General features: G+C 35.1%; 3 protein-coding genes and 2 pseudogenes across 3 annotated transcripts; 2 read left to right on the forward strand and 3 right to left on the reverse strand.

The window, feature by feature from the left end:
* Positions 1-10,454: 10,454 nt before the first annotated feature.
* On the reverse strand, positions 10,455-12,657 carry LOC125819784 (glutathione S-transferase U17-like; annotated as a pseudogene).
* Positions 12,658-14,470: 1,813 nt separating this feature from the next.
* On the reverse strand, positions 14,471-16,875 carry LOC125819837 (glutathione S-transferase U17-like). Its single transcript, XM_049499262.1, has 2 exons — positions 16,531-16,875; positions 14,471-14,830 (listed from the first exon to the last, which is right to left on the reverse strand). The coding sequence occupies exons 1-2, from the start codon at positions 16,849-16,851 to the stop codon at positions 14,471-14,473; spliced, it is 681 nt and encodes a 226-aa protein (XP_049355219.1). The 5' UTR covers positions 16,852-16,875.
* Positions 16,876-21,672: 4,797 nt separating this feature from the next.
* Positions 21,673-25,677, reverse strand: LOC125819838 (uncharacterized). Its single transcript, XM_049499263.1, has 5 exons — positions 25,371-25,677; positions 25,213-25,296; positions 25,067-25,129; positions 24,919-24,978; positions 21,673-23,795 (listed from the first exon to the last, which is right to left on the reverse strand). The coding sequence occupies exons 1-5, from the start codon at positions 25,675-25,677 to the stop codon at positions 21,673-21,675; spliced, it is 2,637 nt and encodes an 878-aa protein (XP_049355220.1).
* Positions 25,678-37,476: 11,799 nt separating this feature from the next.
* Positions 37,477-41,023, forward strand: LOC125819790 (HIPL1 protein-like). The gene is made up of 7 exons (XM_049499232.1): positions 37,477-37,632; positions 37,754-37,911; positions 38,579-39,352; positions 39,674-39,890; positions 40,007-40,185; positions 40,292-40,515; positions 40,593-41,023. The coding sequence occupies exons 1-7, from the start codon at positions 37,545-37,547 to the stop codon at positions 40,984-40,986; spliced, it is 2,034 nt and encodes a 677-aa protein (XP_049355189.1). The 5' UTR covers positions 37,477-37,544; the 3' UTR covers positions 40,987-41,023.
* Positions 41,024-69,193: 28,170 nt separating this feature from the next.
* LOC125819839 (glutathione S-transferase U17-like) overlaps positions 69,194-72,089 on the forward strand; it is a 9,353-nt pseudogene continuing 6,457 nt past the window's right edge.

The following is a 72,089-nucleotide window of genomic DNA, read 5'->3' on the forward strand; positions in this document are numbered from 1 at the left end:
CCACCATAATTGTGAATGGGGCAGTGAACAAAGCATCCACATTTATCAATAATTAAACAAATCCTTGGAACATCATCACCATAAAAAAAGGGGCATACATAAGGGAGAAATTCAGAGTTATGGTGAATTTGGACGAACATACAAGTTACTTCAAGATATAGAAACACATGATTATTCTAACGAACCAATTCTTATTAAAGTAGTACTGCTTTAATGACACCAAAGAATCAAGCTTCGCATAGTATTTAACTACTGTATGTAGATACGTAATTTTTTACCAAACTTAAGTTTAACACCATTTTTAAAACTTAAATATTTTATAAATCTAAATTAAATATTTTGATTTTTATCTTATTTTATTAAGTTTATTTTAAAAGATTTGAAAATAACAAAAATAGAATCACTTTTTAAGGTAAGTTTTATTTTCACTTGTTTAAAAAAAATATGAAAACTTACAAAAAATATATATTCTGTTAATTTAAATTTTACTAAATAAGCCAATGTTTCTTAATTATATTTTTAGATTGGCTATTTAACTTTTTAGTTTAAACTAATTAATTTTTAAAAAAAATAATATTGCACATGCATATAGAAGGAGATTAAAGCATTAAGTTAAAATAAAAAGGGCACAGGTAGCAATTTTGAAAGAAAAATAATAAACTGGAATAGGCTAAGAATAAATTGAAAACGAGCGGAGCAGTCCCAAATTACACAATATCCATCTATAAAAGCTGGGAGATAAGAAGCAGTCACATATTTAATCAGCAAAACCATCTTTGACATGAACCAAATCGAAACTAACTATCATGAAGATTGAATACAACCTAAACAAATTAGAATAAGAACTTAACTCACAATCATGTTCGAACAAAATTTGACTAGATTAAAATCAAAAGGAACACATTCACGACATTCACATATGTATTTAAGATTTAAAAAAAGAAGACAAAGTTATATATAGAGACAGAGAAGTGACAAACCATCTTAGGATCAGATATCCCTCAAGAACAGCTACTATATTAAAACACCTCAAGAACAGATACTATATTAAAACACCAAGAACTCAAGATATATAGAAATATAACCACAGCTCACAACACCATGTTGAAATAGCAAAGGCGAACAAAATATCGTAAAAGGAAAGAGCGTTACCTTTCTGTGGGCAGCGAACTAAGGCAAACGAGCTGAGAGCAGTGACTCTTCTACCACGAAATCTCAACACGAACAGCAAGCCAAGAAATCTCAAGCATAATCTAAGCGGCCAACTTCTCGAAACTTAGGATTAGAGAATCGTCTTGAATTTTTTTAAGTGTAAAACGACTATTGCCTCAGAACCAAACTTAAAAACGTGTCTCCAATCCTTTGAGTGTGGAGCACTGTTTATGGGGAAAATTGAGGCGATTTAGGGGGAAATTCCATTGGAAAATTTCAAGAAAAATTTGAATTTTCTTTCCTCTTTTCCAAGGCCACCAATGAAAGATGGAAAAAACTGCTATGAGACCTCGCAAGAAAAGGGGAAAAAGGGGACGTGAGGGTATACTGTTGCAGCAGGCGAGGAGGACGGCACGGGTACTGATGGGCATTGTTCACATTGTTTGCCCTGTCGCTTTGCCGTTTTCTCTGTGGCTATTAGAGTCGTGGCCCTTTTTCCAGTTTTTTGGGATGATTTCGCAGATGGGGGTGAGTCGCGACTTGTTCTGGGTTTTGTTGTTGTATGCTGTTTGTTTGGATGAATTTCTGGGTTTCTTTCGGTGTTGTGTACTGGATATGTTGTATTGTTGTTGTATCAGGTCCTTTTGATGGGTTTGGGCCGGGTTTTTTCTGATTGCAGGAATTGAAATTGAGAAATATAGTGGGCTGCTGGGATTTAGAGTAAAGTTAGGGCCGGTTGAGCTGAAGAAAATAGGCTCAAAACTTGGTCTCAAGTGAGTTTGAGGTGAGGTAAAGAAAGAGCTTAGTTTGGAATTCAAAATTTGGACTATGGGGGGTACATGTCGTGGTTTCTTACACCTTTTAAGACAGGTGTTTTCCACGTAAAATATTGTGTTTTTACTTATTGTTCTTACTTTTTTGTTGGAACACGTTAGACAATTTGTTTCACACTTAGGCAAAATGTTAAGTTAGTTAATTACTAGGTCGTACAGATTATTACTCTTATTATAAACCTAGCAATCATAAACAAATATGTATTTTATGCTATCTTGCATAATGCTTTGCTGTTTGTACTTTCCATTCATAAGAGTAATTTGTTGAATTGTAACTTGCACTTGACTCTTAACAGTGCTCTAGCATGGATTGGGTGGATTGGACGTGTCAGGTTGGAGCTTCGTTAAGGTAAAGGTAAGTACGTGATAATTTTGTAACAACCGGAGTATGAATATTCTCAAAGTATCACTACAACAAAAATAACTTTTAGCGGAAAAATTAATAAAGAGTGCTAAAATCTTTACCGGCATTAGTTAAGTGTCATTAGATTCATATATATCGCTAAAGGCTTTAGGGACATATACAAAGAGTGTTAATTGCCGCTAAAAATACATATTTAGCGGCAATTGAATTATTGTCATTAATTAATTGCCGCTAAAGATAATTTTTTTGTGTAGTGAGTAAAATTCAGATATTTCATATAGTAACGGTTATTTTAACACTTTTTCCTTCAAAGAATATCTTGGTTGCAACCTCAATCAAAATTATGACACTAAAGATTTTCTTTTGCAACTTCAGCAGGAAAATTAGTAAAAGTTGTGGTTAAGAAGCATCTACATTATTGTTATATTGTAGGTGTTTTGATGATCCTCACAAATGCAGGGACCTGGTCCCTGGCAGAGTACTCTTGTCAGATTCAAATAGGGTACAGCTGTAATGTTGTCATGACAGGTGGTAGGTGAAAAGTGCAATGTACTACACCAACAGAAAGAGCAGACGAGACTGTCTGTTTCAGCGTCTCACAAATGTAGGGACTCGGTCCCCGGCAGAGTTCTCTCGTCTAGATTTATAATGGTGTACAGCTGGAAAGCTGTCCTGTCAGAGGTTGGTAAGGCGTCAGCGTACTACACCAATCAGAATGGACGAGGTTGTTTGTCCAACGGTCAATAACTCTTTATGGTTGACTTAGTCAGCATGACAGACAACAAATTAATTCATTCATTCTAAAGGAGAGAGAGCCAGCAAGTCTTCTCAAGAACTCACCAAGAAAAGTTTACAAAGGACTTGGTCCCTGTAAGACTGCGTATGTGAAAGCACGACAAGACAATTGTCAGAAAAGTTGTCACCTCTAATGTGGTAGGTGCACGTCTTTCCAGAGAGGTAGGCTCTCAGCCAATGGGTGGTCCCAAGGAGTTTGTGTTCATTTTGATATAGTCTCTTCTCAAAAACACAAACTCAAGATTTGGCAAACAAAAACTTGGATTTTCTGTGAAAATTCATAAGCTTGAAAAGAGAAGGTCATCTTCAAGGAAGAACACTGCTCAACTCAACAACGAGACCTAATAGAGTGAGTCTTTGTTGTATTTTGAGCTTTGTGTCTTATGTGCTTACATTGTAAATCTACTCCTAAGTTATAAAGGATAGTAAATCATTTGCTTATCTAAAAATTTAGTTGAGTCGTATTAACTAGAGTTAGATAGTCGAATCTTCTAAGTTTTGGTCAAGCTTTTTACACCATTGTTTTGGTGTTCTTTTGGGTAGAGTTGCCTAATAGTGTCAACTAGAGTTAGTTGATGTATGGTGCAGCAGAGTTGCTGCATGTTTAAGCTCTTATCTTGGAGATCGGAGTTGGTGGCTAGAGTTAGCGTTGGGGGTTCTTAAAGTCTAGATCAACTAGAGTTAGTTGGTTTGGTGACTCTGGATGCACTATTTGAGCATCTTCAAATTCATGAAATGCATAGAAAAATGGAGGGTTGTATTCTCGAAGGTGAAAACAAAGAGAGGGACCAGGTCTGCAACAAGTCAAGCAGAAGAACAACTGCTTATCAGGCGATGAAGGAAGAGTTGGCTACATGGGAAAATTCCTCAAGTGATTCAGATGATTCTGAGCACTCTAATGATTCTTTCATGGCAAAGTCAGATAAGGAATATGCTGATGAAAAGGTAACCCTATCATATTTCAAGCAAAACTTGAATACCTTTTCTATCAGTAAATTGAGAAAGCTAGTTGTTGTATTACTTGATTTGATAAGTAAGCTAACAACTGAGGATGATCTCGTGAACAATAGCATAGACATCTCTCAAGATGGAAACATTGATTTAGTTGCCCAAATATCTGATATTGAAAATTAAATGGTTGTTCTAGAAGCTAAAAATCTAGAACTGAAGGAAAAGATAAAAGAGGTAACTAATTCAGTTTTAAAGGAAAGAACGAGGCAAACAGCTTGTAGCTGGAGCTTGAAAATAAGTTGTATACTGCTGAAATGAAGATGTAAGTGGCTTTAGAGAGAAATCGTGTGCTAAAGAGGGACTTGGTCCGTGTAAAAGAGGAACTTGAAAAATCCCTCAAATGGACCAATTCCTCCAAGATTCTTACAAATCTAATTGGTCAAGGCAACAACAGTAGAAGAGGGTTGGGGTATTAGAAGATAGAGTCATCATACAATCCTCATAGCAAAAATGATTCTGATGCTGATAATCTGCTATGTGTGCATTGTGGTCGAGATGGACATCTTAAGAAAGATTGTCCAGTTTTGAAAAAATATGAAGGGAGTGTGTCAAACTATTCCAAACAGAGGAATAGACTGAAGAAGGGACCTGGTCCTGCTTATGGTCCCAATTTGAAGAAAGCCAGTCTGCTTTACTAGACAAAAAATAGTCTTATCACTCTATTATCTGCTTACTAGGAACTCCGTCTCAAATGGGTTCCCAAGACTAAATAGTGATTTGCTATGCAAGTGAGAGGAGGGAGCATTAGTTAGTGTTGGTTTATGAAGAGTATATGCTCAAAGCACATAACTGAGAAAACTACAAAACTTCCTCTCTCTCTCAAGGCAGTTCAAGGTAGAGGTGTCTATTTTGGTAATGGCAAGAAATGGTACATTCTTGGTGTAGGCAGAACTTGAAAGTCTATGGAACACTCTTTTAAAGTTGTGTACTATGTCAATGGGTTGAAGTACATTCTTTCAAGTGTTTCACAGATTTGTGATGAACAAAATGAAGTTAAGTGCTTGTCAGAAAAATGGGTTGTTACAAACTTGCTCTCTCGGGTGATGACATTGACAAAAAAGAGATGCATGAAAATATATATTGTTGATCTGAACTTTGCTCGTAGTAACAATCTCACTCTCCTTTGTGGTCAAGGTGAGAATACTGATCAATGACTCATCAGACTCGGTCATGTGAGGGATCCTCTGCTTAACAAACTTGTGTCAAGGGATCTGGTCCTCAGTCTGCTCAGAATAAAATTTGCAGATGACAAAGTTTGTGATGATTGTGCTAAAAGGAAGCAGATCAGACTATCCTTCAATTGGAATATGCAGGTTGTTAATCTTCCAAAGAATTTTCCGGCTGAAATGGTGAATAGTACATGTTTTGTGACCAAAATGATGATATTGAGAAGTGTAATCTCAATGATGTTGAAAGAGTATTTGTGGGATACTCTTCCTCCAACAAGGCTTATCCGATTTATAAAAATGTGTGCATTGAAAAAGATGTTCATGTGGTTTTTGATGAGTTTGGAAGAATTGAGAAGTAAGTTGCCACACAAAGAAGATTCTGAGATGGAAGAGATGTTTCAGATTTAGAGAGATGATCTAAATAGTGAGCTTGTTGAAGAGTATTCTCTTCATGAATCCAGTAATCTCAAGGAAGCTGATGCAGATGATGAACCTGATGAGGGACCCGGTCCTGTAGATAGTGTTGAACAAAGATGATGCAGTTCAAACTGATAATGTAAATTCTGAAGGTGAGAATGAAAAAGCTGATCAAGCTCAGTCTGAAAGAAGCAAAGTATGACACTCGGTTCCCCAACAAGCTAATAGGTTGTCCAAGTTCCTATTCAATAATGACTTCAAAAGATGTAAAATTGACAAAACCCTCTTTTTGTAATCACAAGGAAAGGAATTACTGATTATTCAAGTACATATTGATGATGTCATCTTTGAAGCAACCCTTGAGGTGTTGTGTGAAGAGTTTGTTGCACTCATGAATAGTGAGTTTTGAAGTGAGCATAATGGAAGAATTAAATTTCTTTTTGGAGTTGTAGATCAAGCAAACCTCAAAAGGTACCCTCAGGTGTCAAGAAAAGTACATCAATGAGCTGCTCAAATGACTTAACATACTTGAAGTCAAGACAATGATAAAGAGAGGCAATGTCATCATGAAGTTTTGCAAAATGGAAGATCAAGTGGTTGATATCTTCACTGAAGCCCTAAGGAAGGACCAATTGTATACTCTCATAGGAACTTAGCTACAGGGAAGAAGATAGCACAGCGTTCAAGGCAATCGATGTCTGATCAAAGACATGGACCTGGTACCAGTTCAGTAAAGCTACTGAAAAGGTTTCATGTTATGGGTGCCTAGACAATTCATACTCTCATGGGCACTAACTTGATGCTGGATACTAATGAACCTGGTTCAGAGACTCCATTCTTGTACAAAGGAATCACATTGAGGGTTGCTAAGAGAATCCGAAGACACTTGAAGAAAACAGGGACCTGTTCTATTTTGTCCATCGGGAGACTTTTTGATTTGGAGGAATATGATGGTGCTGATCATGTTGGATATCCAGTTGGTAGAAAAAGTACCTCATGAATGGCTTATGTTCTAGGCTGATCTCTCACTCATGGGGAACTAAAAGGCAAGATTCAATTACTCTTTCAACAACTGAGGTAGAAAATGTAGCAAGTGCAGCTTGATGTGCTCAACTCTTGTGGATCAAGCAGCATCATGAAGCTCTTAAAAGATCTGGCTGAGATAATCGAACTGATGTTGGGAATGCTGAAACCTTCTTGAACGGATCATGCTTGAAGCAATCAACTCTTTCATGACTATGCAAAAGAAACATGTATCCTTGCTTTTCAGTTATGTATGTGTTAGCAAATTCAGTCTCATACCTTTTGTAGGTATACACACATGAAAAAAGGCTGGAGGAAAAGGGAGGTCAGGACAGATCTAGGCAATCACATTCAGACTACAAGAAGGACCCGGTCCGTTCTCGAAGGTTAGCACTCTTAACATTGTAGTTTGAATTATGCATGAGAACCGTTGCAATTGCCACATTCCTGTCATTCAGGTATTTGACCGTTGTCCCATCTTTTGAAAACCAAAATGACACTTTCTTTCACATGATACACCCTTTTCACTTCCTTTATATTCCATATTTCTTTCAATCTCCCAAGAAAATTCAATTTCCCTTCAAACTATTAGAGTTTTCCGAAACCCTCTTTTCTCCTCTCTCAAAAATGAATCCTTTGTTCTTAATAGAGAATTTTCTGATGAAGATGTTTATAAGTATGAAGAGGGACTAGGTCCACCAAGCAAATGGAAGAAGTGGAAAATATGATGTTCAAAAAGGGAAGAAGTTGATACTCTGAGAACTCAAAGTATTCTGAATAGGAGAGTGTCTGTTTAAAAAAAATGAAATGAATTTTTTTTTTGGTTCCTCAATTATTGATCTATTCATTTCGGAGGCCTTGAGTAAGTTTGATTTTACCAATCTTTCTGCTATGAAAAACTCAGGCTACTGTTGGAAGCTATGATAGTTGCTCCTGCTAACAGGGATACTAAAATGGTTTACCTAAAGGCTCAGCTTCTGAAACAGCACTATTAAAGGGACCAGGTTGAACAAAAAAAAAACTGGCAGCCCTGAAGGTTCAACATGAAGCTTGGGCAGCAAAGCATGCTGAACTTCAAGAGAGGCTTCTGAAAATACCATGCTAAGGGATATGCTCTACTAATTCTACTTCTTCAATCCCTTGCCTCTAAGCCATCCCCTCTCTTCCTAAATTTCTATGTCAGTCCTCATTTCTGTTTTTCTATCAAAACTGAGTGGGAATTGTCCTTGTTTTCATTCGTAATCTGATTTGCAATGCTTTGATGGCTGATCTTTTATTTATGGATGAACAATGTCTTGTTTCTACTGACTTGTCTCATTACTTTATGCATTTTTACTCATGCTCAGTGTTGCTCAAGTGGCCATGAATTTGCTTGAACTGCATTTCTATCAACTTGGTTTACTGCTTTAACCATTTTTTTTATGATGTCAAAAGGGGGAAAATTGTTAAGGTATGAGATCAATGCAATTGTTAAGGTATGAGGTCAATCCTAGCTACTTCAAGACTTGGTCATGTCAATAGGGGGAATGCTAGCTACTTGAAGACATGGTCATGCCGATAGGGGGAATGAATGCTAGCTACTTGAAAAAGACATGGTCATGCCGATAGGCGGGAATCAATGCTAGCTACTTGAAGAGGACATGGTCATGCCGATAGGGGGAAGAAGTTAAACATGTTTGTCATCATCAAAAAGGGGGAAAATGTTATTTTTATGTTTTGATGATTTGACAAACTTCGGGGAAGATGAAACTCCAGTTACTTGAAAAGTTCTTGTTGATAGGGGAAATGGTGAATAAGTCTGTTATCATCAAAAAGGGGGGAAATGCTATTTTTATGTTTTGATGATTTGACAAACTTCGGGGATGATGAAACTCTAGTTAGCGGAAGAGTTCTTGTTGATAGAGGGAACTGGTGAATAAGTCGGTTATCATCAAAAAAGGAGAAAATGTTATTTTGAAGTTGATGTTAAGTTTTGATGATTTAACAAACTTAAAGATCTAACAAAGAATTATACCCTTGTTATTGGGACTGCTGACAATGAAATGAATGAATAAACTTAGTGTGAGGAAAATTTGTGTGTCATCATCAAAAAGGGGGAAAATGTTATATTCTAGGTGTTTTGATGATCCTCAGAAATGCAGGGACCTGGTCCTTAGCAGAGTGATCTTGTCCAGATTCAAATGGGGTACAACTGTAAAGTTGTCATGACAGGTGGTAAGTGAAAAGTGCAGTGTACTGCACCAATAGGAAGAGCGTACAAGACTGTCTGTTTCAGTATCTCACAAATGCAGGGATTCGGTCCTTGGCAAAGTTCTCTCGTCTAGATTTATAATGGTGTACACAACTGGAAAGCTGTCTTGTCAGAGGTTGGTGAGGCGTCAGCGTACTACACCAATCAGAATGGACGAGGTTGTTTGTCCAATGGCCAATAACTCTTTATTGTTGACTTAGTCAACATGACAAACAACAAATTAATTAATTCATTCAAAAGGAGAGAGAGCCAACAAGTCTTCTCAAGAATTCACCAAGAAAAGTTTGCAAGGGACCTAGTCCCTGCAAGACTGCGTATGTGAAAGGACGACAAGACAATTGTCAGAAAAGTTGCCACCTCTGATGTGGTAGGTGCACGTCTTTCCAGAGAGGTAGGCTCTCAGCCAATGGGCGGTCCCAAGGAGTTTGTGTTCATTTTGATATAGTCTTTTCTCAAAAATACAAACTCAAGATTTGGCAAACAAAAACTTGGATTTTCTCTGAAAATTCATAAGCTTGAAAAGAAAGGCCATCTTCAAGGAAGAACACTGTTCAACTCAACAACGGGACCTAATAGAGTGAAGAAGAGTTTTTGTTGTATTTTGAGCTTTGTGTCTTATGTGTTTACATTGTAAATCTATTCATAAGTTATAAAGGATAGTAGATCATTTGCTTGTCTAAATATTTAGTTGAGTCGTATTAACTAGAGTTAGTTAGTCGAATCTTCTAAGTTTTGGTCAAGCCTTTTACACCATTGTTTTGGTGTTCTCTTGGGTAGAGTTGCCTAGGAGTGTCAACTAGAGTTAGTTGATGTGTGGTGCAATAGAGTTGCTGTCTTGGAGATCGGAGTTGATGGCTAGAGTTAGCCTTGGGGGTTCTTAAAGTCTAGATCAACTAGAATTAGTTGGTTTAGTGGGCAATAGGATTATTGCTTTGTCTTGTTTAAGTAATAAGAGTATTACTTAGTGTGGGATTAAGGTGTTAATCTCACAATTGTGGTTGTAAATTGTGTTTCACTTTTGCTTGAGAAGATTAGTGAAAACAATTTGAAAATCATGTGTGATAGGTCGTGGTTTTACTCCCTTGAGCAATGAGGTTTCAACGTAAAACTTTGTGCCTGTTTTACATTGTACTATTTATTTTCTGCACTATTATTCTATTGAGGGACCTGGTCCCGTGATCACTGGTGGACGCATACATTCCAACAATCAAGCATCTAATGCTTACAAAGTAATCATAAAGATGGAAAGCAATATCTCTATGTCATGAATCTTGTCCCTTATATTGGCATATCGTTTTTGATAACTTTAGTGAATAACAAGATGAGTATATCTGAATCTTCTACTATAGTTGAATTAAGAACTAGTACACTATTTTGGGTCTTAGCTAGAATTCTAGAATGACATCTTTGGCAGAACTATCAGCACAAAAATATTTTGCCTATTTGTATAAACCTGGAATCTTCGCTTCATTAAGCAGTGTGACGTTGTTCATCTTCTCAGTCACCCTCATCAACCTCAAGAAGCAGCCAAGTGCAATGTCCATGTATCCAATTTTGTCTCCGCCAAAGAACTTCTTACCTTAATTTGTTGCAATTCTTGAAGGCATCTTCCAACAACACCAGACTGTCAAACACTGGCTCTAGTGTTGCCTTTATGGCATCCTCTCCTTGGGAAACTGCTAAGCAACGGAATGATGGAAACCACTGCAGCATCAATTAAAATGTAAATACTATTGCAACCAACCACTGAAAAGAGAAACATGAACCCTCCAAAGAATTTGTTAAGGAAATAAGCATTAGGCCTAAATTAACCTCGCTAGCTCGTGATGACAACTTATTCTCTCAACCAATGTGAGACTCTAACACTCTCCAGCACACGTTCAAGACTGAACATCTGGAGCGTGAACAACATAATTAAGCAATTAGAAATGTTTTATTCATAATAGTGAACCCTCCAAAGAATTTGTTAAGGAAATAAGCATTAGGCCTAAATTAACCTCGCTAGCTCGTGATGACAACTTATTCTCTCAACCAATGTGAGACTCTAACACTCTCCAGCACACGTTCAAGACTGAACATCTGGAGCGTGAACAACATAATTAAGCAATTAGAAATGTTTTATTCATAATAGCTTAAGCTTTTACATAAAATGATAACACAATTTCAACATGGTATTAGAGTTTCCACCCCTACTCAAAAGAAAAATATAAATATACTACATGTTTGGGCATGAAAACGAATAAGACACTACAATATGTAAGAGGAATTTTGGGGACATACTAGTCCTACAAAGGGTCTGGGAAGGTAGAGCGTACGCAAACCTTACCCCTACCTCAGCAGTAGAGAAGTTGTTTCTGATAAGTTACAAATTCAACTGTTAACAATTATAGGATATGGGACCTTTTCATCTATATAGGCTGCCCAAAATTGTGTCGTGCTATGGCATGATCATAAAGATCAGAAAGAATAATGGAGGGACCATTTAGACAAGCTTCATCGATGTACTGAAGGATGACAAGGGACTCACAGTTAGGCTTTTCGTCATGGATCAGGACGGGGATTTTCTTGTAAACAGGGTTGGATTTAAGGAGCAGCTCACTTTTGTTTAACATGTTTTGTTGTATAAACTCAGTCTCAATAGACTTTATCTTGAGGGCTATTTCAACGTGGTTCACGAACGGGCTTGCCAATATACGTAGAAGCTTTACATTATTTGTTGCCATGGCTAACTTCCTCAACAACTAATATTGAAGGAATGACTAATAAGCAGAGTTAACACTCTTTTTTAATGAAATATGAGACAACATTCGATGCATCTTGCACATAAGTTATATCTAGTGTATTATGCCGGTTTGTCTTTGCTACAAAATAAACAATATTGTAAGTGAGATCAACATGTTGTAATATGCTTTAAATATAGTGAGCATTCATTAATTTAAAATTCTGGATCCGCCACTGTATACACATCAATTCTTCGTCAAATGTACCCTAATGTGGTACACAAACCTCTAATATACAATTAAAGGCAACTAAGATTGATTAAGCAGAGAAATCTAATAGTTAGATACAATTAATATAATCAAGCAATTAGAAATATTCTATTCTTAATAATTTAAGCTTTTAGGTAACACAATCATATAATTTACACGTAATAGAGTTGCCACCGCCACTCAAAAAACCAAAAATATACTGTCTGTTTGGCAATGAAAAAGAATCAAACACTACACATAGGGCAGGATTTTTTGAGACATAATATAACTAAGTAAAGTGCTCTCGTTAATAACTTAAGCTTTTACAGTTACTAAGAGAGATGTGTACCTTATCGTCAATATAACATACCCCAAATCGAGCAATGGCACGATTATATGGATCCGAGGGGAGAATAGAGGGACCAGAATTAGTCCAATTTTCATCAATGTACTGAACAATGATGAGAGATTCACAAATGGCCTTTCCATAATGAATTAGAACTGGAATTTTCATGTAAACTGGATTTGATTAAGGAGAAGATCACTTTTAGAACCCAAGTGTTCCTCCAAGAAATCGTAGCCCTTAGATTTTACGTTAAAGGCTATCCCAGGCCTCATGACAAATGTACTAGGCCATGCATGATCCTAATAGTTTCACATCATTTTCAGCCATGATCAAAACATAGTTAGAAACACAAATAGTGCTTAAAGTATGGTGTGAAGAGTGGATTGTGAAGTTGGCAGAGTGTGTGAATGATAAAATTGAAAGGAGAGGACCTTCTTAATTAGTTTGTCCATTTGTTGATAGATTCCAAAAGAATTCAACATTTTGAAACTTGTGATCTTAAATATGTCATAACATTGACGTGATTATAAAACTTATAAAATGTGTGGTCTTAAACATGTTTTAGCACTTATTTGACTATGAAAGCTTCTTGTTAAGGAAATATAGAAATGTGTCATTCTTTCTGCAACGTAGTAATAAAGAAAAGTGGAACGGAAGGAGTAGTGACTAGTAGATCTTTGCTGAATAGCTTATTACACAATGTCAACGTACTATTTAGCCCTTTCAAAAAGACCAAATGTAGATTGAAAATAACTATCAAGACGTCATAGTCTAAACACATCATGATCAAAAGCAGAACATACGAATTTAGCTAGACGCTTGAGCTCTAATTTTTGCCCAAATGACCTTAGCAGCCTGAGCAAGCTTATCAGTTTCAGCAGGGGCGAATTTATGTACTAATTTTGGGTCACCCGAACCCGTGGTCATCCGACTAAACTCGATATATTACTTCTATAATTATTAAAGAATATATTAAATTAAAACTTGTTGAACCCATTCTCAAAATGGCTGGATGGTTCACTGATACCACTGCAAGATTTCAACTCACAGGTTGCAGGTTCGATCCCAGGCAGCTCCAATTCGCTTCAATTTATTTTTATTAACTAAAAACACATTTTTCATTAAAAAAAAAGAAAGAAAAAGCTAAATTCTGAAAGTTTAAAAGTCAAAAGACTTCAAAAGTTTCCTTCCCACACACTTTCCAAGTTCCAACAATATTTTTCCTCTCTTCAAATTTGTTTTCTATTTTCCACACAAAGAAGAAGTTTCAAGTCTCCAACTTCAAGTCAAGAATTTAGATAAATCATCATTGTCAAAGTTTAAGGTAATTTTAGTTTATGATTTCTCTTTTTAATAAACAAACTAACAAGATAAATAAATAAATAAATATATATATATATATATATATATATATATATATATCACTTAAATTTTAGGGTTTTCATATAAAAAAATCTTTGTCATTACTTATAATAGGAAATCATCAATAGCTAAAGAATTGATTATCTCAAACTTACATATTTTGCGAATGTAACTTGTAGGGAATGTGTTTCATATTATATTATCAATTTTGAAGGGTGTGATTCCTTTTTTTAATGTGAAAGGGGTGTGATTCCCTTTTCTTTTTTATATGTGAAAGGGGTGTGATTCCCTTATTTTTTTTAAATGTGAAAAGGGTGTGATTCCTCTTCTATGTGATTGCAAAAGAGGCATAAGTCCTCTTTTTATTATGAATGTGTGATTTTCTTATTGTTAAATGTGAAAGGGGTGTGATTTCTCTATTTTAGTTAGATTTGTAAAGATTGTGATTCCTCTATTTTATTTGAACTTTCAAGGGTGTGATTCCCTTATTTTTTATTGTGAAAGATATGCGATTCTCTTATTTTATTTTAAATTTGCTAGTTAAATTTGTGACTAATTAAGTTGAATAGCATTGGTGAAGAATTTTTGAATGGATGTTTAGTTTGTAAGATAGAGCGGAAGATATTTGAAAATGTAAGTAATGATGCTATTATAAATCGTTTTCAAAATATGAAGTCTCGTCGAGTACAATTGTAAACTGATGAAATTTTTTGTGGTAATGTAATTTTTATGTATTGCTCGCTTAGTTATTATTATTATAATTTTTTTGATATTATCTTTAAAGCAATGATGCACCCGTTTTCTTAAAATCCTGGATTCGCCTCTGAGTTTCAGGCATGACATCTTTGACAGAACTATCACCACAAAAATCTTCAGCCCATTTGTATAAACCCGGAGTTCTAGATTCATCAAGCAGATTTACGTTGTTTAATTTCTCGTTCACCTTCAGCCAACCCAAGAAACAACCAAGTGCAATGTCCAAGTATCCGATTTTGTCTCCACCAAAGAACTTCTTGCCTTTGCTGCAATTCTTGAAGACATCTTCCAACAACACTAGGCCTTCGATCACAGTCTCCGTTGCTGCCTTTTTTGCGTTCTCTTCTTGTGTTGCTGCCACGCCACGCAGTGCTGGAAACCACTGTAGGATCAAGTAAAATGTTAGTACGTATACTACCCTAACTCATGTCAAGAGAACTCAACAATTTATACGCGTAAATAAGATTGTTATTGACATATTTGTACAATACAATTTTCTAACTAACAAAATTGACCACTACATGTATTTCCACATGGAAAATCGAAATACTACTTCTTTTTCTCATAATAATGTGAATACTAATGCATTTAAACAACAAAATATGTTGCTAATTCTATTTAGTGATGGATTTTCAAAAAAAATTGTTAGCTTCGAGCAATTTAACGATCGATTAGTGGACTAGTTTGCTAATTCCTAACACAATAGAATTTTGATCCATAAAGATATACTCCCTCCATCTCATTTTATGTGAGGTAGTTTGACTAGGCATGAAGTTTAAGAAAGAAAGAAATACTTTTAAAATTTGTGATCCAAAATGAATGATAGAAATTTGTGTGGTAGTAAATCATTTCATTATGGGTAAAATAAACATTTCATAGTTAAATTGTTATTTAATATAAAAATGTGTCATTTTTTTTTGTGACTAACTAAAAAGGAAAGTAAGTCACATAAATTGAAACAGAGAGAGTAATTTGTTTTTCTCTCTCCATTTACGAAATAAAGACAGAAAACAAACCAAGAGATCTTGATATATAACTGAAGAAATGAAAAATATTTGGTATAGTAAAACAAATATTATTTTTTGTAGTTAAACTATTTTCCACATTGAACACACCTAAAAGAAAATACGACAGGTTAAATATGTATTTACAATTACCAACCAGTTTACAAATATTTACATTTTGGAAGTCATGATTATCATGTTAATTAAGTGCTCAAAGTTGTATTAACAACCTAATTACAGTCCACAAGATACTTATACATTATATATGTCATTATCATGCAATTAATAAGCGTATTATACATTATACACACATTAAAACAGACCAGTTACCTAGTGACGTTGTCCACGGACCTACGTCGGCAAGGTTTTAAAATGCATTTAAGTCTAACCTTTTTATATACTTAGCACCTCTCGTACTTTATCGATTGTAAGATAATTTGGACAAGCCGCTAGCTACTGCTTTATCGATTATAAGATAATTTGTATAAGCCGCTAGCTAGCTATAGAAGTGTGTTTGGTATCGCGAAAGTAATTTTCCTTCTGAATTTTTTTTCATATATATTTTCCTACAAACCTCTTTCTGTGTTTGACTGGTAAGTGCAAAATATATATTTCAAAAGTTTAAAATAACAATATTATGCTAACCAATTGAAGAACAATTTGATAGAATTTTTGAGTATTTTAAAAATTTTAAATAATCTCTAAATATTAATATTGGAGCAAGTAACAAGAAACTTCAACAAATATTCTCCGGTAACCAACAACCACAAAAATAACTACACATCATGGAATTACACGTTTTCATGTACTATGACTTTTGCTGTACGAGACATACTTGAAAACGTTTGGGGGTGGGGGTGGGGGTGGGGGGCGGAGGGGCTACAACTTCATCTACGAACCCAATAACTTTAGGCCAAACCTTGTATTTCTATCTAACTTTCACTTAATATTTAAAAATAATTCATCAAGAACTCAATAACTCAAAATTATATATGTATCGTCGTACTTAAATGTACACTTATCAAGCATACATAGTAGGAAAGAACAAGAGAAACTAAAAATTAATCAAAGCACACACCTTATCATCAATGTAAGATGCCCAAAATCTTGCAATGGCACGATCATATGGATGAGAGGGAAGAATAGAATGACCAAAATTAGTCCAATTTTCATCAATATATTGAACAATAATAAGAGATTCACAAATGGGCTTTCCATCATGAATTAGAACTGGAATTTTCTTGTAAATTGGATTTGATTTAAGTAAAAGTTCACTTTTAGTACCAAATTGTTCCTCCAAGAAATCATAGGCCAAAGATTTGATGTTAAGAGCAATACGAGTCCTCATAACATATGGACTAGGCCATGCTCCTAATAATTTCAAATCATTTCTAGCCATGATCAAAGAGGAGAACAATGAAAATGTAATAAAGTGACAGTGTTTAATTTGAGATATAAATAGTTGGGGGATGATGGGGTAGGGGGGACCTAGAGCATTAATAATTATGAGTTGGCTCAACTTTGTAACTTTCATTTAATATTTCTACCCTCGGTCACATATTAGTCGCCCACGTTACTAAAGTTGGTTGTTCCGAATTATTTGTCAACTTACCAAATCAAGAGAGAGTTATTTGGATTTTCTCTAATTTATCTTTACAATCGTTTTTTCTTTTTGAAAGTGTAAATAAGTTTGTAAAGTTTCAAAAAAAATTCTTAAAGGAAACAAAACTATTCTACTTATTTATATTTTTAAAGGAGCGTTGTAAAGGGGCACTAATATGAGACAGGAAGAAATATTGTATAATAAGCAATTGTTTATGCTGGTTAGAATTATGTAAATTTTAATGAAATAGAGATTAGTTATGCATGATTCAGTTATTTATATATAAATTATTTTATTTTTATTGTATATAGTATAGAATAATAGAAATATATCAATCGACTTAACTTATAGATGTTTGAGTTATGTATGATTATAAAATGATAATTAAAACCATACTTATAGTATTGAATTTATTTATTTTAAAAAAAATACAAACTATTAAATATAATATTAACTATTCTTATTTTAGTATATAAATAATTCACTTTCTAATCAATAATCAAACCTTCTTTTAAGTGTTTAATTTGAGATATAAATAGTGTTGGGGGTGAATTAAACAGGAACGGGCCTAGTGCATATATAATTATGAGTTGGCTGTACTTTGTAACTTTGATTTAAATTGTGTATGCGTATAAAAAAAAATTAGGTAGAATTTAGAGGGCAGTTTGGTTGCTAGTTAGAATTATGAGTTTTATATTAATAAATATATATATAAAAAAAAAGAGAGAGAGATTTGATTTTGTAGTCATTTACGAACTTATTTTTATTTTATATCCTTTTTATAAGAGTTCATTTTTACAATTTTATTTTCTTCTATTTAATTTATAAATGATAATAAGAGATCATCTCTACAAAAATATTTATGCAAATTTAATTAACATAACCATATGTTAATTATTTTATCTTACATCCTACGTAAAATAATTCATCAAAAATTGTGTTTTCTGGTCAAAAGTGACTATTTCTATAGTATGGGGACACATAGGTCTTTTTAAACCGAATCCAACCAACACCTCCGTAGCTTTCATCCCCACTACTCCATAATCCTACTTGTTGTACTTTATAATATTTGTCTAGATTATAGATAAACTAGATACAGGACCCCGTGCCAGCACGGGGCCCAATATATATTAGTATTTTTTTTCTCAATTTATGTGATATCATGGAACAACTAATGAAGCATACACACACGTAAAAGTGAGGTTAGGCTATCTGAGGGAAACACATTTGTTTTTGTGCTTAGATGATAGCCTTTCATGTTCCAAACTTTGAATGAAAACAGGAGATCAGCAGCAACATTTTCGTGTGGATTTAACCTAAATTGTTATTCAAAAGTAGCATAGGAAAAGGAAAAACGGTAGATATAATAATAATTCAGTGAAGCTAATCTCATTTAGAAAGTAATAATGAAGACAATACGTGAAACGGGAAAACACCAATTGAAAAGGAAAGCTATTTTTCTGACCAAGTAGAGTATCAAATTCATCGCCATTTGTTGTTGCAGTTTCCCTTAACACCGATTTGTCAGCTGTAAAACTTCTATTCGTACTTCAAAAAAGCACAACTTTTGTTTCTGCAACAAGTATGACTACTTTGTCTTATCATATGAATGAATGAAGAAAATTAGAGTCCTAAACTGCAAATAAAGACCCAAACTGCAAATAAAGGAACCAAAGTCCATACCAGACTATCTCTTCCAAAAAACCACAACTTTTCTTTCTGCAACAAGACTACTTTGTCTTATCATATGAATGAATGAAAAAAATTAGAGTGCTAAACTGCAAATAAAGGAACCAAAGTCCATACCAAACTATCTCTTCCAAAGAAGCAGGCTCAAGATAATACTTATTATTCACCTAGTCAGTATTAGATGTAAACCTGAAATGAAAAATTAACAGCATCAATTCAATATGTTTTTTGTCCACATGTTACCAACTTTTATACCTTTCCATTACTTTTCTGAAACATCGAGTGCTAAGTGAATAAAATATCTAAAAATGGCAATCTATGACAGCAGCAGATTCTAAAAATCGAATCAAACATATGAGAAAATCGAATCAACAAATAAGAAAATATAAGAAGAAATCTTTTGAAGAAAGCATAATTCTTCATGTAGTATGTGGAAAGCCTTATTTTTCCCATCAATATAGTGCAATAGCACTTGCAACAATTATGAAGCATCACGATAATTTGCCACAAAATAAGATGGACAATATTAAACACAAGAAAACTAACATTCTAAGTTTTAGCAATAAAAAACAGAATACATGCAAGCACAAAGATAACATTTGGTTTGAGATTTCAAAAATATTAAAACATCATCAAATCTCTTACAAAATAAGACATGGACACATGATTAATCAATAAGTATTGTATTACACAAAGTAGCTGACAATTTTTGATAATTCTTTCATCCATAGCTACATTAGAGGGAATATAATGCTGCAAAAAATTTTCACACAGATTATTACTACCACTATGATAAGAAGATAGGAAAAGTACGAGAGAAGTTGTATGTTCGAAAATGTAACAATAACTACAACAAAATAAGATGATAATCAAAGTATAAGAGAATCAAATAAGAAGAAACTCCGTAGTAGTATTATGACTATTGGTACCTGATTAATCTTTTATCCTAATCTGAATATTCCATTAGCTGCTATCTAAGTCCATATAGTTGGTTAGCCGAAAAGTATGTCATGTGATATTTAACCTCTGAAAAGCCAAATAGAATATGAAGTATGGAATGAGAAAGTATGAAATGGAAGGAAAAGGAAAGAGAACAAATACATTACCTTAGCTGAGCAGTGATTACAACTGAAGAGTTTTCAACAGTGGTTTTAATTGGATGTCAAAATTTGACAGTACAACTAACTTGACTCCTGAATGGTGTGGAGCACCTTCTCAGCATGTGGATGACAGAGATACCAAGCCTATTGAAGCATGACAAATGAAAAGTGAAATTATTGAGTGCCTTCTTAATACTGTAGATGTTATGTCGCCAACATTCAAGTGGAAGAATAAGCTAATTTGTTTTAAACAGAAATGGGGTAATTCAAAACTAAGAAAACCTTTTTAATGGTTACTGGGTGTTAGAACAGGCAATTGAACTGAGAACAGAAATAAGAATGTATAACTTGAAATGTGATAGAAGCAATGATATTAGGAAAAGTTGGAAAACATGAGTTTAAGTGACTGTTAGTATTAAATTAGTAATAATGGAAACCTTTTTGAAGGAGCAGGGAAAGTTGTGGTTTTGTATTAGGACAATGGTTTCGTTCACGAGGGTACCAATAGTGTAGTGTTGGTGAATCATCATTTGTTTTGCATGAGTAAGTAGTTGGTTTATCAGTTTGTTTGAGTTGTATGATAGTTTGCAACCACTGTAAGAAGAAGCAGGATTGAGTGACTTACATAATAAGCCTACATCATAAGTGAACATTCTGTATCTATTCTGTGCAGTAGTTGCATAAATGTTGGCACATCTTAGTCAGTTATCGAGATACCTGGAATATGTTCATAACAAAGCTTTTTGAATGATCTCATTGTATACTACATTACAAGTTGAGTGGTCATCATCATTATCTGCAGTAGGAGGTCGAATCAATATTTTTATACAGTTTGAACTTTTCGCTCTTGATAAAGCAACATATAATTGACCATGGGAAAAAACTGGTTCACGTAAATAGATACCAACATAATCTAATGTTTGTCCTTGTGCTTTATTTATAGTCATTGCAAAGCATAGACGTATAGGAAACTGTGTTCTTTTAAAAGGAATAGGTATTTTTTCATCCTCTGATGATAGTAATGGTATTCTTGGAATAAATACGTGCTTATCTTTGAAGTCACCACTTGCAATTTTACAACTTATAACATGTGTTTTGAAATCACAGCACACCAATCGTGTACCGTTACATAAGCCTTCAGAAGGATTTAAATTTCGCAATAATATAACAGGGCAGTTTTGCTTTAACACTAATCTGTACGGAGGTAAGCCAGGAACATTTAGAGTGTGTAAGAAGTCCTCAAATTGAGGTTGATCGTTTGGTTCAATAGTCTCATCAGCAGCTATGAATATTTTAGCAACTGTTGGAAATTGAGTTATGAGTCTATCATTTAGTTCATCAACAAAGTCGTTCTTTGTAGTCAAGATAACACGAGATGTCATAAAAGAAGAGTCATTGAAAGATGTATGTAAATTCGGATATATCACTTTGAACAAAAGATCTAATGACTCTTTTTCAGTAGTAAAAGGAATGATGAACTGCTTTGGGATTTCTATTTTATTGTTAATATTTGTTTTTTTCTTTTCCATTCCCAATTCTCATAAGATATTCACAAAAAACAGGATCAGTCCTTGCACGCATATTTTCTGATAGTCTCAATTTTTCAAGTTGATTCCAAATTCTGGAGTTTAAAATACTTTCAGAAATAAAGTCTTCCTTTTTTCCACTTCGGACAACAGGAAGCGTTTGCCTAAAATCACCTCCAAACACTATGACTTTTCCACCAAAGAGTATATTTGTTTCAGTTAGGTCTTTCATAAGCAAATCAAGAGCTTCAATCATATTTTTTTTTGACATTGATACCTCATTCCATACAATTAATTTTGCATCACGAATTAAATGCGAGAGAGCTTTGCTTACTGATGTTACAGGAGAACTGCTCGTCAATATTAATTGGAATTTTGAAACGTGAATGGGCTGTTCGTCCTCCAGGAAGTATAGATGCCGCAACACCAGAAGTTGTTGTCGCCAAAGCTATGAAACCTTTAGATCTTACCGTGGCCAATAAAGCACGATACAAAAATGTTTTACCACTTCCTCCCGGACCATCAATGAAAAAAGCACCTGATTCGTTAGTAAGTACTCTTTGAAGGATAATATCATATGCTTTTTTTTGTTCGGTATTCAGTTTTTTATATAATAGCAGATCTTCTTTAGTAACAACTATATTCCTTTCAAAATTAACATCTTTTGCCTCTGACTCTACCCTTGAACTCACAACATTTTCAGAAATCAATCTATACTCATTTACATCATGTCCCATGGTATGTAATACATCATTAATATGGTTCAAAACTGAATGTCTTTTTTTTTTTGGATCCATGTTTGGTAATTTATTGAAGTCTTCAGACATTGACTCTTCAAATTGTTCCCATAGTTCTTTTGGATTATCAGGATTGCAATATACTAATATTGTAGCAAATAGATGTCGCAAGCTATAAGGCATTTGATAACATACAGCCTCTGTCATGCAATCAACCAAGTTGTTATTATGATGTAACAATCCTCTTTTTTCTGCAGATTCTCTAAATGTGTCGTAGTATTTTCCATCTATTTTTCGAAGATCTTGGTATGACTCAGGGGATCTTACATTCATTAGTAGAAGTCTAAGATAATATCTCTCTCCTTCTGTTGGATGACATGTGACAAGACGACCAATAACATGACCTCGTTGTCTTCGTGTCCAAATTTTGTATGATTTTGACCACACAAAATATTGTGGAAATTCTTTATATAATAAATTGAGTTGTTTAGCATATTCGTTTGTTCTATTCATTAGGAAATATTCTGTTAACATTGTTTTCCTAATCATGGGGTTATTCATGATTTTGTCTATGTTATCAGCTGTTTTAAAAGAAACAAATTGTTGGTTTTCGAGGTGCAGTTGAAGATGATAAACAGATGGACTCATTTCGCTAATGGGGAAAGCAAATAAACGCCATACAGCTTCTGGTGCAGATACCCATCTAGCAGATTGATATTCTTTTATTTCATCTATTTCAACATTTGTATCATCCTCCCGTATAGAAAAGGATATTTTATCGTGTCCTTTACAAATATATTTATAGATATACTTGACAACCTTTATATCAGAACATACTTCGACATTGATATGACAATTAAATTTGCATAGTAGGTAGGGGTTAAAAGGTACTACCCATGAATTGTCAAGAAGTTGTTTTCTAACCTCGACATGCTCGCCTGTATTTCTTCTTCTATAGACTGCATATGAGTTTTTTCCTTTTGTTGTTTTGTCAGCAAAATTCTTTCGGTACCTGAATTTGCAAATTCCTTTTTTCTTCATACATGAATTTGTAGGATTTAAATAACCACAAGGACCATGCATCATATGTTTTTTAACAAGTTTATGTAAGTAAGGACTTTCATTTATATCAGGAAGCTCAGCAGAAACAACTTGATCATATGATTCGGGAGTAATTAATTTGAAATCATCATTAAGAATTAGAAGAAAATGAGCATGTGGAAGGCCTCGTTTTTGAAACTCAATAGTGTACATAAATGCAACAACTTTTCCAAATATGTTTTTTTTTAATATATCTGTTTTTAGCTCTTCAACTTTTGCTTTGAATACTCGGCAAATCAAATCAGGTCTATTTTGAGCTTCATCCGTTGACAGTAAATATTCTTCTATTTCTGGCCAAGAAGGATTACAAGTCATAGTAAGAAATATATCAGGTTTTCCAAAATGTTGAACTAACGTAATAGCATCCATATAACGTTGACGCATATCTCTAGGACCTCCTGTAAAGCTTACAGGAAGAAATGTTTGTTTCCCTACTTTTGAAGCATCTCTGTCACCATGTCTATGAAAATCAATAAGCCCTTGTAATGGATCAGTCCGAAATAAATCCTGATTACACGAGACAAAATCTAGCCTTTGAGTTTCAATTTTTATGAACTCATCAATTGAGTATTGTTGGAAAAGTCTTCCTGAATGTAATACTCCATTTATTTCATTATGTCTCATTTGAAATTTATAACAATAGTATTCACGACAAGAGATGTCATCTCTTTTTCGTTTTCCTTTTTGTAGTACTTTAGCTTCTATATCAAGCAGTCCCTCAATAGAACACATATTTGATAAACTTGGAAGTTGTTCATTTTCACATTGAGATCAAAATTTTTTCTTGCAAATCTGTTCAACTCTTTTAATTCCACAATGCCAACCATTTTGACCAAATGGAAATAACAATGGATACTGTAAAGGATCATAGCAACCATAGTAATAATTGACTAATTGATTGGTGTTGCTACAAGGATAAATTTGAATATGTGGTGTAGAGCTACTATTGTTTGGTTGTTGGTCTAACCATATTGCCGCCACTTCTGAAACTGTCGGTAGGTTATAAACTTGTTGATTTAATGCAGAGTCACAATTGAGTGCAATATACAAGTTTGGTACTTTCGGAACTTGCATTAGAGATTTTAGAAAGATACAGTAAGGATTTATCTTTAATATATTCATTAATTTTTGAACAACTGATTGATCAGCAATACTTGAAGAAGCCATACGATTCAACATTTCAGTATCATCATCATAAATATATAATTGTAGATTTCTTGGTTGTTGATTTGAAGGTAATACATTATCAATGAAATGATACATTTGTCCTTGAACTCTAAAGGTGTATATACCATGATATCTTTTTGCTAGCTCTTTGTCATATTTTACTCCAAGAGAAGTAAATGCAAACATGTTATTGTACATTCTAATGTAGGTACGGAAATGTTTGCATTCAGCAGTGTCTCCTAACAACAGATTTAGTAATTCTGTAGGCATTTCATGTGATGCTAATTTAACGGTGCCATTACTGCAGCAAAATCCTGGTGATTCATACTGAAATATTTTTGCCCCACAGTATTCACAAGAAGGCATTTTCTTTAAAATGCTTGGATTGTTGGGGAGTTGTTTAATATTGCAACAATATATACTTCTTAACCTATTACCTGTGTAAATTAATTGCAAGGGAGTAGGGTATAAGCTAGAAGAAGAGCTAAGGTGGAGGAACATCTAAGCAAGTGAAGATAACTAAAAGTTTTTAGAGAGACAAACCGTTGTTTTTGTCAGTGATTGCCTTTGGATCATATTGTTGATGGGCAAGTGATGCAGAACCTACATTCAAGATGATTTGAATGAAAATAGAATAAGATTTCTCTTAAATCCTGACTTTTCTGTAAGTAGGAAAAGGGAATAGACAAACCTTTGGTAGTCACAGTGATTGCAATTGGGCTGTGCTGTTTAACAGGTGCAGCTGACGTCGAGCCTATTGTAGAAACAGTTGTAATGAGGACATTAAAAAAAAATCTCCAGAAAAGTGAATATCAACAGCATTTTACTGTGACGTACCTACTTCAAAGATGGATAGGCAACCAATCATATCTTTTGCTTTACCCGATACAACTGCAGAAGTATCAACGCGAGAGGTGTCGCCTACAGCACGAACAATGGTGTTATAACCATCAGTAAATCAGAACTACACTTAGTTAGAGATAATATTAGGAAACCTGTTTCAGGGTGAGGCGGTATATCTGTAATAGGAAGACCTTTTTGTCCAGTGAATTGAAGCTGAACAGTAGGTAGTGGAGTGGGAGAACCACCAAGGAGATTTTTGTTCCTCAATTGTTGATATCTTGTCCGTCGGTGAAGAAGAAGTGCTTCTTTTTTATCCGATGAGAGTTGTTTATATATACTGCGTCGCCTATTATTAATAATGGAGGCTCTATCCGTTGAATATTGGCGTGCCTTTTCTTGTGAGGATGACGGTGGAGGGATGACTTTTTTATCCATGGACACAGCTATAACAGGAAACATATGTAATTAGCTCAACAAATTCGGATTGTAAAATAAGAAGGATATTGTATTAGATAATCAGAGAATGTAAAGAAACTTGTGAAAGCAATATCACGATAGAATAGTAGATTAACAATTTTCATTCAGTCGTGTTAAACACTATATGTGCACATTTTAATGGCAAAAATGATTCTTAGCCGTTTGTTTCAACGTAAATGCCTTAACTTGACCGACACATATATTGAAAAGCTCAAAATAAAAATATAGTCTGCACATTGATGGGTTTTGTTAACTATGCAGATTTGGACAAGATTTAATCACCTTTGAATGACCTAAAACTGGCCAACCTTGAGAAGCTGACCTTTAGGTATAATAGGGAGATAGATGCATCACTTTTTCCTGCCGTGTCTTGTTTAAGAGAGACAACAAATGATAAGATACTCTCATTTAACTATGGAGGTTTCAGAGCAGAGATCAAGTTTGTGTTGCAACAGTTGCTTCAGTCTTTGGTTGTTCTGGCAATACTCTAATTAGCAATTGACAAAGGCAACGATCCCTTAACTGCATCTCTAATCTTATATAGTAATACGTTAGCAAAGAAATTGTTACCTAAGAGGAAAACTTTACCAGTGTTAGCAAGAACAAAATGTATACTACCAATAATAATTTTGCTTGCGAAATCCAATTTCCTGTAGCGTTGGTTTTCAAGCGGTAATGGTTTGTTTTGCCTTTAAGGTTACGTAGAAAACAATTCTTGTGTTGAGAAAATCTACCACTTTGTTAGAACTGTTTTGCTCTATCTGTTTGTTCCACTAAGTAGTGCAAAGATTCAAATTTTATGAGACTCTTCCTCCTCTATCTTAGGTTCATTTTTCTTATAACTTTTGGTATCCTCTGAATATTGAAGTACCTATATAATATCTATAAGAAATAGTAAGATTTTTTAGAATTTGAATTTCATAAATCCTTACCTCCTCTGTTTTGGAAATGGAGAATTTTCTGGCAGCATAATGTTTATATTATATTCATCATTCACATACTAATCTATTAAAGCACTTCCCATTTATGCTAATTAGAGAGCAAGAGAACATAGAGCCTAGAGGCTGATTACCATAGACTTGCACATTCGGTAAATGTAAGAGCTGAAGTTTAGGAGTTCATTTACAATCCACGACTAACACTATAGATCGAAAATTACAACTAAAGTAACAGTTGAAGCAAAAAGTTCAGTGCATGTGTATAATTTATTTAAGCTCAGAACAATCCTTTCCTTCCGATAATTTTTCTATGATTTCCTTTTGCTAACATCAAAACTACACATTCAAAATATTTGTAAACCCAGAGGAAACAAAAATTTCATCAAATATCATGGAAAGAAAAGTCCAAGTTACAACAAATGAAATCCACCGGAGAAACAATATCGAGTAGAAGTGGAAAAAGAGAACTCACAAAGTATAGATAGATCAGATAGATCGGTTGAAATAGAAAGCTTGAAAAAAATCTTCAGCAAGATCGACCAAAAAGACTGATGGGAAAGAGGAAATCCGAATTTGGAAGAAAAAAATGAGGAATTTAGAAAGGACAAATCGCTGTTGAAGTCGTAATGGTTGTTAATGCTGTGAAACCCTGTAAATTTAGATAAGAACAAGCAGCGCTTGGAGAACCAGAGAAAGGAAACGACAAATCTACCCTTTGAGGATGACGACGAAGAGCAGCTTCTTGTTAGACTAATAAGCTGTAGATTTTGCTTATTTACGGATTTGCCCTTGGTCGTCACTGCTCTTCACTCTTCTATATATAAATAATAGAATATTTTTGAAATAATTATTTTTTAATTACTTTATTACTAAACACAAGAAAACAAATGGGTATTTTTTTTGTTTTTGAGAAATAAAAAAGACTAAGCATACGAGTCTAGCTTCATTAAAAACTCGACTAATTAGCCATGAACCTTCATGCATGTAGTGCAGTGGATGAGGTAATTCGTTTTTTAATTAGAGAATCTTGAGTTCGAGCTCTGAATATGAAAAAGTTATTGGTAAGGAGTGTCTCCGCACGAATAAGGCCCTACAAGTTATAAATCCAAAATAGTCAAACTTCAATGCGAGTATTACACATTAAATGAGAAAAAAAAAAGTGAGTGAGTTGGGCAGTCAAGTCCTTTACACGGGACATTAAATTTTGAGAGTAGTTAACGGATAGAAAGTTTAAATGGATTATGTTAGGTATGCTTCATGGCCAAGAACTGAACACGTTAAACGGTTAAAGTTGAAACTTGTGGTGTTTTTTTCTAGAAGTGGGACCTTTTTGAGGATGTTTGGTACGAAGGAAAATGTTTTCCATTGAAATATTTTTCTAGAAAATGTTTTCTTGGAAAACAAGTGCATTTCTAACATATTTTCTAATATTTGGTTGGAGAGTAGAAAATATTTTTAATGTTTGGTTGGTAAATGAAAAATATTTTTTAGAAAATATCTTTTTTTTTTGCTTGAGACTAAAAAAATACTCTTTAGGAAAATAATTTCTGATCTGAAAATCAACCCCGATAATTGATCTAGGACACGACTCCGACACCCAAACTAGGACAAGACCCCCTATGACCGTTCCAAAATCTGACCCGGGACTTGACCCAAACTTTCGACCTAGGCCCTGACCCAGGGAAAAAACTTTCAAAAACAATTTTTTTAACGTGGTCGTTGGGTGGGGGGTGGGTTGGGGGTTGGCGGCTGGGGGGTTGGGTAGGGGGTGGAGGTGGCATAAAAATGAAAATTTTAAAAATTTGAAATATTTTTCAAAAGAGGGGTGCCCTGGATGGAGGGAGAGGATAGGGGTGGAGGGTGGATGGCGTAAAAATGATTTTTTTTTTAAATTCGAAGTATTTTCCAAAAGTAATTTTTATTAAAAAAAAATTGACGGGAATGACCTGGGTGGGGGTGGCGGGTGGAGGGAGGGGTAAGGGTAGGGGTGGCGTAAAAATGAAAAAAGTTTTAAATTTGAAATATTTTTGAAAAACAATTTTTTTTAGAAAAAAAATAAATTGACGGAGGTGGCCTAGGTGGAGTGGCGCAGGGAGGGGGGGGGGGTAAGGGTGTAGAGGTGGTGTAAAAAATGAAAAAAGTTAAATTTGAAATACTTCCCAAAAACAACTTTTTTAAAAAGTTGGGGGTGCCCTTGTTTTTTTTTTGGGGGGGGGGGGGGGTGGCGGAGGCCGGGGGGAGTGGCATAAAAAAAATTTTAATATTAAATTTGAATTTTTTTCAAATTTTTTTTTTTTTGGGATGGGGGTAGGGGTAGGGGTGGTAGGGATTGGGTGAGGTAAAAAATCTTAAAATTTGAAACATTTTAAAAATATAATTCTGAAATTTTTTATTTTTTTGTTTGGTGTGTGTGTGTGGGGGGGGGGGTGGGGGGGCTGGTTTGGCGGTAGTAATAAAAATATATTTGAAAATTTTAATTTTTTTTTGAATAGGAAGGATCGGGTACGGGATATGGGTAGGGTAAGAAAAAAAAATTAAAGGATGAAATAGAGTTTGTAAAATGTTTTCCTTAATTTTGGAAAGGAAGTCATTCTCCTTAAATTTGAGAAAAATGAGTTAATTTGAAAATACTTTCCAAACATTTTTATCAAACCAGACATGAAAAAATTGGTATATTTTCCTCAATACCAAACATACCCTTCAAGTTTTTTGGTTTTCAAGTTGATAAGTTTGATTAAATTTGAATTTGCATTTTCCAAGCTTCTTGTTGAGGCAACATTCCCAAGATTATTTTCATTCTCAAGGGTCAAAGTCTCAAACTAAAGTCATTTAATTAAGGATAGATAGAAGTGGGACCTTAATGTTATCCACTTTTAGTTAACTTTTATACTCCCTTCCTTTATTTTTATTTTTTAACTTGACACGAAATTAAGATAGTAAAAATGTTTTTTGAATATTATGGTTTTAGCTAAATATATATAAAAAGAATATAACTTTTAAATAAAATTAAATTTTATGATCTAAAATATGTCATGTGAAAAGTTAGAATTAAAGAGCTACCTAAAAAAGCATTCTTTTTAAAATATATCAAAAAATAAAAGGAAAAAGGGTCTGAAAAATACTCCAACTTTGGCCGAAATTATTGTTACGATACCAAACTTTATAGAGGACCTTTTACCCCCTGTACTATTTAATAGTGTATTTTAAAGGTATATATGTGCCCACGTGGACACATTACTATTTAAAATGATGCAATATTTATGATGTCCACGTAGACACATATATACCTTTAAAATACACTATTAAATAGTACAAGGGGGGTAAAAGGTCATTTCCAAAGTTTGGTATCGTAACAACAATTTCGACCAAAGTTAAAGTATTTTTCAGACTCTTTTCCCAAAATAAAACAAACAAAGTGAAATGGTACAAGTACTTCCTTTCTTTAAAATATTTTGAATATATGGTGTAATATAATACTTCTCTGCAAAATAAAATATCCAGTCATCTTGTTCAAAAGAATAATTAACTTTAAAATGGTCGGATTCAGCTCAATTAAATTGAAGTTTGTAATCCATGATGATAGTCGAGTTGGTTGAACAGACAATCTCGTCGGTGGTTCAGATTTGAAATTCTTGCATGTTTTCTCAATCGAACTTGTCATAACTTGTTTAGTACAATTATGTATGACTAGTGTTCATGGGCAAGTTTATGTGAATATGGACCATCTGAGAGGCAGCCCATTTTATTTCTATTGGGCCATCCAACACATTATGACTTTTTACTTAGTATAACCACTTTTATCATGTATTTACAAGTTAGCCATAGTTTGTATTTATTTATTTTTGCAAGTGTCCGTATTCTTCACCTGGATAAAAGGGAAAAGATTCAAATATATCATCGGACTTTGAGAAAAGGCTTATTCATGTCATACATTAAACGTTGGACACATCTATGTCATTTTAGTTTGAGAAAAGACTCATCTGTATCATTACTTGTTAACGGAATTTTTTTTTCTACACGTGGTCATTATGATTAGTCTACGTCATTAATTAAATTATTTTTTTAACGAAAAAAAGCTCAAATATTCCATCGAACTTTGAGAAACGGTTCATCTATGTCATCCTTTAAAAGTTTAGCACAAATATGTCATTTCACTTAACAAATAATAGCATGGATGAACCCTTTCTCTAACGGAAATGACATAGATGAGCGAAACTTTAAATGGATGACATAGGTGAGCCTTTTCTCAAAGTTCAATAACGTTTTTGAGCTTTCTTCCTTTTTAAAATAAGAAAAACTTTATTGTGACAAGAAAATTGTAAAATGACCATAACATGTTACCTGAAGTTAACTTTTTGAAAAATTTATTCTCCAACGATGGTAATTATCATACGGCCGGCTAATTATCGGAATAATTTAGAATTGCAAGTTGATTATTGAACAGGAAATATATATTTATTAGTTCATAGGACAAACGTGCATTTAATATTAAGTAATATGGCATTGATCAGTTTATTAATATTAAAATATAGTTAGAGATATCTTTGTTATTTTTCATTAATTGTTTAAACATCTAAGATAATCAGTGATACCGTTAGTATTAGCAAGAAAATTATGATCATGTGACCATCATTAATATTCTTATTCCTTTGTTTTTTGATGTCCGGTTGGAGAGGAAGTATACATCAATATTTTCATATAAAATAAACCAATCTTGATCTATGCTAGTAATAATAACAAATTGATCGTGTTGTATTTTTTATTTTATTTTTTAAATAGTGATGGAGAATCGAGCCCTCACTAAAACATAAAAGTTTAAGTACTCAATCAATTGAATCACTAAATTTTTTTCGATCGAGTTGTATTTGATAGTGCTAGAACGGACATGTTTATATGAGATAACATATTCTTGAAAAAATCATGTGGCAATGTTTGGTTGTTCTAGGTGAATATAATTATGCTAGAGACTGTTGGTATAAGAAAATTGAAGGTAAAATAGACAATCCTACTCGAAACAAGCAAGATGAAGAAAAATCTTGAGACTTTGATACCTCTTATGCAGTTGAAAAAAACGATCAAAACAAGATCTTTTCACCTTACTCTATAACAAAAGGAACTAACATTTGCAATTGTACGTGAAAATTGATCTATTATGAATATAATTAGATCATTGATTTTGAACGCTTCAATTGTTGGGTTTTATTTGCCTTGAATTTCTTACCATAAATAGTTTTGGATTGGCTAGTCCTTTTCTTGTAGGAAAAGGTTTAGGACTCTATAAATAGAGGTTTGTTCCTTCTAACTTAATCAGCATTCACAATGTAGTCTTAAGGGCTTTGAGAGTTTTGGTTAGGGGGAGAATTTGTGGGTCACAAGCTTGATACGTTATCACTTGTGTGAACCTCCCATGTATTCCGAGTAAATTGGTTGAGGTTATTTCTCTCTATATTTTGTACTCTCATGTTTATATAGTGGACTGCTCATCTCCTTTGTAGACGTAGGTCGATTGACCGAACCACGTTAAATCTATCTCTTTTTGTATATTTCTCGTTTGTCTTCTTACTCATGGTCTTTCGAGGTTTGCTTTGCTAGCTTCCGTGTTACACCTGCTTATTTCGGTCCTAACAAGTGGTATCAGAGCCAGATTCAATGATGGAGTCAGGTTCAGTGGTTCGATAATCGATGATTGAACCAGGTTAGAAAGATGGGTGTTCATCTTGGCGGGCATAGTTCTAGCCGCAACCTTTTTGACAGTAATGAAAATTTTTGTTGGAGAAATTGTTTTAGAGAAGTTCTCTGTGTTGATACATAGATTTGACGGAGGAGATTATGGAGAGGAGAAGCAAGTTGTTGAAGATTATGTGAAGAAGGTGGACAAATTTATTTTGTCAGAAATTCAAGCCAAGGGGGAGATTTGTTGGGTTTTATTTGCCCTGAATTTATTACCATAAATAGGTTTTCCTTTTAGGAAAAAGTTTTGGATTGGCTAGTCCTTTTCTTGTAGGAAAAGGTTTAGGACTCTATAAATAGAGATTTGTTCCTTCTAACTTAATCAGCATTCACAATGTAGTCTTAAGGGCTTTGAGAGTTTTGGTTATGGGGAGAATTTGTGGGTCACAAGCTTGATACGTTATCACTTGTGTGAACCTCCCATGTATTCCGAGTGAATTGGTTGAAGTTATTTCTCTCTATATTTTGTACTCTCATATTTATATAGTGGACTGCTCATCTCCTTTGTAGACGTAGGTCGATTGACCGAACCACGTTAAATCTATCTCTTTTTGTATATTTCTCGTTTGTCTTCTTACTCATGGTCTTTCGAGGTTTGCTTTGCTAGCTTCCGTGTTACACCTGCTTATTTCGGTCCTAACAAGTGGTATCAGAGCCAGATTCAATGATGGAGTCAGGTTCAGTGGTTCGATAATCGATGATTGAACCAGGTTAGAAAGATGGGTGTTCATCTTGGCGGGCATAGTTCTAGCCGCAACCTTTTTGATAGTAATGAAGATTTTTGTTGAAGAAATTGTTTCAGAGAAGTTCTCTGTGTTGATACATAGATTTGACGGAGGAGATTATGGAGAGGAGAAGCAAGTTGTTGAAGATTATGTGAAGAAGGTGGACAAATTTATTTGTCAGAAATTCAAGCCAAAGGGGAGATTTGTTGGGTTTTATTTGCCTTGAATTTATTACCATAAATAGGTTTTCCTTTTAGGAAAAAGTTTTGGATTGGCTAGTCATTTTCTTGTAGGAAAAGGTTTAGGACTCTATAAATAGAGGTTTGTTCCTTGTAACTTAATCAGCATTCACAATGTAGTCTTAAGGGCTTTGAGAGTTTTGGTTAGGGGGAGAATTTGTGGGTCACAAGCTTGATACGTTATCACTTGTGTGAACCTCCCATGTATTCCGAGTGAATTGGTTGAAGTTATTTCTCTCTATATTTTGTACTCTCATGTTTATATAGTGGACTGCTCATCTCCTTTGTGGACGTAGGTCGATTGACCGAACCACGTTAAATCTATCTCTTTTTGTATATTTCTCGTTTGTCTTCTTACTCATGGTCTTTCGAGGTTTGCTTTGCTAGCTTTTGTGTTACACCTGCTTATTTCGGTCCTAACATCAATTACATGATCAATGATGAGAAAAAGTTAATCAACACGGACAAATATATATAAAGGTTGTTTAGTAATGATCATGATAAATAATATTCTACAATATCAATCTCATATTAACAGGAAAAGTACAATTTCAAAATGTCTACTATATTTTAGATATAAAGAAGAACTTATTGTCTATATTGCGACTAACAACTTCAGGCAACTATGTCGTGTTTGAACTGAATGACATAAAAGCATATCAAAATTTGAAAGTTATAAGTTTGCCAATTATGGAGGAAAGGAGACTAGAGTAATAAATTATATTGGTTAGACAGTGGTATTAGCTCCTTTGGAGCTCAATCTGTCAAACAACAAGGAATTAGGGTTATGAAGTTCTCCTTTTGATATAGCAAATGAATAAACCAAAAAAGCCCAAGACACACCTGATTTGCAAAATTAGGAGTGTCTGAGTCCAGATTAACATATGCAGGACAGCAGGAGCACTTTTTTTTTTGAAACGAACGGTTAATCATTGTACCTACCTACTTAGACTGAGTTCTTAGAGGTTCACCTTCAACGCGGCAGAGCGGTTTGAGCCACATCAAGTTGCAGGCCTCGTTTTTGCGAAGGTCTTGTCTCTTAAGCGACTTCTGCTTAAGCAAAGGGCATGTCGCTTAAGCGATCTTCGTTTTAGCGAAGGAGGCTTCGCTTTTGCGAGAGTCGGGCTTTTAGCAGGGTTCACTTTGTGAACTCTAGGTCGCTTTTGCGACATCTGAGAGGGTTTTTGCCTACCATTTTTGGGGTTTAAGCCCCATTTTCTATTTTTGAGCTTGGGAAGACCTCAGAGGCGATTACTTGTGCTAAAACCTTTGGGTAAGCCTTTATGATTCTAGAGCTTCATTTCCCATTGATTATTTATGGACTCTAACATCAAAAGTTTGGGTTTTGATTTGCAAATGGTTTAGTTTTCCAAGAACTGATCAGGTTCTAAATAAAAATGGGATTTTGAAGTGATTTCGATTCATTTTTCGAAAGGGTTTTCACCATTGAGTTCCTAAAGCCTTAAACACCATTTTTCAAGTATTAAATTTTGAATTCACACTTTCTTTTTAAAATTGGGTTTTGAGTTGATTGACCCATTTTTCTAAAAAATTAATGTGGGTATTGTTATTTTCAGAATGTGACGGTGAATACTTGCTTGTATATAGATTGTGTGGCTTTGGAAGTGATTTGGAAGGGGAAACTCTAGGGGTGATCATTGGTTGATTTAAGACAAGTGATCTCCTAAACCTTGTATTCTAGTAGAATTTGTATACTCTCTTCGTTGTTTGCGTGTTGGGAGTAATGAGAATGAGGTGAATGGTTAATTGTCTACTTGTTAAATCTTAATGAATAAAAATGGGTTGAAATTTAAAAGGATATGTGATAAACATGATGTTGTGAAATGCCTTGTTGGAACCCTTAATGATTGATTGATGAAATGCTTGATAGCGTGAAAGTGGACTTGGATTGTATGAATTCTTGTCTCTTCCATGTGGTGTAATAGTGTTTGTATGCATTGATTGTTATGTGAATGTTATGATGCCGAGGTCTGTGCTGGCGACTGTTATGATGCCGAGGTCTTTGCCGGTGACTGTTATGATGCCGAGGTCTTTGTCGGCTACTGTCGTGATGCTAAGGTCTTTGCCGATGATTGTTATTAAGCTGATGAAAAATAATTTCGGCTACTGATTTGATATAAAGGCGATGAGAAATGGTTCCGACTAGTGATTTGATATAACGCCGATGAGATATGGTTTTGACTGGTGATTTGTGCCGATGGGAAATGGTTCCGGTGAGAGATTATTATTGTGACTTGATGCATTTGATACTTATGTGTGACTTGCTTGTGAATTGTGATTGATGTACTTGTTGCGTGTGACTGAACTACTTGACTTTGAGATTGACTTACTTGATTCGTTTGGTTATTGATTGGTGACTATTGATCTATGGATTTTGGGCCTTGTGGGCCACATATTGTAGAACTGTGTGCTAGGTTGAGCTGATTTCTGTGCAGGTTATAGTTTGAGGAGGTTCAGTAGGAGTGCAGGAGGTATTCGATTTCTAGCTAGATGCCTTGTTTATTCGGTCATATACTTTTATCATAATTCAACAACTATATGAGCAATAAATATTTAAAAATAACAATATACGTTTTAATAGTACTCAAAAGCAAAAAAAAAAGGGAAAATAAATGTCGATCACATTAATTAAGAAAGAAAAATACCAAAGGGAAGTGTTAAATGACCAGAAAATTTAGCCAGAAAATTAGAAAAACTAGAATATTTTTTTTTATTTTAAAACAAACAGATCTTTTTTTCATTTTTTAGTTAAAATGTAATAAAATTAAAAGGGTAAAAATGTTTTAAAAGGTAAAATAACATAGATAAAATATCATTCTTGCCAAATTTTCTGATCAAAAAGAATTTTTCAATACCAAATACTTATTTTTTAAAGTTCATTAATCCGACATAATAAATCAAACTCTGATACAACAAATCTCAATTTTATTAAATAATTCAATTTTTGATGATTTAAATCCACCCATAAACTCTAGTGGTTGAAGTCTGAACCCACTACTACAACCTTTTAAATTGTAGGCAAAAAGTACAATCAGTCAAGAAATTTGAAAGCAATAAATGTATACACCTACAAGACAATAATATCAATGTAACACATTTCAAATCTACCTTTTAAAAAGTAGAAAATAATAATAAAAATTCCAACCTTTATGGGTTTGTAATAAAATATCTATTTATTTGTCCTTTTATCATTGCTGGCCTTTTCAACCACTACTCATCCACTAAGATTTATGTATAGTGGCTACAAGTCAAATCCAAAAGTCTTAGAATTATTATTATTGATCGTGCCTTCCAATTTCTAACCAATTTTGGTGCACATAATTCAATCATACCTTAAAGTTTAAAAAGATCATGAGAAAATTCAAACACTTTCTTGAAAATCATTACTTAAAGTATATGTTGCTGATATTGTTCTATTCTTCGTTATAATATTTTCTTTTCAAATTTATTTTAAACTGTTTTAAATAAGTTGAATTTTTTTTTCCAGAAATTATCTCTAGCTTCTAAAAAATAAGAGTAAGATTGTGTGTACACCATCCTCTTCAGATTTTAATTGTAAGAATACACTGAGTAGGTTAATAATAGTATTTAAAAAAAAAAAATACTCTAATGTATATACTAGACTATATGGCAACCACTTTATTCTTCAAGAGCATAGATGAACTCATAATTTTATACAATAGTTTCAATGTTTAAGAATTTTAAAGGCTAAACCTATAGTACTTAAATTCCGAATTCCTCCAATCACCTTACATCATAGCATTTCTTTTATACTAGTGCACATGGGTAAATTTATAATGTAACATATCGGTTTACGTAAATTTAATAAGTATTGCCTAAACTCTATGTACATGTCAAGAAATCAACTAAATATTTGACTGTAAACACATATACCATGATATACTTATTAACTTGAGTTGAAATGAACATAGAAATAATAAATTTTGAATCTTGAATCTGCCTCTGTCACGACATAAAGAGTTAAACTCATATTCTCATATTATTAATGGAAACTCTTTTTTTTTTTTTAAGAATATGGTAGCAAAGGTTCACTTTATCTTTTCCCTTATCTGTTTACTTATATATAATTTATAGATATATATTTATATTTTATATATATAAGAATTAGAAGGGAGTAAAATCCAGATTTGCTGCTGCATGTTTGTTCTTGTCCTCTCTGTTTCATCTTTCCCAAAATGAATAAGTTGCTCTCCTCATTCATTTGTCTCCTTCTGTATAACTTCATCTCTCCATCTTATTCACTCCCTTTATGCACAGATTTAAGTAAGTTATTTTAATTTTTTTTCAAATTTTTTTATGATGAGAGTAGTTCAATCTCTATCAAGATGTTATTTTTATACAAATTTTTGTTTTCTTTTGCTAATTGTTCTTATTCATTGTGTAGGAGCACCTGTTATTCCTAAAAAGGCTTTGGCTTTTTGTCCATATAATGGAAGAGTATGTTGCGACTCTTCCAAAAATGTGCAATTGCAGAAGGCTTTTGAGGGTATGAAAATATCTGATACTTCATGTAGTTCTGCTGTCAAATCAATACTTTGCTCAGTAAGTTTTCTAATTTTGATAATTTTTTATACGCTCTATGGTTCAGACTCTTCAAAAGTATTGTCGCGCACTTATGTTGGATCCTTCGAGAAAAATTCACTACGTTTGGAGGATTTGACATACTTGAAGAGTCTTGAGCTAAATAACTCATATATGTTAGTGGAAATTAAGCATTTAAAAAGTTTTCACCTTTAGCATTTTCTTGATGGGGTTAGCTAAATTTGCTTTTTTTGCCATATTCTTGAAGAAATATTATGAATCTTGACAGTTGAAAACTCAAATAAGAAATAGTTTTAATATCTGATCAACAAACTTTGCTCTTCCTCATGTCATTCTTAAACATGTTTATGGAAGTTGAAGTTGGAGCATTTTAAAAAATTTCTTCATCCTTTAAGCCGAGGGTATATCGGAAACAACCTATCTACCCCACTAATGTAGGGGTAAGGTCTACGTACCCCTCACCCTCCCAAGACTCCACTCGTGAAACCACACTGAGTATGTTGTTGTTGTGGTTAGCTTAATTTATTCTTTTTCTCGAATTCTTGAAGAAGGAAAATAAATTTTGACAACTTACATCAGAATAGTTTCAACAACTGATGAACAAATTCCAAGGTAATTCTATTTTAATAATAAAACTAATCCAAAATATTTCCCTTTTTTTGTTCAGACATGTGATCAGTTTTCAGCAGAGTTGTTTAAGGTAAAATCAGAGCCAAGACCAGTTCCTGTTCTTTGCAATTCAACTGTTGCATCAGCAAACAACTTTTGTTCATCTGTTTGGGATTCTTGCCAAAACATATCAATAACAAATTCTCCTTTTGCACCATCCTTGCAAACCAAAGCAGGAGGAACCAAAAACTTGAACTCCTCCTTGTTAACAGACTTCTGGCAATCGAAAGCCGATTTCTGCGAAGCATTTGGTGGAAACTCTGATAAAGATTCATTATGTTTCAATGGAGAACAAATTTCACTCAAGAAAAATGAAACTTTACAGACTCCGGATGGAATGTGTTTTGAGAATATTGCTGATGGAGCTTACCTCAACATGGTCCCTCATCCTGATGGATCGAACCGAGCATTCTTCTCCAATCAGGCTGGAAAAATTTGGCTAGCAAATATACCAGATCAAGATTCAGGAGAAAGCATGGGGCTTGATGAATCAAGTCCATTTGCTGATTTAACAGATGAGGTTTATTTGGATGCAAGATATGGGATGATGGGGATGGCTTTTCATCCAAACTTTGCAAAGAATGGCAGGTTTTTTGCATCATATAACTGTGACAAATCTAAGTCTCCTAGCTGTGCTGGAAGATGTGCTTGTAATTCAGATGTTGGTTGTGATCCTTCTAAGATAAAATCAGAGGATAATAAGCAGCCATGCCAATACCATTCTGTTGTTTCAGAGTTCAGTGCTAATGGGACTGCATCAAATCCATCACTGGTTGGTTTTTCACTCCATTGTGTTCTTAAACAGCAGCTAGAGAGCCACTTATTAGATTTTATTTACTTTTTATCACTAACAATGCTCATCACGTGTTGGTCTGATTCTTTTTTATGGGCTAAAGCACACGATAACTCTTTTTGATTATGGCTTGTGGAGAGACTTTAAACCATGCCTTATACTTGCTCTGATACCATGGACGTTACCAGCTCATCTTAAAACTTAAGCTGTTAGAACCTACTTTCTCCAATTCCAGTTCAAAGGTTTCATTGCAAGCACTATATGTTGTCTTGTTTGACTGAAACTTCATACATTTTGTAGGCAGAGAAGGTGAAACCATCAGAAGTGAGGAGAATATTTACAATGGGGCTTCCATTCACAGCTAATCATGGAGGACAAATACTCTTTGGCCCTGAAGATGGATATCTCTACTTTATGATGGGAGATGGTGGAAGCAAGGGTGATTCTTTCAATTTTGCTCAAAATAAGAAGTCATTACTTGGAAAAATAATGAGGGTTGATATTGATAACATACCAAGTGAGCACTTTGATTTATTTGCTTTACAATAATTGACACAAACTAAAAGGCCAATTGCCTGCCTTGCACAGTTTGTTGAGTTATGTCATGAGACACTAAGGTGATTTTTTCAATAGGTCAAGAAGAGATATCAGATCTAGGACATTGGGGTAACTATTCGGTTCCTCGAGATAATCCTTATTCACAAGATAAAGATTTGCTGCCAGAAATTTGGGCGCTTGGACTGAGAGATCCTTGGCGCTGTAGCTTTGATTCAGAAAAGCCTTCTTACTTCATCTGTGCGGATGTTGGACAGGTTCAATGACAATCACAATTTTGTTGAGAGCTATAACATCTCTGTTTGTTAAGATCTTTAACATGCTACCTGGTATCTTAGTGCTGAGTTTCTGACAATCATGCAGGATCAGTATGAAGAAGTTGACATCATCACGAAAGGGGGAAACTATGGATGGAGCATGTATGAAGGTCCTTTACGCTTTAAAAATGCTTCAGCTGATGATTTTGTTGATCCCATCTTCCCAGTGTTAGGATACACCCATTCTGAAGTAAACAAAGAAGTTGGATCTGCGGCCATATCAGGTGGTTATGTTTATCGCTCCAAGACTGATCCCTGCATATATGGAAGGTAAATATGAACACACCCTAGCTTGTTGATATACGATTAGGAAACTATACTTAACATAAGGATGGTTGCATTTGCAGTTACCTCTATGGAGATTTGTATGCTAAGAACTTTTGGGCAGCTCAAGAAAATCCGTATAACAGTGGGAACTTTACAGCAAGAAGCATCCGTTTCAGTTGTGCTCATGATTCCCCTCTCAATTGCAGCTCAGTTCCCAATAGTCCATTGCCTGCTTTAGGTTACATATTCTCATTTGGACAGGATAACAGGAAGGATGCCTATATTTTAACAAGCACCGGTGTATACAGAGTGGTTCGTCCAAGTCGCTGCAAGTACACTTGCTCGATGGAGACAGCAAGGACTGCTGAGACACCACGTCCCTCTGCACCTTCAGATGGTCACATTGCTAAAGCAGATCTCTGCTCGGTCCTTCTTCTTTACTGTCTGCTGTTTTTGACTAGCTTCATCCTGTAGTTATTGCACTGTGATTATGACATGAAATTTTTACCTAGCTTGCATGCTCCGATCCAAGCAGGATTGTTTTAAAGGTGATCTGATCCATCAGTCCTCCTTTCACCTCCCTGCATCGCATGGTACAAATCTAAGCAAAGCAAAGAAAGCAAAAGTGTACTGAAATGCTAAATTGCAGCATGCATTTAAAACTGTACTCAGCTTTAGTTCTTTGAAGAAACGGAAGTGAGTAAAAAATACACAAATACCAAGTATAGTAGACTCGCCTATCTCAAAATATCATCTGATGACTTACAGAGTAAAACAACTTGAACTAACTTGACAGCATGAGAAAGATTAGCATCATGGGGAGCAAGAAACTAGGTTTTTGTCACTAGTTCCAAAATTAGCAACAAGATGACCAGCAACAGGATGCAGAAACATGTCAGACAACCATCACGCATTCCTGTTATCACTCTTGTCTGCAAGGCATTTTTCTACTACTTCATCACAAACTTGATGATAAAAGCCCAAAAGCTATGGTGAATTGGATATCCTCGGTAGAACCCTGAGTTCTTCTTCCTTAGCTTGATAGAGAATTGGAGAGGATGAATGTAGTTGAGATTTGGGAATTAGGAGAACTATTTAGAATTAGGTAGTTTTAGGACTTAAAATACTTATATAGGGCTTAGAATAGGGGTCAAAACGACATAACTTTGTTATTAAACACATAGGGAAAAGACCCAAAACCCCCTTAAAAATAACTACCGACTCGGTCTACGGTTGTGACCTACGCACCGTAGAAATTTATACGGCCTATACTGGTCAACCGTAGCCCAAGTACTGAAGCCCTAAATTTTAATCAAATTTGACGAGACCGGTCTATGGCCTGTATAACCTTCTACGGTCTGTACACCCCGACCATAGAATTTAACTTTAACCCTAAAATTTCACTAAGTCTGGGACCTTCTTACGAGACCTATCTATGCCCCGTAGGCCATTCAACGGACCGTCCTGGTCAATCGTAGACTAAACTTCAAAAACTTGATTTTCCCAAAACTCAACCCCACTTTCTACGGATGCCTTCTACAGTCTGTAGAAGATTCTACGGCTCGTAGACTGGAGCTATAGAACACAACAATGGCTAAAAATGAAATCTTTTACTTTTCTAAAATCCGAGGTGTAACAATATCTCCCCCTTGGAAACATTCGTCCTCGAATGAGACTCAAGCTAGCCTTAAAAGAGTAGGAGAAAGATATCTACCAACCCAACATGAATGCAATCACATAAGTGAACATAACCAAGGAGGAAAATCGTCTCCAAGCTAAAACAAACTCAAAACATCATTTCATAAAACATATATGCATGCATATGGAAACATGAGAATGACTACGACACATGGATCCGATGAATGAACCATGAGGAACTAAATACCTTAAGCTAGAATAGGAATAGAGGGAAAGCGATGAGTATATCGGGATATCATAACGGCCTCGGCCTCCCAAGTACCACCCTCAACCATTTGATTCCTCTGCAACACCTTTATGGATGCAACCTCTTTTTTCCTTAACTTCTGAACTTGTCGGTCTAGAATCTCAATTGGAACTTCTTCATACGAAATACTTTCTTTTATACCAAGACTCTACGATGGTACAATAGATGTTTGATCTTCGATATACTTCTTCAATAAGGAAAAGTGGAATACCGAATGTACCGATGCCATATCATTAGGATACTTAAGTTCACATGCAACCTTGCCAATATGCCTCAACACTTAATAAGGACCAACATAAAGGGGACTAAGCTTTCCATTCTTACCAAACCTCATGACCCCCTTCATAAGTGAAATCTTCACCTAAAACCAATCATTAACACTAAACTCCAGGTCTCTTCTTCTAACAACTGCATAGGACTTTTGACGACTTTGAGCCCTCATAGCTTGAGTCAACACTAGGAAAGCGGCTCAGAATCCAACATGAGTATCTTCTTCGGCCAAAGGATTGTAACACCTCAAAATCTAGTAGGCTAAGCTAGGGGCTAAGTGCTAAGTCAAGAGCTAGAGATTTGAGCCTTGGCACCCTCCACAAAGGCCCAAACGGACCGTGAAGGGCACCAAGACTCGTTTTGGTGGTCGTGGAGCTTAGGCAGTAGCTAGCAAAGGGAGGCTCACCTCCCAAGAGAACCTTTACGGTTCGTGGTGGTGCCCATGGAGGTGAGGAAGTGAGCTCCCAAAACTGTCTAAAATGTTAGGCCCTTCTACGAGGAACTAAACGGCTCGTGAAGGCCACTACATGCCGTGGGAGTGGTCGTGGTCTAGAGTTGGGTTTCGAGGGGTTGAGTGGTGGCAAGACTAGCCACTGGTCAAGGACCATGAGCACCACTATGGGCCTTATGGCCATTGACGGCTCGTGAAGCCACTCGTGAAGGGGGGTTCAACAACTTTTAGTTAGGGGCACATGGGTCTTTTCTGATTTTAATTAAATTAATACTATGTCATTTTACCCAAGACTAGGACCCTATATAAGTGATTTTAACCCCAAAACTCACCCATTCAAGTCATTATTTCCAAAACCCAAAAGAAATCTCAAGTTCTTCCTCTCAAATATTTCTCTCTCTAGAACTTGAAGAAGAAGAAGAAAGAGTTCAAGGTAGGATCAAGGTCAAGTTTCCAATCCTCAAGCATTTTTTGGATTTGATATCAAGGTATGATGGCTTTTCATCCATGGAATCCTTTCATCCATGGAGCCCCCAAGATTCCCTAATTGAAAAGTAGAAATTCCCCAATTTGAGTTAGGGTTTTCTTCTTATGTTGTGGGTCTTGATGAATGTGGATCCAATTGAGTAGATTATGATTGTTTATGCATGAATTGATAGGATTACATGTTTTTAGGATGAATTTACATGTACCCATGCTTAACCCACGTTTCTAAGTTGTAATTGATGTAAATGAGTTTGATGCCATGAAAGGAGAATTTGTGGGTTTATATGTATTCTTATAGAATTGATGAGATACATTAGAATTGCTTTGAGATTGAAACATATGTGATGATTATGATATTTATTGCTTTTAGAGGAAAGCATATATGATGATTATGAGATGTAGTGCTTTGAGAGTAAAGCTTATGTTAAGAATTGTTGATTATTGATGTAATTGTTGTGGAAGGGATAGTTCCCACATGAATTGCTTATGTATGAATGTAAAAGACTTTCTCACATTGAATTATTTTAGGCTGAAAGGATTGCTCACCTAAAATGAATCTAGATAAAAAGACTAAGAAATTGATGAGGCTAGAGGCAATTACCCTTGACATCTAAATGAGAAGTATATGAGGTGATTTCCCATATTCCTTAGAATTGAACAAGCGGCGATTCCCCACGTTCCTATTATGATATTGGGCATGGAGGCGAGTACCCATGACCCATTAGTGAAAAATGTGGAGGCGAGTACCCTTGTCATATAATGAAAGGACATAGAGGCGAGTACCCATGATTCCTTATGAAATGATGTGGAGGCGAGTACCCATGTCATATGATGTTGGGCATGGAGGCGAGTACCCATGATCTATTAAGATGGACATATAGGCGAGTACCCATGACCATATATGTAAGGCAAAAGGCGACTACCCATTAGCCTTTATAGGAAGGCAATGATGTGATTCCCCATGTCTATAAAAGATAAGCTAAATATGAGAATGGTAGGTGATGAGCTTGGATGATTGCTAAGGTTGCCTTCTATGATGTGTAAGACTAGTGGAGGATTACTCATATCTTGGCTAAGTATGCTTTGAGGTTACTTTAAGAAGTATTCCTTTTATGTTGAAATGATTTATTATGTGCATTGATTATGCTTATGACTTATATTGTCTAACTCTTATGCTTATGTTGATGTTTATGCAAGCTATCATATTTAGTAGATTCTTGTACTAACACATACTCTTGCCTACATTTCTTATCGAAATGTAGGGTCTGACATTCCCGACTCTTATCCCCGTGGCTAGGATTATAGTATAGGCAAGACTTGAAGATTGGTGAGTCCTCATAACATTCGAGGATTTGACCACCATTTCCTTATGTTCTTTTTATTTTAGTTTTGAACATTGTTGTATGGGCTATGTCCCAATGAATCTTTGTATTAGATGATTTTGAGACAATTGTATGAGACTTCCGCTTTGTTTTATAAAGACTTCGATGCTGTTAAAAATGTTTTAAATTTTACCGATTTTCTATTATCTTGACTATGAAAGCTAATTGGCTTATATGAGGCCTCTTGGGGTCTTGTATGCCATGTTACATCTAGGGTGTATCCCTGGGTCGTGACAAACTTGATAGTCAGAGCACAAGGCCTAGAAAGGTTCTAGGATGTCTCAAAACCACGTCTAGTAGAGTCTTGTTCATGAGTGTGAAACGCGCCACATTTATAAATGAGAGGCTACAAAATGCTTAGGAAACTTCACTTGTTCATTACTCTAAGTCGTGCGATAGAGTTTAACTCAATAGGACACTTCTACTAATCCTCATTTGATGGTCTAAAGGACATGACTGCTCGAATAATTTTTGCTAGATGGACTGAGGGAGAAGAGTTTAGTGAAGGATCTCTTCCTCAAGCTCCGGTTGACCCTTTGGCCGAGCAAGTGACTAATGTGGAGTTTGGGACTGCATTTTAACTATTGGCTCAAGCCGTGATGGCCCAAGACAATAGGAAAGTTGTGAACCTCGTGAACCCAAATGTGGGTACAACGACATCTAGAGTGAGGAACTTCACTCACTAGGATGAATCCTCTAGAATTCTATGGTTATAAGGTTGAGGAAGATCCTCAAGAGTTCATTGATGAGGTTTACAAGATCTTGACTAAATGGAGTGACTCCGGTGGAAAAGGCAGAATTGGCCATTTATCAACTTAAGGGGGTTACTCAAATTTGGATCAACCAATGGAAGGAAACAAAGCCGGTAGATGCGGGTCCCATATAATGGGAAAGGTTTAAGTCCACTTTTCTTGATAGGTTCTTTCCTCTTGAGATGAGAGAGGCTAAAGTTCTTGGTTTATCAATCTCCGATAAAGAAATATGAGCTTGAAAGAATATGCCTTGAGATTCACTCAATTGTCAAAATATGCTCCGTCTATAGTTGCCAACTCTAGGCCAAGGATGAGCAAGTTCGTTTCGGGTGTGTCCAAATTGTTAGTGAAAGAGTGTCGTACGACTATGCTTGTCCATGAGATAGATATTTCTCGTCTTATGACTCATGCCCAACATATTGAAGAGGAGAAACTTAAGGAAAGATCTAGGGAGAATAAGAGGTCTAGAATTGGTGATAGTAATTTCTCTCATGCTAGGTACGATGGACATGGTCGTCCTAGGTATCGATGAAGGTTTTCCAGGCAAGGTTCCTCTAATACTCCTAACTCCAACAAAGAGAGGGTGTCTAACCTAAAGCTCAAGGAGGTGTTAATGGGCCTTCATTGCTAAATTGTGCTAAGTGTGGAAGAAATCATAAAGGTAAATGTCTAGCGGGTTCCAATGCTTGTTTTGGTTGTGGTAAGACGGATCACAAGATAAGGAATTATCATTCAGTTGCTAAGAATGAGGGAGATAGTCGTCGCAGGGCTCAAACCTATCCTTCATCCGGTCCAAGTGGTTCGAGTACTAGAGCTCCCAAGCAAAATAGGTTCTATGCACTTCAGACTTGTGGTGAACAAAAGGGTTCTCCCGATGTGGTCACCGGTATGTTGAAAGTCTTTCAACTTGATGTTTATGCTTTACTTGATCCCGGTGCTACCTTGTACTTTATGACGCCATATGTGGCCATGAGATTTGATGTGCTCCTTGATGTGTTGTTAGATCCTTTTTTTGTCTCTACTCCTGTTGGTGATTCTATTGTGGCTAAGAGGGTCTATAGAAAGTGTCCCATTTCCTTATCCCATAGAGTTACTGTTGTTGATTTGGTACAGCTTGATATGCTAGATTTTGATGTTATTCTGGGTATGGATTGGCTACACTCTTGTTATGCTTCTATTGATTGTAGAACCCATGTATACAAATCTTAGTTCCTGAATGAGCCTGTCCTAAAGTGGAATGGGGGAAGTTCTATACCGAAAGGTCATTTTATTTCTTGTCATAAAGCTAGAAAGATGATTTCTAAGGTTTGCATGTACCATCTAGTTAGGGTGAGAGATATGGATTCTGAAACCCCTTTTCTTGAGTCGGTTTCCGTTGGTAATGAGTATCCGAAAGTGTTCCTACATGATTTACCTGGTATTCCTCCCGAAAGGGAAATAAATTTCTGGTTTGACCAACTCCAAGGAGTGAGTTACTTCTTTGAGATTGACCATAGGTCGGGTTATCACATATTGAGGGTGAAGGGTGATGATATTCCAAAAATGGCTTTTAGAACCCAGCATGGTCATTATGAGGTTTTTGTGATGTCGTTTGGTTTGACTAATGCTCCGGCGACATTTATGGATTCGATGAATAGGGTGTTTAGACAATACCTTGATATGTTCAGTAGTGGACTCTACCAAGGGTAGTGTTATGGTTCATAGTGGTTCAGAATCGTCTTTTGTGATGGATGTGGAAGCTAATCAATGTCTTGATCCAACTTTAGTAGAATTGAGAGAAACGGTGCTTAAGAAATCCGTAGAGGTTTTCTCCTAAGGGGGAGATGGTGTACATAGATATCAAGGTCATTTGTCAGAAGCCCATAGTTCTCGGTATTCCATTCACCCGGGATCCACCAAGATGTATCGTGATTTGCAGGAGGTCTATTGGTGGAATGGGATGAAGAAGGATATTGCGGGATCTGTGGCTAAGTGTCCTAATTGCCAACAAGTGAAAGTTGAGCATCAGAAACAAAGAGGTTTATCCCAAGAAATTAGTATTCCTACTTGGAAGTGGGAAGATTTGAATATGGACTTCATAGTTGGTTTGCCTCGCGTTCGGTGACAATACATTCGATTTGGGTTATAGTAGACTGAATGACGAAATCGGCCCATTTCATTCCAGTCAAAGTTTCTTATTCGGTGGAAGACTATGTTGAGTTGTTTTTGGGGGAAATGGTAAGGTTGCATGAAGTGCCCTTGTCCATTATCTCCGATAGAGGTACTCAGTTTACTTCTCAGTTTTGGAAGTCTTTTCAAAAGGGTCTTGGCACTAAAGTTAAGCTTAGCACGAATTTTCACCCACAAACTGATGGGCAAGCGGAGCGAACTATCCAAACTTTGGAAGATATGTTGAGAGCATGTGTCATTGATTTCAAGGGAAATTGGAATGATCACTTGCCATTGATTGAGTTTGCTTATAATAATAACTATCACTCTAGCATTGCTATGGCCTCATATGAGGTTCTTTATGGTAGAAGGTGTAGATCTCTTATAGGTTGGTTTGAGGTGGGTGAAGTCGCCTTGATAGGACCCGAGTCAGTTCATGAGGCTATGGAAAAAAGTATGACTTATTAGAGAGAGTTTGAGAACAGCCCAAAGTCGACAAAAGTCCTATCCCGTGTTTGAAGAAGAGATCTTGAGTTTGATGTTGATGATTGGGTTTACTTGAAAATCTCACCCATGAAGGGTGTAACACCTCAAATTTGAGAAAGATAGAAAAAAATGCAGCTTTCCAGACCTGGTGCAAGAACCATGGAAGTCACCGATGGTCCGTGGTCTGACACACGGTTCATAGGTGGGGTCCATCATTGAGGACCAAATATTTATGGTCTTTGATCCCACCCACAGTCGACCAGTACGGTCCGTGGTTGGACCTACGGACCATAGGTCTGACCGTAGGTCAACAACAAGTTAGAGGGAAATTGCTGTTGGGTCAACTTAAAAAAGTCATAAACCTTATCACAAAAGGAATTATGTGGCCCATGAACTACCAAATGATAGATGATTGAATCCTCTTTCCAGCGCCACCGAGTTTGCTAAAATCTCATCTCCGAGTAAAAAGTTATGCTCTTTTTAGTGAAGCCCTGTCGGGCAGACTTGACCGACGACCCCACCTACGGTTGGTAGGTCGACCTACGGCCTGTATGTCCCTCTGTGGGTGCCCTTCGGCAGCTTTTAAGTTAGGGTCATTTAGGTCTTTTTCCCATGCGTTGGGCACTTAAGCTTTGTCGTTTTATGCCTAAACTACGTGGTTTACTCAGTCTAAGCCTAATAACTTAGTCAGACTTACCCAGAACCCTCATTCACCTAAAATCATCAAAACTTGGAGCAAAAAGAAGAGGAAAAGTCGACCAAAACTCCCAAGAATAAGAAGCAGTGTTCTTCAAAGTTTCAGCCCCGAAATCAAAGGATTTGTCTATAGATTTCATCACCAGGCATGTGGGATTTCACGAGTGGGTTCCTTATATCCACTAGGTCCCTAGAATTTAGTCAGATTCTTGATTCTCCATATACTGTTTAGACCAAGGGTTTGTAAAATCTTAGAAGATTGTTGTGATTTCAATTGTTATAGTATCCATAATCAAAATAGCATGTTTCTTGGAAAGTTTGTTCAGTTCTTTGTATGAAACTCAGAACCCTAGTTGTGTAGATTCTTTTAGTTCATGAATTACACTTGCTAGGTCAGTTTAAACAGATATGCATGCCCTAGTTAAGAATACTTCATTGTCAGTATTTAAATGTTGCATTCTTAGATTTGCATGTCAGAACATTGAGCTATCTAGTATTTCAATTTTGTTATGTCATACACATTCTAGTTGGGAGTAGGCTTAGACCGAGTTGGACTAGGGTTCAGTGTACCCTCATGGTCTTAGAACTAAGTTCCCCCATAGGTTTATCAGTCCCCTCTATTGGGCATCAACTTTAGTGATCACATCATTCATGCCTTTATACCCCTGGCAAGGTATATTGAGTCCTATCGATGGGGCTTATACATCAAACAGTCATGCCTTTATACCCCTGGCAAGGTATATTAGGTCCTCTCGATGGGGGTGTATACATCAGACTCCATATTTAGTTCATGTGGTTTTATGTCGGTTAATAGTAGCTCCCACAGTCAGACTTCAGTTCATTTGACTAGGTCTTCAGTTATATTTCAGCATCCAATCTCAATATGTCATTTTCAAGATTAGTACTTGGTCAGTGCATTTAGCTCAACCTTCAGTATATTTCAGCATTTACATTTAGTTCAGATTATGTTATTGCTCAGTATGATTTGTTTAGTTATGTATTTTGTTCAGCTATACTCTATATCCTACATGCTCAATACATTCCAAGTAATGACGCATACTCTGCGCTACATCCTTTCATGATGTAGGTTCAGGTACTCAGCATCCAGATCACACATAGATCGATTCCCGATCTCCAGTTCAGTAGCTTCAGTGGTGAGTCCTCATACTTCGAGGACAATAGACATGCTTTATACTTTAGTCTTTTTATTCTGTTTTTAGTTTTGCTAGAGTTAATTGGGGGTATGTCCCAACAACTTTAGTTAGTTAGAGGGTTTAACAGACATAGTACTAGATTTAGTTTTAGTTTTAAGTTTGATCCTCCAATTGTTATTAAACTCATAGTCTTTTATATATTCAAATCAGTATTGGGTATTCCCCACTTTTAGTTATCACTGTTTAAGCTTCTGCATAGTATATTTATTTAGTAATCTTTTTGTATGCTTATGATATGCAACCTCAGGATTAACTTGGGGTCACTCGTGATCCTAGGTCCCGTGTTTACGTCCAGGGGGTAGCCTCGAGGAGTGACAAAGGGTGTAACGAGGTTTGGTAAGAATGGGAAGCATAGTCGCTGTTATGTAGGCCTATATCAAATCTTGAGAAGTGTTGGTAAGGTTGCTTATGAGCTTGATTTTCCTAATGATTTGGCATCGGTGCATCCGTTATTCCATGTCTCTATGCTAAAGAAGTGTGTTGGAGATCCGACATCTATAGTCCCCTTAGAAGGTTTGGGAGTTGATGAAAGTCTTTCTAATGAGAAAGTTCTGGTTGAGATTTTAGATCGACAAGTTAAGAGATTGAGAAACAAGGAAGTTGCTTCTACGAAAGTATTGTGGAGGAATCATTTAGTTGAGGGTGCTACTTGGGAGGCCGAGGCTGATATGATGTCCTGATATCCTCATATTTTTCCTTTTACTCTTACTCTAGCTTGAGGTAATGAGTTCCTCATGGTTTGCTCTTTGTTTTGGTGTCATGTGTGAGATATTCCCATGATTTTCTTATTTTATGCATGTTCATGAAAAACTTGTTTTTTGAAAGAAAATGAGTTTGCATAATTGATTTTCCTCATGTTGTTGTGCATTGAGTGCCTATAGACTTCATGAGATGAATTGTTAAACATTCTTTAGATATGCTTTTGAGAATGAATTGCATATAGGCTCCATGAGATTGAGTTGAGCATGATTTTAGCTTTGAGATGGTAGTTCCTCCTTGAATATGAGAAATCTTGAAATTTCATGCATATTCGGTTGCTAGGTCTAGTACCTACCTTCCTTATGGTGCATTGAGTATGTTTAGCTTGGAGTCGATGTTTCCTCCTTGATATGTGCATTTAGATGAGATTGCATGCATGATTGGCTGCTAGTATTGAGTCTTGTCTTTCAAGAGGTGTCTAGAATTCCATTTGAGGACGAATGTTCCCGAGGGGAGGGGGGGGGGGATAATTTAACACCTCAAAATCTAGTAGGCTAAACTAGGGGCTAAGTTCTAAGTCAAGAGCTAGAGATTTGAGCCTTGGCACCCTTCACAAAGGCCCACCCGGATCGTGAAGGGCACTACAACTTGTTTTGGTGGTCGTGGAGCTTAGGCAGTAGCTAGCCAAGGGAGGCTTACCTCGCACGAGCACCTTGACGGCTCGTAGTGGGCACCACGGCTCGTGGTGGTGCCCGTGGAGGTGAGGCAGTGAGCTCCCAAAATTGCCTAAAATGTTAGGCCCTCCCACGAGCCACTAAACGACTCGTAAAGGCCATTGATGCTTATCGTGACCAATGACACTAACTTACGGTATGAGTGTCTACGATCATCGATAATATAGTAACCCAACCGAGGGTTGGGGTCGTGTCCCAAAGGAGCGGTTTTGAGAATTAATAGCCAATTAGAATTTCATTCGAATTAGTCGTAGCTAAATACATTTGCGATAAAAGACATAGTAAATTAAAGGAAGTGACACGAAAGTGTCAAATATCAAATGGGGGTTTTGTAACAAGTGCTAAAACGGCAAAATAAACAAGAAAATCAGGTATGGGGAAATATTCTTGGGATGTGACCACAATACAAGTTGAGATAAATCGCTGGGTACATGCTTTCAATAGGAAATTTGCAAGATAATAGTGACTAGGCTAAGCTTTAAATGGAAATAAGTTCCCTTTCGGGCAACTTACCCCGTTTCAAATGTGTTCCTCTCAGACACCCATTTGTCGCATGAAGACCATCCTACGCCTTACCCACCTCACTCTCTCGAGCTGAGTGTTAGGATATGGGACTAGGGTTCACCCTCTCAGGCTGAACCTCATGTCGACCCACTCCTTAGGCCATCAGTCTAGTGGTTTTGGTTTCGCGACCTCCCTCTCGGGCAAGCCGAAAATACATGTGTGGCTTTGTATTTGCAACTACAACCCCTTTAGATTAAACCACAACTAATAGGTGAAATCACCATTAACATACATCTAACCGATTAGCAAGCAAGACCCAACAAGAATATCAACCTATATTTACTAAATCATACCCCAAGAATGGGGGGGTTTTTAGCCACACATCAAGAAATAAGAAATTATACCTAACATGATAAACAAATCAATTGGGTAAAAGAAATTAAACCTTGAATTAAGCAAAGGGAAGTGAATAGAGAAGATCCACTTCCAACTTGTGGAAGAAGAACTCCTTTCTTCAAGTCTCCACAAAACCCTCTCCAAACTTGAGAGAAAAAATTATTAGCTAAAGTATATTCTAAAGTGAAAATAATAATAATAATTGTTCCACACTTCAAACTCTCTTAAGACTACAACTCTAAATAGTATTTATAGTTTTCACAGATTGTTCTGCGGAGGATTGTTCGGCCACATTAGTCGAGATCGCCGATGAACTTGGCGATCCGCCCTTTGGTCAACTCATCACCTTCAGTGTCTTACCTTTAGCATCCTTGCATTCTGGATCATTGGGCGGTACAGTATTGCTTCACGGAACTGATCGGCGACCCGCCGACTGTTCCTTTCCTCGACTTTTGATCCACTTCCTTCAAGGCTTCGCGTACTGGAACAAAGGGCGGTTTATGTTGTTTCGGCAACTCGCCAAGTTAAACTCGACGATCCGTAGGATTCATTTCTTGTTCTTTTCAGCCCTATTTGCTTCGTTTTGCGCCTAAGTTTCCATGCTTCCGCTAAAACTTCAAATACCTGAAACTTCAGCATTTTTATCAGGTATTGAGGTAAAACAAGCATTCAAGGACACTATTTCCATTAAAACAAAGCCCTAAATGAGTCCAATTTGTGTACTCATCAGCCAGTATGGGCCGTGATAGTGGTCGTGGTCTAGAGTTAGATTTATAGGGGTTGAGTGGTGGAAAGCCTAGACACTGGTCAAGGACCGCGGGCACCACTACGGGCCGTGTGGCCCTTGACGGCTCGTGAACCCACTCGTGAAGGGGGTTCAACAACTTTTAATTAGGGACACATGGGTCGTTTCTTGTTTTAATTAAATTAATACTATGTCGTTTTACCCAAGCCTAGGACCCCTATATAAGTGATTTTAACCACAAAACTCACCCATTCAAGTCATTATTTCCAAAACCCAAAAGAAATCCCAAGTTCTTCCTCTCAAATATTTCTCTCTCTAGGACTTGAAGAAGAAGAAAAAGTTCAAGCTAGGATCAAGGTCAAGTCTCCAATCGTCAAGCATTTGTGGGATTTGATATCAAGGTATGATGACTTTTCATCCATGGATCCCCCAAGATTCCCCAATTGAAAAGTAGAAATTCCCCAATTGAAGTTAGGGTTTTCTCCTAATGTTGTTGGTCTTGATGAATGTGGATCCAATTTAGTGGATTATGATTGTTTATGCATGAATTGATTACATTTTTTTAGGATGAATTTACATGTACATGTGCTTAACCCATGTTTCTAAGTTGGAATTGATGTAAATGGGTTTGGTGCCATGAAAGGAGAAGTTGTAGGTTTAGATGTATTCTTATAGGATTGATGAGATACACTAGAATTGCTTTGAAATTGATAGCATATGTGATGATTATGATATTGATTACTTTGAGAGTAAAAGATATATGATGATTATGAGATGTAGTGCTTTGAGAGTAAAGCTTATGTTAAGAATTGTTGATTATTGATGTAATTGTTCTGGAAGGGATAGTTGCCACATGAATTGCTTAAGTATGAATGTGAAAGGCTTTCTCACATTAAATGATTTTAGGTTGAAAGGATTGCTCACCTAAACTGAATCTAGATAAAAAGACTAAGAAATTGATGAGGCTAGAGGCAATTACCCTTGACATCTAAATGAGAAGTATATGAGGCAATTTCCCATATTCCTTAGAGTTGAACAAGCGGCGACTCCCCACGTTCCTAATATGATGTTGGGCATAGAAGCGAGTACCCATGACCCATTAGTGAAAGATGTGGAGGCAAGTACCCTGTGTCTTATAATGAAAGGACATGGAGGCGAGTACCCATGATTCCTTATGAAACTTTCTATTAGATGGTTTTGAGACAATTGTATGAGACTTTCGCTTCGTTTTATAAATACTTTGATGTTGAAAATATTTTAAATTTTACCAATTTTATATTATATTGACTAGGAAAGCTAAGTGGCTTATATGAGGCCTCTCGAGGTCTTGTATGCCATGTTACGTCTAGGGTGTACCTATGGATCGTGACAAGGATAGATCAGAACTTGTGGAGCTTCTTGTTCTACATTCTCACCTGCATTTCTTCGAACGTATGTTGTTCGAGGGACAATATCCTAAAAAACATTGGATAAGGATTAGGAGTGAGATATATAGAGTTACACTCTATCGTACAACTTTAGAATAATGAAAGCACTGGAATTTTCTAAACATCTTATAGCCTTTTATTCATAAATGTGGCACGCTTCACACTCATGAACAAGACTCTACTTGACGTAGCTTGTGATACGTCCTAGGACCTTTCTAAACCTTACGCTCTTAATACCAAGTTTTTCATGATCCAAAGTATACCCTAGGTGTAACATGGCATATAGAACCCCGAAAGGCCCTACATAAGCCACTTAGCATACATCATAAAATATAATAGAAATAAAGATTTCAAGAGTATCATTCTCATATCATAACATAGTTTGAAAAAGTGGAAGTCTAACATAGTCTCAACTAGTCATCGAATACATCAAAGAAGTGGTTGAGATGTAACCCATGCACCACGTACAAATGTCTGAAAACTGAAATAAAAAAAGCAATAAAAATGTCATAGTCCTCAAAAAATGAGGACTCACTAACTCTTGATCTTCGAATCTTCAATGAGATCAACTAGCCACAAGTATGCGAGGTAGGAGCATCAGATCCTACATTACTGAAATAATACAGGCAAAAATATGCATTACTACATGGAATATACTAAGTATTATCACAATGTATAAAAGGTATGAAATCATGCTAAAAAGACTTTTCAGGACATGCAATGACCAAGCTACATCATAAGATAAAAGGTTAGGAAACAAAAGTCATAATCATGGTCAATGCAAACTTAACATATTTAAAACATTTTATGAGATACTCGAAAGTAACATAGTTCATTATTGTGGGCTGTTTACCATTGACTGACATAGATCATGTGAGCTATAACATAGAATTCGATGTCTATCCCACACTGAAAAGAGATATCCTACTTACCAAAGTAAGGACCATCACCTTCTAGCTTACGTTGATCCACTACCTAAGACATCTTACGGGGGAACATAGTTAGGTACAATAAGATTGCTACTAGAGACCCAAGTTCTACTAACGGGAGAGCCTCCATCTCAATATCCTCTTGTTGCTATGTAAAATCCCATGGAATATTCATTAATAATATTCATTTCATCATACATGGAAAGGAACAATTAAGCTACCAATCCAAGCTAAAGTCATCTATAATAGCTCCTTATATCTTGATTCAACTTAGGTGAGAAAACCCTTCAACCTTATGAATCCTTATGTGAGAAATCCTTTCATAATCATGATCATAATAATATTTGACAAAAAAATTCACAATTTTATTAATACATTCATCTAAAAGTGTCACCCCCCGAGCTACCCCGAGACGGGGACACGGGACCTAGGACCACAAGTGATCCCAAGCTAACCCTATTGGCATGATCATGAGCATACTAAATATAATCTGAATAATAGAAACTGTGCGGAAGCTAAATCATAAATAAGATGAAAAGATGGGGAATACCCATATACTATAACTGAGATATATGATAACTGATGAGTTTAATACAAAGAAGATATTAACTCAATACTAAGCTGAATCTAACTATGTCTGAAATAAGCCTCTAAACTGACTAGAAATATTGGGACATGCCGCAACTAGGTCTAGCAAAACTGAAACTAAAGACTAAAAGCGATAAAGATAAACATGTCACTAATCCTCGAAGAATGAGGACTCACCACTGATGCTTCTGAATTGAAGATCGAAAATTGATCTAAGCGTGATCTGGATGCTGAGAACCTGAACCTACATCACGAGAAGATGTAGCGCACATATGCATCAGTACTTGAAAGGTACTGAGCATGCAGGATAGCATAAAGCTACAATAATATATAACTGAACAAAACAATGAAGCAATGAAATAATCTGAACATGATATAGATACTGAAAATACTGAATACTGAGCTAACTGATGCAATGACCAAATTTATAACATGTTGAGACTGAATACTGACTGTACTGAAATATGGTCAATGCAATAGAGTCTGACTGAACTGTGGGAGCTACTAATAACCGACATAAAACCACATGAGCTAAATGTGGAGTCTGATGTATACGCCTCATCGAGAGGACCCAATATACCCGGCCAAAGGTATAGAGGCATGACTGGCGTGATCACTAAACTGATGTTGCCCACAGAGGGGACTTACACCTACGTGGCTCGTAGTTCTGGGACTATATGGGTATGCTGAAACCCTAGTCCAACTCGGTATTATGCTACTCCCAATAGATTAAGTGGTTAACACATTATGACTAAGTTTCTGTAAATACTGGATAGCTCGAAATTGAACATGCAAACTGAGAATGCCACAATTAATCTGATAATGATGCATTCATAAACTGAGGCATGTATAACTGAATATATTATGACTGAAATACTGAATAACTCAAAATACTGACATGTAGATACTCATACTTGAAAACCCTTTTTTTGAAAACAATTCAACATCATATTATACTATGATCATTGATGACTTGGGAAGTCATACTGCATAAAATTGATGGTATATATACCATACTATTCATACATTGATGACCTACTCAATTGTCATACTAATAATGTTTTAGAAGCTCTTTCTCAAAACTCATCTTAACTTTCTCAAAAACTCAGTTTAAAACTCAAGTGTTGTCTAAAAGAAAAGCTTCTCAAGATTTATAACTCAAAATAGGGTTTATGCTGAAATATACTGATAATGTGGCATAAAACTGGAGCATGTATATCTGAATAACTGAAATATCTGACCTAGCATGTGTAATTCAAGAACTAATGAAATACATAGCTAGGGTTCTGAAGTTTATGTAAGAAACTGAGCAATAACATGATAATCTGATTTGGAACATTTAAATAACTAATTCATGATGATCTGTTGTAATTCTAGAAACCCTAGGTCTGTTCATAATCATGGAATCAAGAATCTGACTGAATTCTTAAGGACCTAATGGGTGAAAGGAACCCACTAGTAAAATCCCACATACCTGGTGACGAATTCCACTGAGAAATCTTTCGATTTCGGGGCTGGAACTGATGGAACCTTGCTGCATTCTTGAACTAGGGTTCTTGACCTTTTCCTCCTCTCTTGCTTCTAATTTTCTAATTATGTTTCTAGGTTTAAACTGACTAAAACCTCATGATTTAGGGTCAAAACGATGTATCTTAAGGGTTAAACGAAATAGGAAAAGACCAAAAGACCCCTGACTTAATTGCTGTCGGAGTGACTGACGGATTGGACCTATGGTCCGTCACTCAATCTACGGTCCGTCGATTGGGTCCGTAGGTCGAGTCTGCCCGACAGGGCTTCACTAAAACGAGCATAACATTTTACTCGGAGGTCAGAATTTAGCAAACTCGGTGACGTTGGAAAGATAATTCAATTATCTATCATATCATAGGTCATGGGACACCTAATTCATTTTTTGCTAAGAGTGTTGACCATCTGAAGTTGACCCATCAATAATTTTCATCTAACTAGCTGCTAACCCTCATCTACGGTCAGACCTATGGACGGTGGATCGAATGATGGTCCGTGCTGGTCGACCGTAGTTCATGTCAGAGGTTGGGTAAAGGAGATCTCGATCCACGGTCACAGACCACGGATCGTGGTCTGTGGGTCTGTCCGTGAGTCGGGACTTAGCTAATTTTTCTGAGCTGGTTTAGGGAGGGGTTGAAGTGGTGAACCACGGACCACCAGCACGGGCCGTGGTCTAACCTACGGTCCGTGGATGGTGACCGTAAGTTGCACCTGCAACTTCTCAAAATCTGCATTTTTGGTCTGTTTCGGATACGGGGTGCTACAAAAAGCATCCTTAAGTCATAAACATCAATCTCATAAAAGAACACATCTCTTCATAAAATCATATTTCATAAGCTTCATCATGTGTTTATAGTAAAAATCATGGACCATGCATGGGTTTATATGAATTCAACTCAAAATCATGTAAATACTTCAATTCGTGCATTAGAAAATAGAAAATAGGCAATTAAATCATAATTGAAAAGAACCCATAAAGATTGGAGAAAAACATAACTTTGATCAATTGAATTTGACTTGGAGAATTGGGATCTTTGGGGACCCAATGGAGGAAATGACTCCATTGGTGAATACTAACATACCTTGATGATCAAAACCAAAAAGCTATAGTGAATTGGAGATCCTTTGTTGAAATCCTAGCTTCTTCTTCCTTAGCTTTAGAGAAAATTGAAGAGGATAAATATAGTTGGGATTTGGGAATTAGGAGAATGATTTAGAATTAGGTAGTTTAAGGACTTAAAATACTTATATAGGGCTTAGAATAGGGGTCAAAAGATAAGCTTTGGTATTATAAACACATAGGGAAAAGTTCCAAGATCCTCTTAAAATAATTGTCGACTCGGTCAATGGGTGTGACTTACGAACAGTAGAAATTCCTACGGCCTGTACTAGTGAATCGTAGACCAAGTACTGAATCCCTAAATTTTAATCAAATTTTATGACACCGGTCTATGGCCCGTAAAACCCTTATACGGTCCATATACCCCAACCATAGAACTCAACTTTAACAATAAAATATCACTAAGCATGGGACCTTCGCACGAGAACTATCTACGACCCGTAGACCATTCGACAGACCATCCTAGTCAATCATAGACTCAACTTCAGAAACATGATTTTCTCAAAACTCAATCCCACTTTCTAGAGATGCCTTCTACGGTCTGTAGAAGCTTCCACGGCCCGTAGAAGCTTCCACAACCCATAGACTGGACCTGTAGAATACAACAGTGGATAAAAAAGAAATCTTTTCCTTTTCCAAAATTCGAGGTGTTATAGACTCTATATCAGTTTTGTGATGCAAATATGAGTACTAGTTATCAGTGCTAATTTTGATTTTGCTTCAGCCGAACTTGGAGACGAGGGTGATCTTATGACATTCTAGATCATGCTTGTCTCCTTCTATATAGTTTGACTAGTTTTTTGTTTTTTGAGACAAGTTAGTATATATTTAGTCCACTATTGAGACTTGTACTCTTTTGTAGCAACTCAGTACATATGACTACGAATTCCTATCCCATTAATAAAGTACAGATAAATAATATATTCCAAGTCTGAATTTTAAAGCATACACATTGAAAAAAAACCTTTGACTTTGGACTTTCTACAAAGCCAGGGGGCTGATCTTTGAATAGGAAAAAGAGTGGATCTGCAGGATCCCAAATGAATTGGCTTATTCGAAAAAGGCGATGCTCAGTCCACTCTCTTTTCGATCCAGTTACAGTTGGAGTAGTAAGCTCATCTAGTTCCCGCTCTTTCTCTCTTTCCTGCAGTTTCAGAAGCAATTGGGAAGTGAAAAGTGCCAAATAATTGAAGTTTTTTTTATCATTATTTACAAATTTAATACACGCGTAATAGTAATAGTGGGTTTCTTAATGGTTGACAAGAGTAATTGTATTTGGATGGTTGCACTTAATCCATGTGCATATTGGGGAGGTAAAATATATTTTACTTATTAGTCTTTGGGGTAAAGCATGCATTTTTCACAGCTTGATTTATGAAATTATGATGAACTTGTGTCCTTTACAAGTGAACTAAACTACATATATTATGTTGTATATTATTTTTCTACAACAAGCAAGTGCAGTAGTCTACATATCTTATGTTGTATATTATTTTTCTACAACAAGCTCCACAACGTACAAATAGACAACAAACAAGAGCTTGTTGCAAAAAATTAATATAAAACCTAAAATATGTAGACTAGTATGCTTGCTTGTTGGAGAAACATCATATACAAGATAATTATGTAGACTAGTGCACTTGTAAAAATCACAAGTTAATCTTTATTTTAGAAATTAAAGTTGTGAAAAATGAATGATTGCCAATAGATTAATAAGTAAAACATATTTTACCTCCTCAATGTGCACAATGATCAAGTGCGGCATTGATCTAGATACTATTGCACCTGTCAACCACTAAGAAACCCACTATTATTATGATGCATATATTAAATTGGTAAATAATGATAAGGAACTTCAATTATTTGTCACTTTTAACTTCCTAATGGCTTCCCAAAAATAATTAATGCATATATACATAAAGTTTCTTGCTTCTGCCTATTTTCGGAGCACGATGGACACACAAAATATTTCTTAACAGGTTTTTATGAAGAAGCAACACGACTAATGCCACCACCAACACTTAAATATACATGATTCACCACAAAAATAATTTGAGCAAGTGTACATAAGTTAAATCCTTCCTAAATTAAAAGCTAGATACATAAAGCAATGGTAAAAAACTATATACTTAAAGCTTGTGGTTGCTTCTTGTTTTTGGATCCAAGGGCCTGTTACTTAAAGATGTTTCCAATGGAGAAGCTCTAGGAGCTTCAGAATTTAGAGTAAGAGAATGACCCAAACCATTAGCAAAAGACTTCCTCGCCTGACCTCTCTTATTTTGTTGTTTATGTTGATGAAAAATGATTTTTGCGGATAACATGTACAAGTTGGTTTGGTTTTTTTTTTTTTTTTGGATTTGGGGAGATGGCGGTGGTGGGTTTGATGATGCTTCCATTGCTCCATGGCCATGTGGGGTGCGACGATTGTTATTCTTGTTGGCAGGGTTAAGGGGGTGGAGGAGTTCAGAGTGCATTCATTGGTCCATGACCATTTGAGGATGAGGGTTGTTCTTGTTGTTGGTGGTGTACTGGTGGTGTTTCTTGAGAATCCATAGAAAAACAAATTTACCGTAGAAAGGTGGCTTCATTGTTTGTTGTACTGAACAACTTTTTTGACTAGGAAGAAAAAGTATGTTTGCGAATATTAGGGTATTATCAATGTTTTTATATTTAAGTTAGAGGTTTACGATACATTTTGAATTAGATTTCGAAAATTTACTTTCAAATGAGGTTATAATCCCACGCAAAATAATAACCAATCAAAAATATTCAAATGTTTAAAATGACATGTCTTGACCAATCAAAACTTTTGTGATTAACTTGATGACTTACGTAAACCAACCAGAATGAGGCAAGCGGGTCCATTTACACTCGGGCCATATATTTTGAATTCGATTTTGAAAAATTATTTCCAAATTAGGTGTTAATCCCTGCTCAAAATAATGACCAATCTAGAGTTGTGAAGTGTTCAAAATGACATGACTTGACCGACCAGTCACTATTTATTTTCAAATAAAGTTGCATGATTAAAAAGTGAGGTGGCATGTCTCATTGGTCAGCATCATTATTTATTTTTTCTTAGAATTTTGAACATAAACTCTTAACTTTTTGACAAAAAACTTGAAATAATTATTTCTTTCCTCATTAATTATTGACATTTATTTCATTTCTTCAAACTTTTCTCTCTGTTCGTACTTTTCTTTCCTTTCTTTGAATAATGGCTTTATTTTAGCCTCTCTCGTTTCTTACTTTTTCTTTTGTTATTTCAAAAATAAATGACTATAACTTTTTTGACTATTGTTATTTATTTAATTTCCATAAATGACTATAGTTTGAGGACTTTGCTTTCCATATCAACTCTTGTGATTTGAATAATGTTAATTTCTTTGGCAGTCCATCCACTTGGTGGAATAATAGAATCGATGGTGAGTGCATCTTAAAAAAAATATATAAAGTGGTTGTAAACCAAGAGTTATTGAATCTGCATGAGAATATTGATCTGTGACATCTAGCCAGGACAAGGTTAGACCGTGCTTCTCTATTGATTTCTTGTGGTGTTTGGTCTCAGGTGTTTTCTAGACCTCTCAAGTTCCTGATGTTTTGGGTTGCAGGTGATAACATTAAAGAAGTGGTCAAGTTCAATTTGGTAGCAGGTGAATGTTATGATATCTTTGTTCAACTGAAAATCAAGCAGAAAAAGACCGAAATTGCTCTTTCTTAATGGATCAAAGATCAGTTTGGAGGTATTTTTAAACAAATGGTAATCAGGGAAGAAATTGTAATATTAAAAGATGATCTATTTGAGGAACTCCCCACTGTAGAGAATAAGGCAGTGTTTTAAAGTCTTATAATGAACTTAAGCTCTACCTTCACTATGAAGAAGAATTTTGGAGACAAAAGGCTTGAATTGAATAGTTGGAGGAAGAAGATAAGAACACAATGTTTTTCCGTTATTTAGTCAAAGGAGAAACATGCATTCTTTAAAGAGAATTATGAATGATGATAGTTTTTGGGCAGAAGGAGTTGCAAATATTGGTGAGGAGGCAGCCTGTTTTTTCAAGAAATAGTTTTCTATATGCATTATCACTTCTACAACATATTAATCCTTTGATTTTTAATGAGGATAATATTTTTTTTAAATGCTTTACCAAGTGAGGAAGAAATAAAAAGAGTAAGTTTTGAACTTAATCTATATAGTTCCTTTGTGCCTGATGGATTCTCTGGTTATTTTTATTAGTCCTGTTGGGATATGATAGTCCCTGACAGTATTAATGTAGTTCATGCCTTTTTTTTAGGGGTCTACCCTTTCTAAAGCTATTACTCATACTGATTTTGTTCTTTTACCAAATAAGGATAGGGTTCAATCTTTCTCTTATTTAAGATCAACTAGTTTTAGTAATTATATAAATAAAATTATTTCCAGACTCATTCATGATAGATTGGAAGACTTCCTTCCTAGATTGATATCTTATAACCAATCTGGCTTTGTCAATGGGAGAAACATCACAATAAATGTCTTCTTAGCTCAGTAAATTATTTCTGATATAAGAAAAAGGGGTAATCCTTATAATGTAGTTATCAAGTTAGATATGGCAAAAGCCTTTGATAGAGTAGATTGGAGATTTTTTAATTCAAGTACTGAGCAAAATGGATTTTGATGATATGTTTCTTGATATGATTTGGAGAATTATGGCTAATAAGTGGTACTCAATTCCATTTAATGGATAGGCTCATGGTTTCTTTCACTCTTCTAGGGGAGTGAAACAAGAATATCCTTTGTCTCATGTCCTTTTTATAATGTCTGCTAAAGTGATATTAAGGGCTTTATATCAACTGTTTTTAATTATTTGTTTAAAATTTATGATTTTCCTAAATGAAGTAACAAATTGAATCACCTTACTTATGCTTATGATACAATTATCTTTGCTTCAACATATAAAAGATCTCTACAGCTTATCATGGAAGTGTTGCAAATGGAAAAATAATAAGGTCAAATGATCAATAAGGGGAAGAGTTTCTGTTATAGCATTCTAAAGCTGCACTTGCTATTTCTCAAGAGGTTGAATGCGTTACTGATTTTCTGAGAGGTCAATTTTGACTGATGTACTTAGGATGCGCTATTGGTAATTCAAAGAAGAAGGCCCATTTTCAAAACTCATTCAGAAAATACAAAACAAACTACATATATGGAAAGGTAAATTACTTTCATTTGGGGTAAGATTGTTTTGATTAATCATATTCTTCAGAGCATTCCCATTTACCTCTTCTATGCTATTAGTCCTCCTAAATGATTTATTCATGACATTCATAGGATGTTTGCTAAGTTTCTATGGAATTCTAAGGAGGAAGGTAGAGCTAAACATTGGGTAGCATGGAAGGGTGTTTGTTTACCCAAAAAAGAAGGGGCTATAGGTTTTAAATCTTTATTTGATGTTGCTAAAACTTTATTTGTTAAGTAATGGTGGAACTAGAGAACTAGGGGTGTCAAAAATGAACCCAAACATAGGTAACCCGCCCAAAAATTTAAGGGTTGGGCTCAAGATAATTTGAATTGGGTTCAATCTCAACCCATTCAAGACTAACCCATTTTAAGAGAATCCTCAATTGAGGCCAATTCAATCTCCAATTTCAACCCGTTTTAAAACTCTTTACTAAGATATTTTCCTATATTAAAGGTATCCATTATTATCTATTTAATATCTTTTAGGATTTATCTATCTATTTGTTACTTTAAAAAAAATAATCTTGAGTTGAAATTCGAATTGTGATTGTAAAAGGTAAATATCACTATGTTAAAATTATTGAGATTAATCAGGTCAAATTGGGCGGTTCAAAACCCAAACCATTTTTAGCCCATTTGAACCCAACCCATTTGAGTTCAAAGTAAACTTGGGCGGGTCAAGACCCAACCCTATTTCTATTTCAACCCATTTTAATATCTCCAATTTCAACCCAATCCGTCCATTTGACACCCCTATAGAGAACTACTAATACTTTGTGGTCAAATTTTACGTTTAATAAATATTGTAAAATGTTTAGACCACAGGTGGTGGAATGGAATGGAGGATCACATGTGTGGAAACTCTTATTACTAGCCAGATATTTCTTTGATCAGAAAATTTGGTGGGAACCTAGAGGAGGGCAAGCTAGTATTTGGTTTGACAACTGGACTCAATTAGGGAATCTTCACTTTGACGTGCCTGTAAATCATACTCATGGAATATTAGAAGAAGTGAAGCAGCTAATAATGGAGAATATGTGGAATAAAACCTTGTTGTGTAAGAATTTCAATTCAGAAGTGGTTAATCATATCAAGAATGTTTTGGGGAATGTACAAATGATGGATACTAGAGATAAACCATGGTGTATGCTTACAGGATCTAAAATAGTTTCAGTTTAAGTGTCTGGGCTATTGTGAGACAAAGGCAAGATCCTATGGAGAAAATCATGAACATTTGAAAAAGGGCTTCGTGTTAAAATATCATTTTCGATGAGGAGAATCTAGCATAAGAAAATACCAATTGGTGAAGTTTTGATGAGCTTAAGAATTTCAGGTTTTTTACATTGTTCTTGTAGTAATAATATTGTAAATGAATATTTTGATCATTTATTCATTAATTGTAGTGTGTCTTCTAGTGTGTGGAAGCTTTTTGCAGATGTTGCTGGAATACAAAGACAATTTGTACATCTCAAACAAGTGATTGAACTGTGGTGGAAGGCTGACTGTGCAGCTAATCTTAAGCCTTTATTCAAAGTCCTCCCTGCCATCATCATTTGGCATATATGAAAGAGGAGAAACTTGATTAAAAATGGAAACAATATGTCTAAAATGGTCATAATTATGACCATTAATATGCAGTATGTGTGGTTTGCTAAGCTAAGATATCCATAGATGTTTCACAGGCCAGAATTGATCAGATATATAGAGGATGACATTTCATTAATTTGCAGTAAAATTGTAGTGTGGAAGGTTCCTAATTGAAATTGTTCTAAATGCAATACAGATGGTTCTAGTAAGGGCAATTCCAGACATGGCTCTCTAGCTTTCTATATCGGGAATTGGGAAGGAGATCCGGTGTATGTTGAAGCTAGGCTGATGAAGGACTGTGGAGTCATTGAAACAAAAATTAAGGCTATTAAAAATGGATTAGAGTATTGTCTATCTAATGGACTACTACATATATCTGTTTGAAACTGGTTGCGTAATTGCTAAGAAGATTTTGGATGGGGTGTGTGAAGTTCCTTGGTTGATCTCATTTCATGTAAGGTGTGTCAAATCCTAAATGATAAATGATTTGGTGGAGATTGTGGAAACATAAAGAGAAGGAAATAAGCATGCTGATTTTTTCACTAACCTCACTTTTAGTTTTGCAGGTACTATTACTATCAGACAATTTCATAACATACAAGATCTTCCACAACACGCAAAGGCAATTCTATTACTGCAAAAACACAAATGTCCTAATTTGAGAATCACAAAATATCAAAAAAGGATTTCTAATTATGGAGTTGCAGTCACCGATTAATTTGATACTAACTCTTCCTTATTTCAAAGATGAGCTTTTAACTAGAAAAATAGGGGATAACATTGTGGTGAGTTAATACCTTTGAATCTAAGATCTGTTGAAATGGTATTTGCTCGCAATAGCTCATTCTGCAGAGGTTGCAGATTCAAGGTGTATGAACACATCTACAATGTTTCTCCTGTTTTCGATTGGAACTAGCCCTGATGCACTCTTTTTGAGTTCATGTTCATCTTTTGATATGAAGAAGTCTTCATCGATTTGATTACATGGCATTTGTGAGACCTGTATATGCTTGCTATGGAGGTCCCTCAATCTCCAGAGGTTTGGACATAGCTTAGCAGTGACGGAGAAACTCCATTGGCGTCGTTCGTCCGAGAAGATAAAGAACCATTACCTGTTCTAGTTTTGTTTCTTAATTGATTTTGTTCCTTTTTTGGTTCTTTCCTTGTGTTTGTTGAACTCAGGTCACTTTACGGCCTCAGTTATGCTCTTTTTGTTGTTTTTCTTTTCAACAAAATGGGTCTGCCCAATTTAGCAAAAAAATTATATTTTTTTAATTTTTTGATAAATTCTCTAATTTTCTCTTAATTCTATATATATAACTAGTAAACGTGTCCATGCGTTGCGCGGATGATTTAAAATGTAATAATTTTATTATTAAAAATTACTAATAAAATGTATTATGCACTTAATAATATATATAATTTATAATAATAATAATAATAATAATAATAATAATAATAATAATAATAAAAAATAAAAATAATACAAATCATTAACTTATTTGTTTGAGCACATTAAATTAATATTATTAGTATATAATTTATTTTATTGTATTAAAATATTATCATCATATCATCATATATATTACTAACAGTGAAAAGCTCTGAAATCCAAAGTTGAATTACCATTTAACCCCTATACTAATTAAAAAAAGTTATCAAAAACATCTAAGTGGGAAGATCCAAATTTTAAAGTTGAATTACAATTTTACGCTCATACTAATTTTTAAGAAGTTATAAAACATACAACAACAACAACAACGATGACGCCGCCGCCGCCGACAACAACAACAACAACAACAACAACAACAACGATAACGATAACTATAACGATAATGATAATGATAACGATAATGATAAAGATAATGATACCGATAATGATAATGATAATGATGATAATGATAATGATAATGATATTGATAATGATAATGATAATTATAGTGATAATTATAATGATAATCATAATCATAATAATAATAAGAATAATAATAACAATAATAAAAACAACAATAACAATAACAACAACAACAACAACAACAACCACAACAACTACTACTACTACTACTACAACAACAACAACAACAACAACAACAACAACCACAACAACTACTACTACTACTACTACTACAACAACAACAACAACAACAACAACAACAACAACGATGACGCCGCCGACAACAACAACAACAACAACAACGATAACGATAACGATAACGATAATGATAAAGATAATGATACCGATAATGATAATGATAATGATATTGATAATGATAATGATAATTATAGTGATAATTATAATGATAATGATAATGATAATGATAATGATAATGATAATCATAATCATAATAATAATAATAATAATAACAATAATAAAAACAACAACAACAACAACAACAACAACAACAACAACAACAACAACAATATTAATAATATTAATAATATTAATAATAATATTAATAATATTAATAATAATAATAATATTAATAATAATATTAATAATATTAATAATATTAATAATAATATTAATAATATTAATAATAATAATAATAATAATAATAATAATAAATTCAAAAATCTTTACATAAATTACTCAACTTTTCCTCTTTCCGTAACTCCTCTCATAAATGATATAATTTATGTGGATAAAGTATTCTCTTTTATGAAAGATGAAGAAATTTAATAATTTAAGAGGGTGCAAATCTACATGGTTTGTTAGCTTCAAATTTTGTTTTTGTTCTTCATTTATTTATTATTATTTTATTTATTTGCTTTAAATATTGACATGCGTAACTAAAATCTAATTACCTATTCAAATTTAATACTTTTAATATCTATAACTCTGATCTTTTCATAATCATAATCTCCAAATATTTAATCTAAAACTTTAAGATATTTGTTGGCATTCCTTTATTTCTATCTATATATATTCAACGTTTTTATTTCATGAAAACCCTACCAAGGTTACCATTTTTTTATAGCTGAAGTAGATGAGGAAGACCGTTGAATTGATAGGACATGGGAGAAGGAGTGGATAAGAACTTGTAAAATTATGTACTTTACTTTTATTTTTTATCTTTTCATCAATGTTATTATTGAATACGCCCTTCATTTGGTGTTTTTCGATATATGTTATTGAAGACTTATTTATAATTTTTGCATTTTGTTACTCATTACATACATGTTTCTATAGAATTTTAGTCATTCTAACATATCTATAAAAATTCACATGGAACACACGTGCGAAGCACGTGTCCAAAAACTAGTAGAACTTATATGCAAGAAGCATCAAATGTTATCTGATATTTCATTAAAAAGGAATGTTAAACTCTGGTTATTAGTCGTTCCATCAATATTAGTTATTGAGGAAGTTAGTCATGGCAACAAATAGTGTAAAGCTTCTTGTTGTATGGGCAAGCCCGTTCATGAACCGCGTTCAATTAGCCCTCAAGATAAAGTCCATTGAATCTGAGTTTATACAACAAAATATGTTAACCAAAAGTGAGCTTCTCCTTAAATCCAACCCTGTTTTACAAGAAAATCCCCGTCCTAATCCACGACGAAAAGCCTATAGGTGAGTCCCTAGTCATCCTTCATTACATTGATGAAGCTTGGCTTAGTGGTCCCTCAATTCTTTCTGATCATTATGATCGTGCCATAGCATGATTTTGGGCAGCCTATATAGATGAAAATGTGAAGACTAAATTTCATATCCCATCTCATATCCTATAACTGTTAACAATCGAATTTGTAACTTATCGAAAAGAACTTCTCTATCTCTGATGTAGGGGTAAGGTTTGCGTATGCTCTACCCTCCCAAGACTCACTTTGTAGGATTAGAATATCTCAAAAATTCCTCTTACATATTGTAGTGTATGATTATTTTTCATGCCCAAACATGTGATATTTTTTTTCCTTTTGAGTGGTACCATGTTGAAATTGTGTGATCATGTTATCTAAAAGCTTAAGCTATTAGGAATAGAATATTTCTGATTGCTTAATTATGTTGTTCACACTCCAGATGTTCAGTCTTGAACGTGTGCTGGAGAATGAAAGAGTCTCACATTATTTGAGAGAATAAATTTTCATCATGAGCTAGCGAGGTTACCAAAGGTTTATTTCCTTAACAAATGTCTTGGAGGGTTCAAGTTTTACTTCTCAGTGGTTGGTTGCAATAGTATTTACATTTTAATTAAGCTGCAGTGGTTTCCATTATTCAATTGCTTAGTAGTTTCCCAAGGAGAGGATGCCATAAAGGCAACACTGGAGCCAGTGTTCAGTAGTCTGGTGTTGTTGGAAGACGCCTTCAAAAATTACAGCAAAGGCAAGAAGTTCTTTGGCAGAGACAAAATTGGATACATGGACGTTGCACTTGGCTACTTCTTGAGTTGGATGAGGGTAACCGAAAAGATGAACAACGTCATATTGCTTGATGAAGCTAAGATTCCAGGTTTATACATGTGGGCTGAAGATTTTTGTGCTGATAGCTCTGTCAAAGATGTTATTCCTAAAACTAATAAGCTTGTTGAGGCTGTTAAGGACCTTCTAGCCAAAATTAGAGCTAATGGCATCTAACTAAATGTGTATGCTCTTCCTCTTTCTAGCTATGCTTAGCCTATGAAGCCTCAGTATCTATTGTTTAACAAAGTACTAAGAAATGAGTACATCAAGCCAAGATCTACTAATAATGACATCTAGCTAAATACGTTTTTCTTATTAATCTTTGGGCTAAGGCATACATTTTTATAGCTTGATATACCAAACTTTGAAAACCATTGTCTTTTACAAGTGCACTAGTTTACATATATATTTTATGTTGTATATTTTTGTTCTGCAACAAGCTCCAGTTTTACATTTCTTTTGAGAGGAAAATAGAGAAATTTATTTATTTATATATTTAATATTTTATCGGCCTCCTTTCTTTTTACTTTTGGGTTGATACTATTGAAATGTATAACCATCTCATCCAAAAGCTTAATCTGTTAAAGAGAGAACACTTTTATTATTTAATTATATTCTCAACACGCTCCCTCATGTACGGACCAGATTCTTTTCCATGACCCAAACACGTGGAAATTCTTTTTGATTCGGGTGGCGATGAGATTCAATCTCATGACCTTTGCCTGCTCTGTTACCCTGTTGAAGTGTGACCATCTCATCTAAAATCTTAAGCTGTTAAAGAGAGAACACTTTTATTATTTAGCCTTTTCATATTAAATGATATCTTCACCATGGATGATATAATTCCTCCTCAACAGATACTAAGCTAGCGTTTCGCCATAGATTCCTAAATATCTTGTCAAGTCATTTTTGGGTGAAATTTCATCATGTGTTTTTCCACAACTTTGGGAAAAAATATTTCAATTTTTAAAGAAATATGCTATATACATAATTTCTAAAAACTATTAAAAAAAATACCCATTTGAATTATCATTTAATAATGAACATGTTTCGTGATAAGAATTAATCTCATGGCTTATAAGCTCCAATCTGCTTATAAACAATTTCACATATCAGTGTAGGATCTATCTAAATTATATATCTACATTACTTTTGAAAAAAATTATGGAAAAATACCATTTCATATTCGAGATCCAAATAACAACAAAAATATCCTAAACATAAATACATTACATAAGTTCAGTGGTTGCCTTCATAGTGCGTTTCTCAAACTTGTCAAGTTTGGATACTAAATGATGGGTTTATTTTCTTATAAAATATAAGAGTTTGGGATTAAATTGATTTTTTAAAAGTTTCCAAAAATCGAATTTGGACACAAAACAAGTTTTTTATATATAAAATATTTAGAATTTTTTTCATGTTTTCCCCAAAAACTACTTCTCTTTTTTATGAATGGATGGAACCTAAATAATGTGAATTGCTTACCTTTTTACCTTTGTTGCAGGACAATATATGTAAGATAATGACTTTCTCAGGAGAAAGACCGAAACCGTGGTAGTTAAAATTATATCTGCAACAGGAGTCATACATGATGTGACCCTCTAGAACTCTACAATTAGTGGTGGCACTATGACGTATGATGTATGTATGAGTTTTAGTTGAAATGCACTTAACTATTTGGCCAAAGTCATCCACGGCCACCTAAAGTTGTCCGTATAATTCACTTGAACACCTCGACTAAGGTTTGTACCTATTGAACACTTTATCTGTTCAAAAGTGATGTCAATTAGACACAAAACACTGACATTACAAAAAAACATGTACATCACTCTCCTAAAGCGCGTAAATCAATTAAAACAATTTTTTTTTCTT

Source organism: Solanum verrucosum, unplaced genomic scaffold (assembly GCF_900185275.1).
Source record: "Solanum verrucosum unplaced genomic scaffold, falcon-dt-bn FXZP01000239.1, whole genome shotgun sequence".
Classification (NCBI taxonomy): Eukaryota; Viridiplantae; Streptophyta; class Magnoliopsida; order Solanales; family Solanaceae; genus Solanum; species Solanum verrucosum.

What these genes read in the sequence shown, in the direction of transcription:
- LOC125819838 (XM_049499263.1), bottom strand. Translation starts at nt 25,677, where the DNA reads ATGTTTCCTGTTATAGCTGTGTCCATGGATAAAAAAGTCATCCCTCCA. An exon ending in ACCGCCTCACCCTGAAACAG is followed by an intron (nt 25,297 to 25,370) that starts GTTTCCTAATAT and finishes TTCGTGCTGTAG; the next exon opens with GCGACACCTCTCGCGTTGAT. An exon ending in AATCACTGACAAAAACAACG is followed by an intron (nt 23,796 to 24,918) that starts GTTTGTCTCTCT and finishes TATTACATTCAG; the next exon opens with GAAGACTTTTCCAACAATAC.
- LOC125819837 (XM_049499262.1), bottom strand. Translation starts at nt 16,851, where the DNA reads ATGGCTAGAAATGATTTGAAATTATTAGGAGCATGGCCTAGTCCATAT. An exon ending in CATCTTACATTGATGATAAG is followed by an intron (nt 14,831 to 16,530) that starts GTGTGTGCTTTG and finishes TTGATCCTACAG; the next exon opens with TGGTTTCCAGCACTGCGTGG.
- LOC125819790 (XM_049499232.1), top strand. Translation starts at nt 37,545, where the DNA reads ATGAATAAGTTGCTCTCCTCATTCATTTGTCTCCTTCTGTATAACTTC. An exon ending in TCAAATCAATACTTTGCTCA is followed by an intron (nt 37,912 to 38,578) that starts GTAAGTTTTCTA and finishes TTTTTTGTTCAG; the next exon opens with ACATGTGATCAGTTTTCAGC. An exon ending in TGATATTGATAACATACCAA is followed by an intron (nt 39,891 to 40,006) that starts GTGAGCACTTTG and finishes TTTTTTCAATAG; the next exon opens with GTCAAGAAGAGATATCAGAT.